Source organism: Seriola dumerili, unplaced genomic scaffold (assembly GCF_002260705.1).
Source record: "Seriola dumerili isolate Sdu_G_001 unplaced genomic scaffold, Sdu_1.0 BDQW01000017.1, whole genome shotgun sequence".
Lineage (NCBI taxonomy): Eukaryota > Metazoa > Chordata > Actinopteri > Carangiformes > Carangidae > Seriola > Seriola dumerili.
In genome coordinates, this window is record NW_019174272.1 from 4,816,179 (window position 1) to 4,884,878 (window position 68,700).

General features: G+C 40.6%; 8 protein-coding genes across 13 annotated transcripts in view; 1 reads left to right on the forward strand and 7 right to left on the reverse strand.

The window, feature by feature from the left end:
- Positions 1 to 777: 777 nt before the first annotated feature.
- On the reverse strand, positions 778 to 19,472 carry LOC111231553 (type I inositol 1,4,5-trisphosphate 5-phosphatase-like). Its single transcript, XM_022758698.1, has 16 exons — positions 18,983 to 19,472; positions 13,069 to 13,110; positions 12,556 to 12,656; positions 11,989 to 12,076; positions 8,740 to 8,803; positions 7,995 to 8,098; positions 7,677 to 7,729; positions 6,241 to 6,360; positions 5,868 to 5,952; positions 5,675 to 5,770; positions 5,514 to 5,588; positions 5,118 to 5,191; positions 4,909 to 5,020; positions 4,258 to 4,326; positions 4,099 to 4,158; positions 778 to 3,157 (listed from the first exon to the last, which is right to left on the reverse strand). The coding sequence occupies exons 1-15, from the start codon at positions 19,040 to 19,042 to the stop codon at positions 4,117 to 4,119; spliced, it is 1,185 nt and encodes a 394-aa protein (XP_022614419.1). The 5' UTR covers positions 19,043 to 19,472; the 3' UTR covers positions 778 to 3,157; positions 4,099 to 4,116.
- Positions 19,473 to 22,179: 2,707 nt separating this feature from the next.
- Positions 22,180 to 34,786, reverse strand: gpat4 (glycerol-3-phosphate acyltransferase 4). The gene is made up of 13 exons (XM_022756906.1): positions 34,653 to 34,786; positions 33,222 to 33,862; positions 30,828 to 30,897; positions 30,421 to 30,721; positions 28,616 to 28,690; positions 28,395 to 28,484; positions 25,906 to 25,999; positions 25,643 to 25,758; positions 25,296 to 25,351; positions 25,096 to 25,181; positions 24,795 to 24,923; positions 24,095 to 24,174; positions 22,180 to 22,912 (listed from the first exon to the last, which is right to left on the reverse strand). The coding sequence occupies exons 2-13, from the start codon at positions 33,387 to 33,389 to the stop codon at positions 22,804 to 22,806; spliced, it is 1,374 nt and encodes a 457-aa protein (XP_022612627.1). The 5' UTR covers positions 33,390 to 33,862; positions 34,653 to 34,786; the 3' UTR covers positions 22,180 to 22,803.
- An 840-nt stretch (positions 34,787 to 35,626) lies between these two features.
- On the reverse strand, positions 35,627 to 39,054 carry polr3d (RNA polymerase III subunit D). The gene is made up of 9 exons (XM_022756918.1): positions 38,952 to 39,054; positions 37,806 to 37,973; positions 37,626 to 37,669; positions 37,377 to 37,531; positions 37,136 to 37,260; positions 36,899 to 37,058; positions 36,519 to 36,766; positions 36,285 to 36,437; positions 35,627 to 36,081 (listed from the first exon to the last, which is right to left on the reverse strand). Exons 2-9 carry the CDS (start codon positions 37,965 to 37,967, stop codon positions 35,965 to 35,967), a joined length of 1,164 nt encoding a protein of 387 aa, XP_022612639.1. The 5' UTR covers positions 37,968 to 37,973; positions 38,952 to 39,054; the 3' UTR covers positions 35,627 to 35,964.
- A 5,136-nt stretch (positions 39,055 to 44,190) lies between these two features.
- On the forward strand, positions 44,191 to 47,190 carry LOC111231059 (phytanoyl-CoA hydroxylase-interacting protein-like). Its single transcript, XM_022758027.1, has 4 exons — positions 44,191 to 44,367; positions 45,818 to 45,992; positions 46,218 to 46,335; positions 46,431 to 47,190. Exons 1-4 carry the CDS (start codon positions 44,191 to 44,193, stop codon positions 46,975 to 46,977), a joined length of 1,017 nt encoding a protein of 338 aa, XP_022613748.1. The 3' UTR covers positions 46,978 to 47,190.
- A 946-nt stretch (positions 47,191 to 48,136) lies between these two features.
- Positions 48,137 to 49,783, reverse strand: LOC111231067 (protein phosphatase 1 regulatory subunit 3C-like). 2 transcript variants are annotated; one of them, XM_022758051.1, is made up of 3 exons: positions 49,621 to 49,783; positions 49,435 to 49,502; positions 48,137 to 49,204 (listed from the first exon to the last, which is right to left on the reverse strand). In XM_022758051.1, the coding sequence occupies exons 2-3, from the start codon at positions 49,452 to 49,454 to the stop codon at positions 48,358 to 48,360; spliced, it is 867 nt and encodes a 288-aa protein (XP_022613772.1). In that variant the 5' UTR covers positions 49,455 to 49,502; positions 49,621 to 49,783; the 3' UTR covers positions 48,137 to 48,357. The 2 variants fall into 2 exon arrangements, with proteins under 2 accessions (XP_022613772.1, XP_022613762.1); XM_022758041.1 differs by having other exon boundaries at positions 49,435 to 49,783.
- A 712-nt stretch (positions 49,784 to 50,495) lies between these two features.
- Positions 50,496 to 55,152, reverse strand: gins4 (GINS complex subunit 4). Of its 2 annotated transcripts, none has more exons than XM_022758062.1 (9): positions 55,120 to 55,136; positions 54,878 to 54,989; positions 54,673 to 54,759; positions 52,932 to 53,045; positions 52,741 to 52,838; positions 52,557 to 52,645; positions 52,291 to 52,381; positions 52,033 to 52,137; positions 50,496 to 51,719 (listed from the first exon to the last, which is right to left on the reverse strand). In XM_022758062.1, exons 2-8 carry the CDS (start codon positions 54,980 to 54,982, stop codon positions 52,041 to 52,043), a joined length of 681 nt encoding a protein of 226 aa, XP_022613783.1. In that variant the 5' UTR covers positions 54,983 to 54,989; positions 55,120 to 55,136; the 3' UTR covers positions 50,496 to 51,719; positions 52,033 to 52,040. The 2 variants fall into 2 exon arrangements, 1 of the variants encoding a protein (XP_022613783.1); XR_002665472.1 differs by having other exon boundaries at positions 50,498 to 51,263; positions 51,546 to 51,719; positions 54,878 to 55,152.
- Positions 55,153 to 56,514: 1,362 nt separating this feature from the next.
- Positions 56,515 to 63,641, reverse strand: arid5a (AT-rich interaction domain 5A). 3 transcript variants are annotated; one of them, XM_022755191.1, is made up of 7 exons: positions 63,582 to 63,641; positions 62,310 to 62,380; positions 59,930 to 60,098; positions 59,768 to 59,820; positions 58,843 to 58,940; positions 58,600 to 58,759; positions 56,515 to 58,490 (listed from the first exon to the last, which is right to left on the reverse strand). In XM_022755191.1, the coding sequence occupies exons 1-7, from the start codon at positions 63,631 to 63,633 to the stop codon at positions 57,234 to 57,236; spliced, it is 1,860 nt and encodes a 619-aa protein (XP_022610912.1). In that variant the 5' UTR covers positions 63,634 to 63,641; the 3' UTR covers positions 56,515 to 57,233. The 3 variants fall into 3 exon arrangements, with proteins under 3 accessions (XP_022610912.1, XP_022610919.1, XP_022610925.1); XM_022755198.1 differs by lacking the exons at positions 62,310 to 62,380; positions 63,582 to 63,641 and adding an exon at positions 60,894 to 60,997; XM_022755204.1 differs by lacking the exons at positions 59,768 to 59,820; positions 59,930 to 60,098.
- Positions 63,642 to 67,944: 4,303 nt separating this feature from the next.
- dbnl (drebrin like) overlaps positions 67,945 to 68,700 on the reverse strand; it is an 8,354-nt gene continuing 7,598 nt past the window's right edge. For both annotated transcript variants that reach the window (XM_022758375.1, XM_022758369.1), the window contains one exon: positions 67,945 to 68,700. This exon is cut by the window's right edge and continues 83 nt beyond it. In XM_022758375.1, coding sequence (XP_022614096.1) covers positions 68,647 to 68,700 — 54 coding nt within the window. In that variant the 3' untranslated portion in view covers positions 67,945 to 68,646.

Consider the following 68,700-nt stretch of genomic DNA (forward strand, 5'->3'; position numbering starts at 1 on the left):
TTTCAGGAGGCAAATACACGCTGCTGTCAGTGATTTTTTTTTTTATAAATCTGGATTCATCTCTTTGAAACCAAACACAAAAATGAAATGCAATAAAGGTTAGAATCAGTCACTTGATTTGTCGGCCCTTGAAGACTTTCTGTCTGAACAAAATGGCCAGCCCATTCCAGCTTTAGAGGGCAGCCTTGATACCTCCTCTGTTTTAGATGTAATTCTTCTTCTACCTCAATATAAGTGCAGCTCAATCCATGGCTGAAATCTGGAAAACTATGGAAACTCAATGCATAACACAGAAATAAAGTAATATACACCTTGCATTACGTTAGTGAGTCTATTTTGCATGAATCTGGTCCAAATTACTTCAATCTGACTTGCAAAAAAGTCAGCATTAGTGTATACCTATAATATAAAAAGAACAATAATAAAAGTATAATCTGTTTACTTCCTTCTTGCAACACCAGTTCAGATCAGTTAAGCTACGATCAGCTAAAACTGGAAAGGCAGCTGCATATAGAAACACACACCCTGTGGCATGCAGTACTTTACCTAGCCTTTCAGGTCAGTCAGCTTCATGTGGGAAATGATGACAATGAGTTTGTAGATGGACATGGTCACATCTTTCTCTTAGTGCTCCCCAGAAAGGCCTGACTGAATTGAGCTGTAATGGTTGTTCCCTAAAGCCGAAGAGGTCAATCTTAAAATCCCTGACTTTGTGTTGCAACATAAACGCATTTACACTAAAGCCAATAAATAATAACGCAACATATAGATGAGGGTAATATTTTATTTACAAAAGTGAAATATCACAATGTTGTAGTGTTGGACCAGAGTTCATCAAAGGGTGATACTGGCCATGTAACCAACCCCACTCCCAGGACTGGTCAACGATGAACTCTTAAACGTTTATTTCTGACGTTTGCATCACTGAGTCTTAAAGTTGCAATTTCAAAGATCGCAGTTTCATTATCAGGTTTGAACCACTCATTTGTATAAGTGACTCATGTTCCATGTTGTCATACCAGACACCCAGTTCATAAAACTGTAAAATGCAAAGACTTCTATATAATCTCATCAGTGGGTCATAGGCTCAATCTCAATTGTTACTCCACTCAGCAACAGATAGTGACTGAAAAGACACTTACTTAAATGAAACTCTTTGAGATTGCCACTTTAATCTTGTTATAACAAATCCCTCTGTACAAATGAGTCCAAACTTAATATGAATATCTTGTGAATTTATGCGTGAAAAAGTATTTTTGAATGAATATATACTGAGTGCTGTACCACCGAGCTGTTTAAGACAAGAGAACCCTCACAAAACACACACACACACAAAAAAAAATCAAAATACAACAAGTAACAAACCACAAACATATTTTAAATCTCTGGGTCATTGTTAAAGCCAGCGAAAGAAAAACAAAATCAAACTGATAATCCACACATCAAAAATATATTACAGCGCTGGTGCTACAGTGTGAGACTACGAATCAAAGAAACAAAATGCAACAAAAATCGAAGAAATCCAAAACAACTTTTGTGTTGTCTGTGGGTGCACGTGTGTGTGTGTGTGTGTGTGTGTGTGTGTGTGTGTGTGTGTGTGTGTGTTTGTATAAACTGTGTATATGCAGGGTTTCGTGAAGTTTTTGTGAAGCCACGTGAATCAAACATCCACACTCCCTAACTACAGTTAGACGTAAACACACGAGGCCGACAGCATCATTCTTTTGGCAATGAAATAAGGTTGATGCCAACCAGAACAGGGTGGAACAGATTTCTGTGTGATTAACTGAAAAGATAACTTTCACTGAGTGAGGACAGCTAAAACCGACAAACCGAGGACTGCTGAGTTGCAGCTTGTGGAATAAAGCACTTGGTATACATGTAAAGTTGGTTCACAGAAAGAATGTCTTTATAAATTTAACAGGGTAAAAGATTCTGTTCATAAATTCAGCCCCTGCCACAGCATTCATAAACAGACTAGACTGCTGCGGTTGGTTCGTTGTTGCTTTAAAATGTTAAGACTGTCTAGTGTCCTTTCTAAATAATGTCAGTATTAAAAACTTTATCAAAATCCACTCTGAAACTGATTTTGTTATGTGATCAGGACACATCTGACATAGTTAAAGCCGCTGTGTGTGAAGTAGCCACATGTATGAAAAACAACATGTCAGTAAGAAATTCTTCGAGGTTTTATCTACAGAGGACATCTGATCAAAGACGTGGACAGGAAACTGAGATAGCAGCATTCCTCTACTGTGTTTCCCTCTGGTGTGAAATGCTGCTTACAGTCATAGTAAACAACTTCAACAAAATAAATACCTGAACTAAAAATGGCATCAAATACAAAATAAAAGCATACACATGTAGTCAGTAGGACCTATGTCCAATACTTGATATTAAAGATCCCATATTGTTTAGTTTTCATGATTCAATCTCTACATACACTCTGCCTCATGATAACACTAATACTCTTCTATATCTTTAGCTACACATTACTTCATGATACTGGATTATGATTGGCTGAATTCAACTGCTAAGTTAAAATTTACTGAGTGGAAGCTCTCTAGTTCAGTTGCAACAGTGTGGCCTGACTAACTGGTGAGATTTAATCAATTATTTAGGGCCAATGAGGAATGAGTAAATTTGTGATCTGCTGGCCTGGGGTTTGTCTGACACTGCCTGTAAAATAAAAGACATATTTTCAAAAAGTCAACAGTTTCAATCACACTAATAAAAAAATTTAAGAAGGTTTTGCATATGCATGTACATGTCCGTGTAAAGGGCCTGGTCCAGAGTCACACACTTGAGTCTTTACATCATTGTTTGGTCCCATTTGAAAAAAACAAAACAAAACAAAAAAAACACAGCAGGAATTCTAGGAACATCCTCAGTGTGACTGGGTTTTCAGGCCAGGGGACGTCTGCGAGTGAGAGGAAAACTGCCTCAGAAATTCATGACAGCTGCAGATTAATCTGTGCTCAAGTCACTAAAGCTGTGGTCGACAGTGTGTGGCAGCGAGAGCAGATGTGAGAAACCAGTTACGTTAGGATGGGGCGTTAAACTGAGTCGAGGCCTGCGGCGGGTGGGCTGTAGTTAGTAACCATTGAGCTGATTACCTTCTGGTACTGATACTGTGGCGGAGCTCCAAGGATGGGACCTGCAGCAGACACACACAAACACACACACACACACACACACACACACACACACACACACACACACATATACATTGTGTACCATCAGAATCCAAAGTACAGAAATGAGAGTAGATCTACAGCAGGACTTGATTCAACCAGTGTGGAAATGTGTCTTTTTTCTCCAAGTAGATCAGAGTGCAGATGCAGGATGCAGTGGGTGGAGACACTGTATCTTCCTCACACGGATTATGAATAATGTCTACCCCATTTATCAACTTCCATTGTATATATGATGTAAGACGTCTCCGTTTGAGCTAAAACATAGCCTGAGAAACACAAAGTTACTGATGCACTGGAATGATCTTGTTCTGTGCCTCAAAATGTCAAACACAAAAGGAGTAGCTTCGTTGTGTGCAACTCATCATTTTGCAGCCCTGTGAAGAGGGACCCTCATGAAAAAACAGTCCATCCTGAAAAAAATAAATTTAAACGGCAGCAAAACAAAATCACGGCCGTAAAAATGCCAATATGCTGTCGAGCACAATGTATGTCTCTCCCTCCGACCGACCAGATGGTAATTAATGAAAAGCGGGCCGGCAATGCACTTAGTGTGTAGCCACAGTGACAGTGGAGAGGATTCAATAGACATAGATCAGTAAAAGGTGCTGATCGCTTGTGCTCCAACTACACTGGACACAAAGGAGCGCTTGTGTCCCGCAGGCACTTCATCTTAGTTCATATCCTGACTCCACTGGGCCAGCCTGGGTTATGGCTCTCCAGGGACCGGAGCAAGATTACTGTGATCGCTCTCACACTCTGAATCCTCCCTCTGGAGTCAACACAGGACACAGCTACACCTCCACGTACTGTACAGTACACACACACACACACACACACACACACACACACACACACACACACACACACACACACACACACACTCACTGGCACATGCTCTTACCTTTGAGAAGGATCAAAGTCAATGGCCGTTTGTCTTCAGTGAGAAAAACAGGAAAACAGGCTGTAGAGAAAACACAAGAACACACCAGAGCTAGTCTGCATGGCTGCTTTTTATTTGTCTGCACCTTGTACATACTATTTTTACTATTTAAACTGTTACCTTATGGTCTCCCATACAGACGTTAGGCCCCAATGTGTCGTAAACAACGCCCCTCTCATCGTCATCTCTCTGTAAAAGAAGAATGAACATCTATATCATTTGGACGAGCAACAAAATAAAAGACAAAGTAGATGCTGAGGCGACATGACAATATGATGACAATGCTAAAAAAAAAAATCTGTTCAAATCGGAGTCATTACACACAAACAGGCATGTTTTCCAATATTTATTTTTTTGTCGCACATTGAAAACAACAGCATGATGCTAATCACAGATACTACACTTCAGCAGTTAGCACAAATTTCATTTTTTACTTAGAGTGAAATGTCTGATATTACATTTTACTTCTTATTTCTAACACTAGGACAACAAGGGGTGCTTCATTTGCACAGGTCATGTACTAACTAAAAATAAACCCTTGGTTATCTTTTAAGATAATTGACAATCTTGTAATAAACTCTACTACTCTACTCTAGAAAGCGCCGCTTGCCACTTAGCCTTATCTGACAACAAATAACCTATTAAGAAGTTGCAATCCTGTATACATGTATATATATATATATATATATATATATATATACACATAAGGGTCAGAGTATACTTTGCAAACAGATAACATGCAGAAAGTTATGACAGTAAACACTGACTGACCCTGTGGATGAATTCTTGGGCAGTGTGCGACATGAGAATACGATCACACCAGGCCGGACAGCGAGTGTTCATGTACTGGGTCGGTTTAGTGTACTCTTCACTGTAGGGGTAGCTGAGGAGGAGGCGAGAGGAAAAGAAAAAGAAGTTGTTAGGAGTTGGGAGGTTTTACACAGCATGTTTCCAGCAAGTAGGTGAGCTAGGAGTCTTACCTGGGTGGAAACTTGATGTCCTCTTCTCTGATAACATCATGAAAGACTGCAACTTCTTTGTCATATTTCAAAAGCTGAGGAACAGAGGCCATTAATGATTAGGGCAAAACAGGAAATCACTAAACACATTAAAAACAATCATGATGTGAGTGAGTACAAGTTTGGCATGGGCGACAGGCCCATTTACTGTCCCTGTTATCTCAGTTTTATTTACTTCCGAGCTTTTGTATTTACAGTACTGTCATTATTAGGACTTTATTTCCGCTTATAAGATCTAATCTAAAAACTGTGAAGATATGCCAGATTGTTGCTAAGCAGCCTGTTGTATTATCAGTTATAGTCACATTGCAGAGTTTCTGTGTAGCTGCTGGGGTTTGTGTGGGTGAAAGGTCTCACTGATGGGACGTTGTCCTCCCTGAAATATGCCTGGTGCAGATAGGCAAACAGCTTCTCCTCAATTTGGAGCAACACCTGCACGACAAGTGAAGACAAGTCAAGTGAAAGCGGCACTTCAAAGTAAAACATTAGCTGATGTTTTAACTGATAGTTTTAACCACCTGGTGGTCATTGTCTTTTTCTTCACAGATGATTTTCTCCACTTCATTGCTGCTGTCCTTCTTCACTGTCTGCACATCTGCTGAGGTGGACAGATGCTGCTCACAGAAACACAAACACACGGAAGGATTTGAAAAATGCCAGGATAATAAACATCCTCATCACATGAGCTTCAGAAGGGAGTAAAGTTGTTACCTGGACCAGACTAAGTGTGTCCAGGCGGAAGTTGAAGTCTCCAAACAGGAAGAAAGGCAGAGGAGTGTAGCGGCTGTCTGATATCCTGGAAGGAAGTCACACAGATGTTTGGCTCTATATTTCTATGAAACTTTACTTTGAGTGTGTACACATTCACATAGATATGATGAAACATCCTGTTCACAGGAGAGGAAAGGCTGTTTGATAGCAGATGATATTAGCTCGGACATTATCGGACCAATTCCATTCACAAAAGCCTTTTAATCAAGTCTTAAATTGTACTTTTGGGTTTAACTCGGTGGATATTTTCTGTCTCTTTGAGCGTTTTACAGTCAGATGCTTTTGCGTGGTTGTGTGCGGCTGCAAATCTGACCTGTTGATGACGTATCTGAGAGCGTTTTTGCGGTTAGCTGAGTAAATGGAAGGACTGGATTCGCAGGCAGTGAGGTTGGAGGCATCATGGAACAGGTGGACATTGACCAGGTCCAGACCTCTGTGAAGAACACACACACACAACACAGGCAAAATACAGTGATATGTGATAGCTGGAGGAAGTGAATCACAGCCTGACATCTGATAGGTGAGTATGTGTGTGTGTGTGTGTGTGTGTGTTTGTGTGTGTGTGTGTGTGTGTGAGTGTGTACGCATGCGTGTGCATGTGTGGTTAACACAGGTGTCACTTATGAGAAGCGTTCTTATCAGTGAGTGCTCTCGTGTTAATGCTGAGTCCACAAACAAGCACATTTGTCTTTTGTGCCAAGCGCTACTGCTTTTCTTTGGCTGTCACTGGAAAACAATTAATGTGCTTCCAACATGTGAGCGCTGTTGACTCACATCATGATGTTGTGGCACACAGATTGTGGGCTCCTTTTGTTATGACCCTCAGGTAACAACACGGCAGAGCAAATAGTAACTACAGTTCTCTGAAAACACAGACTGTAGCAGCAGCACTGTGTGTTTTACTCACTTTCATTTCCGGGCTGTATTTAGTTCAGTGTCAGTGGATTCGAAATATACATTATAAAGATACATTCAGTGCTAATTAAATGAAAACGTGGATCAGCACAACAAGGGCTGGATATCGTACCTCACTATTTTTTGGTACCAATTGTCAAGTATCAAAGGTGGGTATCAAATGTCTGGTCAGATATTTACTGATTACATTTTATATTTTATAGGTAAAGTTCTTCTACAGATGCATTTCTTTAGTGAACATTTAATATTTGAACTTAGGCTGCATTCACTGATATATGTGGCTCCCTGGGTTCAGCAGAAACAAGTTGCAAAAGCAACACTGACATATCATCACATTATAATGTTGATACAGTGAACTTGTGCCTACACATCCAGCATGTATGAAGCAACATTATCTTTCATTTGGAATCAGATCCAAATGAAAGATAATGACTGGCTACTTTGCTTTAGCTCTGTTTTGGTTTACAATCTCACCTGAAGCAAAAATACCTGAGTGAGTTTTGCTTTTAACAGAACTCCAGGTAAATTTTGTTTTGACACATAGTTAGAAAGCAAAACTCACCCAGTCCTCCCCCGAGATGAAAGAGATAGAAAGCAAAAGCTCTCAAATTTTGTTTTGACGGATAATTGGTGCTTAATTCTTTCCTTCTTTGAGAACTTATTTCTGAGAATGCTGATGTTGTTGATCAAGGATCCAACACAGATGAAAGCACTGGCTTTCAAATTTGCTAACACACAATCTGTCTGGTCACAACAGTGCCACATTTGTTCTAAAAGTGAGTTGAGTCCCACCCTGACTGGTTTATCAAGGTGAGGTCAGTGCACAGTACATACTGATTGTGTATGATCCAGCGGGTCCTCATGAAGCCCTTTCTGGACCATTTGAACTGCAACAGAGACAAATTAGAGTGAGTCAGTAAACAGCAGCGAGTCGTGTCTTTGAAAGGCCAAACTGATAATTATTGATTCTCCCACATAATTTGTCTCATCTCCCTGTCAGAGCGGGCAGACAGCGCCTGCAGCCCCAGTAGACTCATTTGTCCCAACATCTCCCTTTGGCCCATACGTACCCCTCCCCACACCTGCAAACACACACACATACACACACAAATGCAGACATACACAGATGCACACTCATGCATACATACTCACATCAGGCCAGAAATTCTTTGGGAATTTTTCTTTCTCCACTGTGGTGACCCCGGCCAGAGAGCCCACGTACTTGTTCTGCCCCGACACCGCTTTAAAATCCTTAACTGAGAGAGGGAGGCAGAGGGAGGGAGGGGGAGAGGGGTGTGACATGTAAAAGAGTGAGAAAACATGCAAACAGCAATCAATAAACTGGTGTTAACCTCATCAGAGCGGCATACGTGATGAGAGAATCTATAAGCGAGCCATTAGACTGCGTTTGGTGAACAACAATCGGTTTGGTCCACACAGCGAGTGGCAGCTCCAGGATGTTTATGGTTCTTCCATAAGCTTTTCTGAGGAGCTTTTTCACGCCTAACGTGACTGGACTATGCAGCAGGAAAATAACAGCTCCACTTTAAATTCAGGTTCTTTGCAAATATCTGGCCAGGTGGGGTGGCCATCAAACTGCCATTATACACAGAGAAATGATTTTGCTATTCTTGATATTAAAAAAAGTGACAAGAATCTTGCCAATCATGCGCAACATTGCTCTAACTCCACTGTAGATATCGATGAGCCATTACCAAAAAAGTACAGGATGCAAGGGGAGTGGTTTACTTTGAGCGCTTAAATAGTCTGTTTCAGGAGTGCGTAGATTACTCCTTCCTTTGTTCATTAAGGTGAAAAAAAAAGCATCATAAAGTTCACGAATAACAAAACAATTAAAATCAATATGAATGTCACATGTAAGAAGCAAAGTTTTTACCATTAAAGTCATATTGGTAGATGTTTTTCAGTGTCTTGTGGATGAAGTACATGCTCCCCAGAGCCTGTGGAGAGACAAGAAATAAACAACATGAATCTTACAGTATCTGATAAACGCACCTGGGGACAACACACGTGACAGTATGCAAGATCAGTTTCAGTTGAAAGACTTTCAAAGCAAAACATCAAAAAAAGTGCAAGAAAAATCATACTAAAACAGAACACCCCTTTACTTTCAGACACCTGCTGCAAAGAACATTAGAAAATGACCAAAAGCAAAAAAACCGGACATGTTTAGTCGAGCAAAAAGACAAACACAACTTCATAAGTTTCATCTGAAATGCATCAGAATTTAATTTCAAAGCAGTAAAGCTATGGAACGCCTGAACACATGCCTTTCATATTTCCATGTTTCAACTTTAAGCTTCATAAAAGTATTAAATATTTAAGGCTTTTAAAATAAACAATAGAGTCCTTCTGAGCCATCCCCAGTGGTTTCACAGCATTGATCCACATGCAACCCAAACAACCAAATGTGATGTCAAAAACGGGAGAGACGAAGGATTGAATTGTTCATTTCCCCCGTCATGTGAGCTGAAATGTGAGCCTTGTATTGAACGACACAGAACGACACAGTGCATTGTTACTCTCCCAAAGACACATGAAACTTTAAAGAATTTAGACGTACAAAATGAACACATAACTGCTCAACACATCCACGCACTGCCCCTCAGCACACACACTTCAGCACCCAATCATCCCTGACATGGGGCTGACAATTTTTAATGTACTAACTGCCTGCTCCACTGATCTGATTAATCATGCCCTGTGAGATCAATAAAGACAGAAAATTAAAACAATTTAAAAGGTATTAAGCAGTAGGCCTGCTGTCTGCCAATGCTGCCGCTGTGACTGGGGGAGCCGAAGAAAAATAAGCCGGCGCTCAGAGGGCTCGGGGCGTGACGGACCACTGGGCAATCCACCCCCTCCTCATCCAGCCAGAGCATGAGAGATCTCTCCCTGAAGAGATCATTTATCTTCAGTGCCAAAGTCATCCTCATTTAATAAAATGGAAGAGTCTCCATTGTCGGCTCCAGTGAGCGGCAATTAGTGACCAACTTTTCCAAACTAAGGGAGCGAGGTTAAGGCAAGGCCAGAGATTCATTCAAACTAGCCTGAAAGGGTTTAATGACAAAAAAAACAAAATGCTCACAGAAGAATGTTTCTGAGGAGCAAGTTTGGAAAAAACTACATTGTTATTTCAGCTTTTTAATAATGCAAGATTATCATTGTTGTAGGAAATTCAAGGACTATTCTCTAGTAATTAGCTAAAATAAAATAATCTAAATTCGGCCTAGTTTGTGTTGGATCAGTTACAATGTTGTGTTTAAACCGAAGAGAAAATACACATGCACACACTCAAACACAGATACACATTCTCGTCCACATACTCTGCCAAACACCTATCTTCATCAATCAAGTTTGTGCACAGTTTAATAAAAAAATATTGACTTACAAGTGATTTTTTATCAAAACACCATTTGTACTGGGAATGCTTGCAAGTCTGCCCCCTCTGCTCCTGCAGCTCTTCTGAAAGCCCCCCCCCCCCCCCCCCCCCCCCCCCCCACCCCTCGGCCCCCTTCCTCCCAAAATCTCTCTCTTGCCACGTTGTGTATAACTGATGTATCGCACCAAAGGGAAACAAAAGTTGAAAATCAAATTTGCCACAGTGAGCGAGGCGAGACGAAATGGAGAAATCGAGGCATAGAAAGTGGTGGGGGGGGTGGGGGGCAACCCTCTCAGGGCAAAGAGTGGAGGGTGCAAACACTCCAGCGCAGGGGAAACTTAACTCCCAGCTGTCTTCCAACCCTCACACTTTATTTATTGTGCAGAAATAGGCTGGGATCAATAGTTTTAATCTCGAGTTAAATGTATTGACTTTGCCCCCCCCACCCCCCACCCCACACCTGGCCATTGACTTTCTCGTGTTTACTTCACGCACCTTCAGTCTACAGATGCAGCCATTGACCCCTACTGTCAGGCAGCCAGTGTGAGGGTATCACCTGGGAGGAGTAAGGGTTAATAGCTTAAGGGATACTCAGCCACTTTTCTCAACCGGGGGAGGTGTTACTCCCACCCAGGGCAGAATTTCAGACGAACTAATACTGACAAACCCGTCATGAGCAACTACAAACACAATTCAGTTCCGAGAAAGAGGCTGAAAACTTGCTTGTGCTGTGTGAGGTCACTGAAAGAGAAGTTGGAAGCCAGAAATGGCTTTCACGACAGGTGTGGTGATTGAGGCTGAGCCCATGACCCGAGCAATGTCCCGGCAGCTCCATAATGGCACTTTAGTAGCATGAAGAGCACCAGCTCAGTCTTCAGCTACAGAGACAGACTCAGGGTTCAACAATAGATGACGATAAGAGATGTAGGTAGCGACACGAGTGCTTAACAAACTTGTCTTTAAGAATATCTCCTCTGTCTGTGCCCATATTGTGTAACTACTACCATTGTTGTACACTATATCTTTGAGATCTATGTCACTTATATAAGGCTGTGATTTTACACGTGTCTGAGCTTGTGCAGTGGGCCTTAATGTATGAAACCCAACCCGTTAGCGCAAACACACAACACATCAGATTACAATAGGGAAGACAGATCTGCACACCTATTAGAGGTGTGAAATTAGATCTGTAATTCTCTTATTTCTAATTTCCTGGTCTTCATCAGGAATTTCGTTTGACCAAAACATCCCACAATGAGCATTGCACTTATTCAAATCTGACTTTTACAGTCAGATTTGTGGTGAGATTTACTTTGTTTTATTAGCACACTGAATTTACTCCAGTCTCCATGATTTTTGACTTGATTAAAAAAAAAAAAATTCAGTTCATATCAGGGAGTTGTTTTTTCCCAGTGAATCCATACCTTCAGATTGATTAAATACACACATATAAACAAGGCCAATAGTTTAATGACATATGCGTGCTTAACTGTGCATAACTTGACTTCATTTTCATTTAACATTCTTTAAGATAACCTGTTTCACAATCTAAAACTTGTGTTATGTTGTAGTCTATGACAAAAGAAATGACTTTTTCTGGTGCTCCACTGGGGTTTACATCCAGCTCCAGTACACAGCACAACACCTGCAGCCACCACTGAGCACTAACATGGAGGAGGACCCCATCTAGTGGAAGCAGGTATGAACTACTCGGACTGAGAAAACAAAGTGTGTGTTTCTTACGGTGAAGACGTCCTCTGCTTGGAACTGGTTGTCCACATAGATGCAGACCCTGTCATAGTCTTTCATTTCTTCATTGGACTCGATGCTCCTGGAAACAACAGGCCACAACAGATCGATCATTAGGCAACGGAGCAAAAAAAAAAAAAAGCTTGTTCCTTTGGATGTAAAATTGAAGAGATTAGACAATTAACTGATTAGTCTGTCGCCAGAAAATTAATCTGCAATGATTTTGATAATTATTTCATAATTCTTAATTCAAATGTATAGCATTATTGCTTTAAATTGTTTAAAGCTTCGCTGGTTCTAAATTCTCAAATATGTCAGCTTGGGCTTTAGGGAATTGTGATGGGATTTTTCAGTTTTCTGACATACTTTAGTATACTTTCATAATTATATTATTATATATTATATAATATTTATTGATAAAAATGCTTTTGGATCCAAGAAATTTATAAAGAAAGAGACAGGACTCTCCTGATTAACAGTGGTAATAAAATCAAATACACGGTGAAGGGAGAATATGACTTTCCAGGCGAACATGGATTGTGATCAACACATTAATCCTACCGGAAGAAGTTGTCTGCATGGCCCATGTTAACCATGTAGTCCTTCCCGCCCACCTCCTGGAAGTGCAGGGCGATGAACTGTGGCTTGTAGCTGTGGATAGTCTGTAACAAAGCACAGCAAACAGGTCTTACATTACGGTGTAACAAGGAGTGAAGAGGGTCGACACTGTGTGTTACAGGATGAAGTTAACGATCCATTAGAGGTCATGTGGAGCTTTACTGTTACTGTTAGTCTCTGCACTGAGCCTGATGTGGCTGTGTTATCAGTTATCAGCACAATATCTGTTTTCTAGAGAACAAGGAGCAGTGCATGTTGGGATGTCACCAGTGTGATGATGCCAGAAGCCTATCAAAGTGGGCTAGAACCAACTATGTAACACAATTTTTATTTGGCTGAACTGCACCAGACTGTCAACAAAATGCAAGAGAAAATTATGAAACTGTCAGGAATGATAGGAAATGGCAAATGTGAACTGTGAATTATTAATGCAGGACCCAGGAGGCCCAGACTTACCTTATACAATTCTTGTAGCCACTCACTTTGAATTTCACCCAACTATAAAATGACAAAGAGAAAAATCATCAAAGGCGTGCAATGGAGGAAACTGTACAAGATCAAATATTAAGCCTGCATTCATTTAATTTTGGCCACCTGGGGGCAGTGAAGCAACCTGTAAGCATAACATTAACATACAGTATCATTTCCTTATAAAAATGTTATGGCAAACATGTTAGCAAAGAGTTGCCTATTAGCATATCCAGCACATATGACGCAAGATTCGACCTGAAGTCCAATATTCTCTCATTTAGCTCTTTTGTTCTCTGTTATCAACTCTTGATGTGCAGCTCTTTGGCTGTGGATGATCGACCATGCTCAACAGCTGTAGTGACTTGTGGAGCCCCGAAACTGATCAAATGCAGTAAACAGTTATCAGACAAGTCTAAAATATAACTGAATATATCAATAACAACACTATTGGTTAAATAATTAAAATGATTCAACTTTAAAGGTTAAAGAAAGTGACCCCAACTTTATTACCCCAGCCTTTTTTAGCATTCCCCAACTATGTTAGCATAGGTGCTAGGGTTTTTTCAGCAGCTGCTGCATAATTACACAATTATTAAATAAATAGGGAAACAAAGTTTGCTGACAAAACCAAACCCCCCACCCACCCTCCCAAAAAATGTTGTTTTTTTTCTTGCAAAGACCACTTGTCAAATTTAAGAGCCCATTACTTGAACACAAAAAGTACACTAGGTTTTTAATTATTACTCTCTCTATTTATTTAATAATTATGTAATTATGACAGTCATCACAATGTTGACACTGAACAAATACTGAAGGTCATGGTTCAAAAACATCTATAAACGTCTATAAACTTAAATTACTAATATGATATGAAAGAAAGTGATATGACTGGAAAGAAGACGTCTCACTCTGTTTCTATGAACTAAATGAACACATTTGTGCTTTTACAGCGGTGTTGTAGAGTGGAGCTTCCCTTTATCTTTGACAAGTGCCAATTGCATGTAGAGAGCACACAGGCCGACAACTGCCAAGTTTAATTTGAGCCTGACATCAAGTTACTGAAGGAATTAACATTAATAAGTGACAGCTGAAAAAGTAAAACATTTTCAGTTCATTATGAATCTATGGCGGGACTAATTAGACTGTGACAGAGGACATTAGTTGAGTAGATGATCCTTAAATATGGCCCAAAACACATTTGCATTCACACTGATAAAAGAATGTGGTCTGAGTGATCAGATCTCAGATGCATCCTCAAAGCGTCTTGGGCAGGTTCACATCTGAACTTGAATCTGAAGAGCTGTCCACTTGTGATTGGTTCACTCGAGACGGATGTTAATACCAGGTCTGAACAGGGCCTAAGAGATAAGGTTATATCATCGGTCGAATACTGTATATGTGAATGCAGAGAGTAAGGAGAGAAAGCAAACAGATGAAGGTCTGAAACCGGCTGACACAAGGCAGGATGCAAATAGCCTACGACGCGGTCCAGCCATTTACTAGGTTTTGACCTAGTCCTGCTTTTTGGTGGCAAACATTTAATCATTAATCTCCACCCAACATTTCCCTTTTTACATATCAGTGGAGCAATTTCAGCTGGCAACCTAGCTGCAGGTCATTTCTGTCATAAAATGGCACCAGCCATTGCAATGCTGATTATCCATATACCGTGCTGCATAGACCTACTTTTGTAGCATCACTGTATATACTGTATGAATCATTTTGGCTGGCAAGCTAGCCAAAGTTAAATAGCTAATGCTCAGACACTTCTATCTTCTAACAGTGTCTCCATCTTTTAGAGTCAATCATACTAGTAAGCTCCGCAACCATAAAAACAAACTAAACGGAAACTTGCTCTGTAAATCTGAAGGGAACTTTTTCATAAGCAGCCAGGTGATAATTATCCGTGGCTTTGTCAACACAAGCGACATTCACATTTCGCATTGTTAATACAAAACTGTAGATCAGCTTTAATTATGAAGTCCAACTCCAACTGCACAAACAGGATACAGAAAAGGAATGTGTTTATCAACTAAAAAGATTAATCACAATTTATGGGTTTAAAATGACATTGCTAGCTTACAGGAAAAAACAGGTCAAATAGAAGTCAAGAAGTCATGAATCACTGACATGAAATACTCTGTGCTAATATTAACTCTGAGCAGGTTAAAACAAACAATAAGGGTTCTCTGGAAATATTATCCTGTGTGTTCCATCGGTTGTGTGTTCCAGGATGTAGTCTCATTCAAGTTTAGCTGCACCTGTCATAATCTGGCCACCGTCCACACTTCATCCCTGAAAGGTGCGTTTAATATTGCATGGCCACTTGACAGTTGAGTATAGGCTACTGTAAAACATGTATGAGTAAAGCAGGCAGATAAACTTAACACACAGCAAAGTGTCAAACATTAGCAGATCCTTCCCTGTTTGGAGCAACAGGTAGACTTCAATTTACACTGTAGATGTCGACGCTGCACTGGACAAAATTTGCATAGAAGAATAGACCGATTTTGTCTGTTTAAGCGGGGTTTCAAGTAGAGTTGTTCCAATACAGATACTACTATCGGAAATGCCTCTGATACTGCTAAAATACATGATCGAGTACTGGTGAGTACACAAGTCTATGCACCGATCCAAAACCACATAATTTATTTATAAACTTTATAGTTTCACACCAAGATAAAACTGCAGTTTTCCCAGGAAATACTACGAATATACAGCTGTGAAAATGTTTTATGCCTCTGTGCCAGCCACAGCCAGGGCCGGAGGCATTATGTTTTCAGGATGACCGTCTGACCGTTCCATTCTTGTGACTCGAGCATGAACTGATTAGTCTTTGGTGGTAGGTCACTGTGACTTTTTTTAGCCTCTTGAATGTGATATCTCAAAACCACCATGAGGGAATTTCTTCAGATTCAGACAAACATTCACTTGGACTCAAGTCAACTAAACTGATTAGATTTTTGTGTGCCAACATCAAAGTTCAGCGTCACGGTGACCTCACGTTCTTGTCAATGCGATGATATATCAGGAACAACATTCTATATCCAGCCGGTCAGAGGACAGCTTCACTGTGACATGATAATGTTCTGCAAAAACACTTGGCCAACATTCAATGCTGTAACTCAGGAAGGGGAGATTGTGACCGAATTTCCTGTAACTTGGCTGGTTGGCAGAGGCATACAACAGCAAGGCAGTAATTTTACATTTTTTAACACAATGGTATTGGATCAATACTCAGTATCGGCCAATACACAAGTTCAGATCACTATAGGGAAGGAAAAATGATCTTGAGATTCAGTTTATCAGTTACCTCCTCATACAATATTGCCTTGTTATCGTAGCTTCAGATATTATTATCTTCAGTGGTAATATGAGGAATTGGTAAATTTATTGAACTATGACAAAAAAAACAACCTTGACAGGTCTCCATGGTGGGTGTGATAAATATGACTGTAAAATAAAAGGTTTTGTTCCGACGGTAATATAGCTTATTGCATTTCTGACTCTCGTCCCAGAGAATCCTCCCTCAGTCTAAAACTGGATTCTCTGGCCTTTTAAAGGCAATAAGCAGCACATCAATAAACAACTGCCCCGTAAACTAAACTCTGGCATTTGCACATCGTTGCTCACACACCAGCGCCAAAATTTGGCCGTAGTGTAGTTACAGGGTCACGCACAATCTTCTGCGAAGCCAGCTGCATTCATGCCACCCGAGAAATGGCTTTGCATAGTGTATTTGCATGGCAGTGCAGCATGTGTGACTGCAGCTCAGCCATTGTGACGTGAAGGACTCCTCTCACATGATTTTGGCAACTAACACAGCCTGTAAGCGCTCATGAACACAAACACAGGGCAATACCAATGAATCTGTCCACAACCCTGATTCATTTATATGTAACTGTAACATGTTTTAAAGATAAAGTTCATACAGTAATTATAGTCACAGTGCAACTCTGCTTGCTTATTACAACTCAGAGAAATACAGTACATTAAAAATGAGATTGGGGAAATCCTAAAACACATAAAGAATTCAACACTCGCAATCCAACAACAAACACATCTTCCCATGTGTGGAAAAAAAATGAGCCCTGTGCCACGCAACAAGACCAGGCACGTTGATCAAGAGATGTCCTAAGCGGGCTTACACAGCAGCACTGTTCCAATGAAATTGATAGCCAAAATGATTAAGCATGATGATTAAGTAAAGGCTTTGTTGGTCCAAGCTGTCCAATAGTTCTTGGGGAAATTAGCTGAAATGAGTCCTTGGCAATATTGTGTTCCCATAACTAAGACTCTTGCAGATGATCAATTGTCTAACACTATGTAAATAAATAAATAAAGGGAACGATTGTGTAATAAAAATATCTACCCATTGCAACTGAGTCTACAAATAGTCATTATACAAGCTACAAGAAACAATAGATGCAATCTCCAAGGTACTGCTACGGTGACCATGGAAATGTGGCACAGAGCAGCCGTTAAGAGTTGACAGTCTCACTGCTCTGACGGGACACTCGGCTACTCCAATACTGTAAAGCTATAGGATTTATCCTGTGATGTGCTTAAGGTCTTGCTCTTATCCCAAAGACTGAGTGAACGTTTAGGAGTGTTTGTTTATAGAAATAGAGGGGCCAAAGTAAGTAGAAAAAGCTCAAGTCCCCTGGGAAAGATATTCATCTGTTTACATATCTCCCACAATGGGATCTAACATGTTTTCATTGCAGCCAGATCGGGCAACCGGAAACATGGTCCTGAGCCAAATTTCCATGAGTTTAAGAGCCTTCCTCCCTCCTTTCGTCTAAAAGTTTTTTTCAACCCAGCCTAGGCCCAAACTGAAAACCCTTGGATATTTAGCCCAGTGTTTAGACTACAGTCAGATCTCTTTAATCCCTAATAAAAAGTGCTCTTATTGTGTTTCCTTAAAGATACAAACATCCAATACAAGGCAATAAACTACAACTTAAATAAAATAATGTAAATATAGTGATACCACTGAAGCTGTAAATGCTGTATGATAAGAATACTGTAAACTGACTGTTGAATGACACAGATCCTTCCTGTACAAACATTCAAGCCGGTGATTTTTAACAGGGATCGACTGCACACAGTTAGGGGGGATATAAGAAATGAGAACAAATTTATCAAGAAGTAGCCTAAACATGGGAGTCAAGACATCCGGTCTTGGTCTACATGTGACATGTGAGGACGGTCAGATTCTGTGACTGTTATTTAAATCTTTCAAAACCTTTATTTAACCAGGAAGCCTCATAAAGGCTAAAATGTTCTGCCCGTGACAGGTAGCACCAACAGACAAACACTTTTCCTCATAATTTAAGTAATTCTTAAAGAGTATTTTATTTAATCTAACTATAATAGCGTTGAAAATGAAATATTTAATTTAACACTTTACATATATGTTTAGGTTTTGACACCTGTCAATATGTGGTGAACAATTTTCAGTATCACAGTATCTGACAGGTCAGTCTACTCTGACTGTGAGTAGGTCACGTGAGGCGTGAAACTTACTTTGGCTCGTGGCTTTTTTAAAAAAAATAAATAAACGACAGCGGATGAATACTATTGAGCACATGCTATTGACAGCTGACAAAGAAACACGACTGAGTAAGTCGACTGCGTGCTATTAGATACATAATAGCCTACAAATGATTATTATAATGAGAGTAAAAGGCCGTTAAGCGCGTGAAGACTTGAAAAGACTTTACTACATCCTTGTATCTTGTTGATGTAAACTAGCAATGGAGCCCATTCAAGGTAAAAACCTAGCCTACCTCTTGTTCCCTCGTATTTATCTGTCAGCCTATCAGCATGAAGTACAATCGTCTGGCAGCGCTACCGCCTGGTGTAGTTTTAATTTCACTCTTACCAGCCTACTTACATTGTCAAAGAGTGACCCGACATTTGCGGTGACAAGCAGCACATCAGTGAATGTTTCCATGTTCACGATCCGCGTTCACAAACAGTCCGAGGAAACTCCGCAGCGTCGCCAAATGACGCGTGCCCAGGGCCTGAGACAGCTTCTCTCCAGGAGCTTACAGAGGCTTTACTGTGAGAGCCCGAATCGCGTCTACAACCGCTTAAAATTACACCAGCATCTCACTGATGACACCGTGTCGCTCCTGCTCCAACTTGTCTGCTGATGGCGGGCTGTCGTAGTATCAGGTTGTCATCATACACCGGAGCGGCGCTCATATCCATCGTCGGGCCGAGGAGGAGCAGATAAGTTGTTTTTACAGCCTGCGTGCGCGGATTTCCGCCTCCCCTCGGTTAATTGGACTAGTGGCTTCTTAGCAGACTTAAACCCGGCTGGACGTTGCATCTGCTGTTGCTTTGACAAACCGCTCTGATAACCGGACCAGGCACTTACATACAGGCGGTGCTGTGTTGTGTTGTGTTGTGCCCTGCGCTGCTCCGCCCATTGGCTGTGAGCAGTCAATTACTGTCTTCCTTATGTTCTGTCAAGTTTATCACCGCTGAGCAAACGTGGCCATCAAACTCTTCAAAGTGCTCCGAGGAAGATCCTATAATGTTAGAGAGTCACACAGTCTTGAGTATGTGGCTTCTATTGCTATTTAGCCGTTTTTCTTAATGCATTGAGCACTATATTATTATCCTACCATAATAACATGAGATGACATAAAATGCCATTGTACATAATAACTTGACTACCTGAGGAAATACCTGACAGGGCTCTCAACTCACCACTCAACATACCACAGGCTCATTGTGTGCTGTCTCAACAGGAAGTTAGTCATTTTCTTTTTGTAAAACTCTTCTTCTTTTAATGAAATATGCTCCCACTTAAGGCAGTTTGCTTTCACTCACTGAACTGTTCTTGTCCCTATCCTGTTTTACAGCTGTTCAGCATTGAAACATTATATTACAGGTGGGGTCTTATCTTTGTCTATGACTTTGCCTTAGGTGTGTGCTCATCAGTAATCATTGCTGTTACCTTTACTTACATTGCAACAAATTACAACAACAAATGACCTATGGGAACAGCCTGCCTCCTACAGCTTCTAGTCATTGCAAAAGCAGAGTAACCACAATATTTTACAACACAGCCACAGTAGCTTGTTCTTTACCCAGAGCCAAAGCTGTAAAGCTCTCATTTTGAGTAGATGGATCGGTGCCATCTCGCTGTCTGAGCTCCAGCCCAGGGTAAAACAAAGACTGCTGGGGGCCAAACTCTGGCTCTCCATAGCGCTGTTAGTGAGCTGTTCAACCATGGCGTGGTTTACACAGCCAACCTTTTGAGCTCCTCTCCCCGCTTCCTCTTACTCCTCCTCTGAGCACTGTGTGCTTTATTCACCAACTTCAACAGATCCATTTGAAAGTATTGCAAAAGAATACTGCCATGTCCATCACTGGTTCGGAAACAAAGACAGTTAAAAGGGAAACCTCTCTGAAAGGAGACTGAGGCAGTTTATTCCAGCCAGGAGGACAGGCCCTGGGTATGGATGAGGCAGCTGCAAAAGAATCAGTAATATACATTCATGGAAATAGCTCTTATTTAAAGACTCCATCCTAACAGTCAGCTAAGGGAATAAATGCAAAATACAGTGTTCAAAGTAAAGCTATCAACGTTCATGCTAGACTGAATATTGTAGCTTGGTGCCCACTGGACAATAAATCAGACAGGAAATGTTACCAGAGTCCTGACTTGCCTGCCAAGAATAGCACAGAAAAGCTACAGCTAATCAAGGCAGGACTGTTGGGAGCAAAAACATTACATTACAAAAATATCAAATGAGGATTGATTTGATTTTAAAACATTTGGCAGTAAAGGAAATAACCAAATCTCTTAGATGAGATAGGCTAAAATGGAGGCTCTAAAAACTCTAAATCAGTGGTTGTCAAATTAGTGTCTAGGGACCCCCAGGGTCCTTGAGGGGCATTCCCAAGAGAAAGGGGAATCATTTATTTTCACTATAATTCCATCAACATTGACAGGATGCATGACTATTTTGGTCATGAGTTTCAAAACTCTTTCTGTAATAAAACATCTGAAAGCAAATATCTTATCAGATGGGGGTCCGTGGCATAATTTGCGTCAGTTTAGGGGTCGTTGATGTGAAAAAGATGGAGAACCACTGCTCTAAATACTACACTATTAAAGAAGTATTATGTTTGTTATAGCTGTACTTACTGTAACGGTTTTTAAAAAAATGTTTTTAATCTTTATCGGTAGAAAATTCCTTCAACTACTGTAAAGTTACTCTAAAGTGCATCTACAATATTATACTCAAATCCCCACATTCACCTGCAACCATGTTATGGGGTGTAATCATGTCATATGTCCTGTAAGAACATGCTTAGAACTCCTTTGCGCCTGCATCACGCATGACGGTGTGAGAAATGCTCACAGAAAAAGAAACCCTCAAGTCAACTGTAGAGTCACATTCTTGAACATTTATTTTGATGAACAGTTTTGACATGATCTAAATGACTATCCCTGATAACAGCAAACTAGAGGGAGGAAAGCCTCAGTGAGAAACCCAAGAGGCTGTCCACCATGTTCCTCAGCCTAACCGGGAGCCACTCTGACTCTCCTTGAAACGTCCTCGAAGAGACTGCCAAGTAGGAAAAATATCACTGATGAGGGGAAAATAAAGACAGAGCTTTTAGAGTTCACCTCAAATAAATTAGGCGATATGGTTACTGCACAAGCAGGAAGCCGATGGAAACATGATGGCTGTTAGGGAGTGTAATAGGATGAGCATGTATCAACTAATTGCCATTATAACTGTTTTAGTGAGAAAACCAATTGTGATGTTCATCATCCTACATCACTGTTAGTGTGCCATGGGCCTTAAAGGGACAATGCTAAAAGCATCCAAAATAAATTCTTAATGAATGGACTAAAAACCCTTTTACTCCATTAGCTGAACATGAATATCTGCCTCAGTCCATAAACCTTCATCAGCGTAACTGTGTGTGCACAATTTCCACTTCATAATGTGAAGATTTACACATTCCGTGGAATAAAACACAGAAACAGACAACATATCAAGAGCTCACCTGCAACGCAAGTCCTATAGTGACCACATGTTGGTAGAAGTCTTAATGTAAAACACAAAGCTTAAAATACAAGTTTTTTTTCTCTTGGAAAAAGCCCATAAAAATATTTGAAATGTAACAAAATCTGGCATAGTGCCCGAAATCATGGGCAGAAGCCAGTCATGCAAAACCCCAACTCAACCACAGGTTTTAGCTTTAGAACAAACTAGTTTTTATCTACAATAACTCTCCTCTACATCCCAGGTATATCAGCTCTGTAATGTTAACACAGTGCAATACAAACATGACAGTAAAATAAAAATCAAAAAGTTGAAACTATCAAACAAAGACAGGAACTCAATGATAGATAATAATACAAGTTTTCTCTCAAAAGACTGCCACCAAGGAAGACAATAGTCTTTTTCTGTGCACACCTTATTTTCATTTCTAATGCAAACAGGGCTTCAAGTCGAGCTATTCCAACAGAAGGCAGCAGACTCAGAGAGACCCGTAACAGTGATGCAAACTGAACATGCCAGGCTGAGGCAGTGACCGAGGAAGCCAAATGGAGTACTGTTGACATCCGAGAGGGAATTTTCCAGTCCAGGAGTGCCAACAGAGAGTGAGCCCTGCTGACTGCCTATTTAGTCAGAGGTGCGCAAGTGGATCTCTGAGCCAGTCCGCCTCCGCAGAGGTCCTTCAGGAGCGACTGCGATCTTCTTGGGTGCCCACCAGCATTTTACTGTACAGCTTTTGCTGCTCTTCTTTAAAGGTATCTTTTACCTTTCCTCGCTTCAATCCTCCATCCCTACAAAAGAGTGTAAAATCAGTGACGACAATTATTAAGGTTGTGGACAATTATGTAGCTCACCCATGTTGGCATGAAGTGTAGATCAAGTATGCTGTATCAGTGTTTCTGACACTGCAACAGACATGATATGCAGTATATACACTGACCTGACCACAATCACAAATAAAACAATCCAACTCTACTAACCACTAACTCTGCAGTGTTTATTACTTTATCTTTTTTTTCTAAATTGTAGTTCACTTTCTGCCAAAGAAGTGTTAAATTCATTTCAAAGGTTCTTATGATGCTGCTGTCGGTGAAGTTTCACTGAACCAGCTGGGTCTCTTTGTCTTATTTTTGACTTGTTACTGCAGAAAAAGCACAGGTGTACCTGATCATGTTACATATATATTGACAGATCTCGTAGCCAGTAGGCCAACAAGTAAAATAGCGGCACCTAGGAACCAGCACACTAAAAAAGGAACAATCAAATGCAAAACTGATTTATTAAACTGTAAGCTGGTCATGATATTTTTATTGACCACATATATTTTTGATGAAGACAAAACATTATTGATTATATATAATCAAGTTTCTATATTATAATTTGTTATTAATATCATATAGAGAGTAGGTGCTATATTCATATATTCTGCTTCACAAGCTCAGAGAACAAAATTGTGGTTGTAGCATTAATTTCTCATACAGATGCCAAAATACAGGAAAACAATGATATTAAGTTGCACCACTTTGCTCACTGTCTTATTGAAACTGTAGTTTAACTGCAGTGACCATTTTAGTAAAGCGGAAAGTCAAAACGTCTATTTAATAAACAAGATCTGGTATATTTCAGTCATTTAGCAATGGTGTATATGGGACTGCAGTGTCAGACCTGAGTCCATAAGAACAGTAACAGAGAGGTATTTGACCTTTTTCATGCCAGCCATTTTAACTTATCTTAGAGGAAAAAGCACAGGTGGAACCAATAACATTAACGATGGCTCAGTTCTATTGAACCACTGCAGAGAGTGGGCATACATGACACCAGCACCATTTGACTGGATCACCTACACTGAATACAGTTATTATTCATATTACTGACTACACCTGTGATGACATGTCAAAGGGTCATAGGGTTCAGTCGAAGGGTTTGTATGTGAGAGTGGTAGAAACCATTGAGTTGAGTGGGTGTTATCTTACCACAAGAGATCGACTAGTCCCCCTTGCCTGGCTATAGCTGCCTTTACACGATTGGCAAACTGCACAGCATCCTCTCCCTCCTGTTGGTGAAGATTGACATGCATGGAAACACGGGCAAACAAGTGGTCATAAAAAAATAATTTATAGCATAGCTATTCTCATTTCTAAAAGCTTTATTCAAATGTGGAGCTTTGTCATTTGCTGTTGATTTAACAGTCAACCAAACAATTGTGGTTTCTCTCAGTGGTGTGGATCTTCATGAATTTACAGAAAAAAGGAGCTGCAAAGAGAGGCTCTGGAGTAGAGAAGAAAAATTGATCCTGGTAAGTTTTGAAATTATTATTATTATTATTTTTTTTTTTTTGGGCTTTTTGTGCCTTTACAGTAGAGAGACAGGAAATGGGGAGGCAGAGAGAGGGGGAATGACACGCAGGAAAGGGCCGTCCGAAGCGGGAGTTGAGCCGGGGGCCAGCTGCAGCGAGGACTGTAGCCTTTATATATGGGGCACCTGCGTAACCCACTGCGCTACGCGATGCCCCAAGTTTTGAAATTATTGTGTAAGAGCTTGTCTGTATACACGTTGCGCCTATTGTCACAGCAAACGTATTTATTGTAGGTTGTGTGCCAAATGACAAACACAGCAAAACTGCTCCTTCACAAAAATCTGTTGTGAAGTCTCAAGTTAACCATGGAGTCTCACCTCTCTAGACATGGGAGGGAGGTACCACACACTGCAGACGATGGCCCAGCTGCTCATCATACGTAACAGGTAGTTGACCATGCCAAACTTGCTGCTATTCCAGAATGCGTCTCCAAAGCGAGGATCATACTACGAGGATCAAACACACCAGAATTATTAATCAATATTCATATTATTTTGAACAAAGTGCTAAAAAAAAAGTTAAAAAAAAAAAAATAATATTGGTGGTTAAAACATGTAACAGGTAAAAATAACATCTCAAAAAGAAAAAGAAAAAAAAAAAAAAAGGAATCACTCTCACCTTAATGGCCACAGGGTAGACTGTGGCACCAATCTCAAAACTGCCCTTCTTAAACATCATAACTGATGTGTTGTTAATGCAGGTACCTGCGGATTTAGAGGAGTTATAACAAAATAATTTGAGCCTTTTTAAGAAAACCAGATGGCTATCATGTGATTACAAAGTTGTTCTATCTATACTAGATCACTGAACCAGCTCACCTTCTGGGAAAATGAGAATAGGCAGTTTGGATTTATCTTCTACATGGTCACTCAATCTGTAATACAAGAAGTATGTAGGTTATTACTAAAAATCTCATTTTGAGATCCAATACACAGAATTAAAATCTAAAAGAACAAAAAACTAACTTTTTTTTTGTTACACAAGTTACACAAATGAAAATTCCAACAGACTAACACTCAAATTCAATACAAAAATGTTACGATTCAACAGCTCTAACTGAATGACAAGAAACTGTATTATAGGTTGAGGTAAAAAAAAAACAAACAAACTGTAATGAAGTGTGTGAAAACAATAAACTAAATAAAAATAAAGGTTGTAATATTACCTTTTGGCCACTAGATGTCTGTCTTTGACTTCTGAGCGTTCAAACCAAATGTGTGGACATGCCTTGACCATGGATCTCTGAATGACCCCCATCAAGCCACCGTGAATTTGGCCAACCTGACACAACACAAACACAAAGACATGCTTATAGCAACTCGTCTATTTCTGGGAGAAATGTCATTTCAACAGAGAAGCAGTTGCCAAGGAAAAAGTGACCAGTGTAAGTGTTTTCTGTAGTTTCCTGCTAGGAAGTAGTAAAGTTACCATAGCATAGCAGCCATCACTGGCCAGGATGATAACATCTATGGGTGAGGTGTGGTTGGCGACACAGATGCCTCCATTCTTGGGTTTATTCTCACTGGAAAAGTGGAGAGAGGGAGACTGTTAATCTATCATGAAGGCACTTTCTGGAAGATTTATCATCAAGAACTGAAATGATTTGAGAGTGGTGTCAAGTATCAAAATGCATTTTTAGTACACAAAGAAGAAAGAAATGCAATCAGATGTCAAAACTATAATTCTTCATGGTCCTCTGCCTCTCCCAGGCTTCTGGTGAAAAACAAAGCAACCCATGGTTTCTCTGTTAAAAGGTTTGACCCCCAGAGCACGCAGGACCTGAATGTACTTAGTCCACATTCCTAAGATAGAGTTACAATTTTAAATAGAGAGAGAGAGAGAGAGAGAGAGAGAGAGCAAGACTTCCCATGTCACTTGTGTATTTTTAGCCCCAGACTGGAGAGGAATACATGTTACAACAGGCTAAGTCTTGATGACAGACATTCAGAAAGACACAAGAAATGATAAAGGTCCTTCTCGTATGACTACTTGATCTATATCAATGTGTTCTTTCTCAATTAATTAAACAAGGGGAGGGAAATTCAATAAAAGTAATTCAGGCAGGCCTGCACTGCAGTTAACCAAAACAACAGCAGCTGTTATGTACCTCAGTTTATGGGCAAATACATGAAACATTAACTTCCTCCTCCACATCCTGTTGCATGCGCCATCCTCTTGATAAAGGCTCTGACTCCTGTTTCATGTTTGTCTTTAATTCTTACTCTGACAAATCTAAATAAAATGTTCCCTTCACTTATAAACCAAACCCTTCACTACCAACATCCACTTCAATCAAAATAGAAAATACCAGTGCACAGTCCACTCTCTATTTAGCTATATGAATTCAGTAGTTTCAAGCATTGTGTTAAAGTTTTAAAAACCACTGTAGCCTGGTAAAGTGTTCTTTGGATTTGTGTATAAGAAAGCATTGCTGACTAGAGGTTTGTGCTGCACTGAGGCTCACAATGCCTGCTGCAATGAATATGAATGTAGACAGTTTAGCCTAGGGGACCCCTTCTTTTCATAGTTGCACTCAGAGTGCTCACATTGCAACTGCTAACACACCCAGGTTTTTGTTCTCCAAAGGCAACTCATCTGTCATTATGTAATCTCACATAGACCTCTCTCACGTCACGGCAAGAGGTTCTGTGGCAGATCGTGTTTGAGAATGAAGAATAATGAGACCACATGAAGATTTGAGTGACGTTTTATATTACATCCCACTGGATTCAAATTTATATAACTTGAAGTCAAAACTTTCATTGTTCTTACTTTGCCCCATCATGACATATCTTGAAACATTTGTTACCTTACTTTGTGGAAAAAAATGTTTTACTGTAACATGCCAAAACATAATGCCTTGTAATGTCAAACTCTCCATTTGTACTTCACACACTGTGTCCTTTTATGCATGTTATTTCTCTGTCTACTAGTTACTTCCACAACAGTAAACAAGTGAGCATCACTACAGAACTCAGAATGCCGATAATCAACAGCAGCACTGCTACACTTTTGTGAATGACCTATAAGTAGGTTTTGCAAAGTTTTATCCATGTACAGGACCTATCATGCTAAGTTTTATGGTGAAGACTAACTAAACTGGTGACAAAAAGTGGAAGTGATAAAGAGCCAATAAACTGTAACCAACAGATTCAATGGCAATTTGTCAGAAATACAGCATTCAGAGTAAGAACTGTGCAAAGAGCATATAAAATAAATGGCTCGTTCTAAGTCAAAATGTGTGTATTTAAAATGTCTCCTATAGTATATACACAGGTGACATTTAACCACCTAAGGCAGTTGGATTGCCAGGCCCCAAACTGTTGGCTTGTGGCAGAAACACAGTAGTTTGGACCAATCAGCGTCCAATGATGGAGGAACTACTGGCAGCTACAGAGAAGCGACTGTTTTGGTATTCATAAGAGTGCTTTTTTTGCGTACATTTTCATAACAAGGACAGTATGAATCATTTACCAACACGCTAATTAGCTTTCAAAGCTCCTCAAGTTTGTTGTTGTGTTGTGTTTCCTCTTTAGCGTTCTCCTACTACATCATATGATAGACAGATGGTTCATCCAATCACCTGCCAATTATTTTTTGAAAGCACCGGCCCTTTTCCAAACAGTTTCCAACAAAGCCTGATGGCTCCATGTAACAAACCATCTGGTGCGGTCTGAATGCTATGGGTGTTTTAGGGATCATTACTTTGCTTCCCTTATTTCTGTTGACATGATTACCATGAGTCGTTCATCTGACTTAATTAGATTACTTGACCGTCTCATGTATTTGCACACAGTCTTCCTCCACCTTCCCTTTACCCATCTTGTCCTTATCCATCAGGGGCTGTAAATTCTGCACCAGAAAGTTGAGTAGTAGACTTCCTGGTTAAATAGATAAAAACACTGTAGGTCCTTTACCTGTCATGATAGGTTATAATGGCTGTCAGAGCTCTGACACATATTCTGTAGCACATCAAATGGACTTTCTCACTCAGAAAGTTTTTCATCCTGCAAGAAGGAGCATACAACAACACCATTTACTTTGTGTGTCAAGACAGCAAATCTAAGATGATTATACCCAGCAGTCTGAGCTGATATTTTTGATAAATTAAAACAGACAAGCTTGTCATCAGCTGTACCTTCCATTCGGCAGCAGCCCAACAAGAGAAGTGAGGAACACAAGGAGGCCGACACCAGTGAAGGCAAGAGTTACCCTGGTGGAGAGGCAGACAGGCAGGTTACACATAATCCTTTGACAGGGAGTTTTACAGCAAAACACAGAAAGGAGGGATTCCATGTTTTGGACGCACACCTTGAACTAATTAACCTTTTAACTGGCATTTAAATGTAAGAAAATGATCCTTAGCCATAAAAGTTCCTTTCTGTACTACAAGCTTTCACTGAGAAGACTGACCACTCAGTTAACATATATGGTCATGAATAATGTTATCCCAGAGAGAGGGGCTCTTGTTATCAATTAAAAATATCATGCTTTCCTCTACTCGCCACTGATAATAGACTCCAGGACCTGCAGGACGGCATATTAGGCAATGGTTAAGCTGACCAACAGGTCGACTTAATCTGGATCAATCATCCAGGGTTGGAGAAGGTGCTAATCAAAATGGGCAAGGATCGGAAAAACGTTGAAGACGTGAAGTTTTCTTGCAAGTCGTGAGCCAGGCCAGAATTCAACTGGACAGGCACTGAAGAGAATATCATTTATTAGCTGGATGGGGGACTAGAATGATGCCTGTCTGTGCAGTGGTGGCCTGATTCGTCTCCCCACTGGCAACTGGAAATGAGCCAGCCAGGCTTAGTACTGAGTCACTGTCCTTGCGCCTCTCTAAGCTCACCCTGGACAAGGATCTCGCTCTTTTACTCACTGCATGTGCAAACATTTAAGCTTTCTTTTGTGTTGTGGAGTGGTCCCACACTCCATGCAGTGTGCACACATTAATGACTTTTCACAATGTGCACACATCATGAATACAGCTACTGTATAAGTTTTCATTTCTAAATATTTTGGTTATGCAACAGTTTCCCCACATCAGTTTCCAATAAAAGCAACTTTTGTTCCATCATTCCTCTCATTAGTGCAAAAAGATGCCTCAACATTTTTGAGACATCTACAACAGAACAAGATTAAAAAAAAATCTGGTTTTAAAAAAAAAATTTAAGCCCTTGATTGGAGATGAGGTTGCATTGTGGCTCATAAGGTCCAGGATTTGAACCCGTCCCTGCTGGCTGGTGCCTTTTTGCCAATTTTCTTTCCCTGTGTCTGTGTAGGTTTGCTCCCACAGTCAAACAACATCCTTGTTAGGTGAGTTGGAAACAAAATTTTCCATAGATGTGAATGTGTTGCCTGTGTAGGCTATATATGTTGGCCCTGTGATGAACCACAGACCTGTCCAGGGTGTACCCAACCTCTCGGTTAAAGCATGCCTGCAACGCCAGCGACTACACACAGGTATTGGTTCTGTGGCTGGTTTGGCTTTGTGTCAACCACTATGCACAGTCAGCACATTTTAAGCTCAAGTTGCGACTCCTCAAATAGCAGCCAAATATGAAGCCTCGGGTTATATCATGGAGGTTTTGTATCAGATACCCAACAGGTGAAAATCTTGAAATCTGTTAGTTAAATCCCAACGTAGAATTATTTTAAAACATAAAACTGAGATGACTGGAGGAAACACGTTTCGTGCTGCAGTATTTAATAGCAATATTTAACTGAGAGCAGCTTTGAATTCCTGTTATACTAGCACTTTTGTTAGTGTCATAGTCAAATTTTTGGAATTATGTTATACTGGTGGCTATTTGTGAAGTAGGGACTAAAATTACATTTCTAGCCCTGACTCGGTGTGTTCAGTCTTTTCAAAAATGTTACTGTGGTAAGAGTTACTCTTCTAACATCAAAAAACCTCTATATTGGCGGTATAATTCTTACCTGAGAGGCAGCAGGAAGCCGTAGCGGATCAGCAGGCCCAGCCCCCATAGGACGGTCAGCCTCAGGCTGATGTAGTGGAAGTTGTAGTTGCTGCGGGTCAGCAGATTCCAGGACTCCAACTCCTCAGCAGAGAACCGCTTGGTCACCTCATCGTCCATGATGCTCTCCACTCCTCGCCGAGCAAAATAGAAGATGTCAGACATCTCAAACTCAGGGGCTGAGTCCAAGTCTCTGTTGCTGCCGCTCCGCCGGATCTCCTTGATCTCCTGCTCCAAGGAGGTTGGCTCTCTGGCAATGATTGCTGGAGCGAGTTAGAGAGACAGGATATCAGCACTACTCGCTTGTGAAACAAATATACCTACTGAGCATGCACACATGCATCAAAACAAACTGATATCACATCTTACCATTTGAGTAGGGTTTGTACAGAAGGTGATTCTTTTCTTTTGCTCCTCTCTCTATCCTGAGTGTGGCCCACTAGAGAGAAACAACAAAAACTGTGTAAAAACTCATGAAGGACCCAAAACACATTGAATACGTCTTGCTCATATTGCTTCTTTAACAAAGATTTCGTCACATTGAACTTTTGTTTATATGGGGTCTGAAACGCACTGTGTACACATACAGACAACATGCACAAAGCTTCTGTAGCAGACAGCTGCCACTATTACCAAACTGATGTAATGTCTGACTTTCAACATTCAATAAAGTCAAAACAGCAAGTTCTTCATTATGATCAGTCTCAAGTGCTGACTGCTAAAGTTGTCTACTGTTAGTCTGTCTGTTCTGTGTTTGGTTGTTCATGTTGTTAACTGTTGTCAAAGCTGAGGAAAGAGATTCTGAATTCTCAGAGGTTGACCTCATCCTGGGCCAAGAAAATGCACAGCTTATCTGTTGCCACAGCCTTGCTCTAAGAGACTTACAATGCCCACTTCTCCCTCTTGATGTACAGTAAGTGACAAAATTGTATTGCCTGAAGTAAAAGCCTGGTCTTTTATGTGCATGTCGCATGCTGGAACAAAAACTAACAGGTAATGTCCACTGAGAGGCAGGAAAAGGACACAATGTTCTCCTCGCTGTAAGACAAGCAGGAAAGATCAGGAAATTATGGACTGGGAGGTGCTGGGTGTGTGGATGTGCGCAGTTTCAGACTACACTTCATACCACAGCATTTAAGGTTTGTCTACATCAGTCAATGTTAGCGAATAAACTCAAACTGCAGGAAAGCTGCATGTTCATGGGTATCCTCAAATACAGTGACACTATGCCTGCATGTTTGTACAGGTCAAAATCACAGGAGTTAGCCAGGGGCACTTGGAAAACAATTCTAAGAATGTTGACTGATACAGTGGTTTTCCGTGCACCTCAGGGCTGCAGATGTCATGCTGGGAAAGAACAACCTTGTAACTCTAGGGCACATGACTTTTACTTTTCTACATACTTCATCAAACCTAAAAAGGTACACAGACCTTTTATGACATGGGGCTGATGACATTCTGAAAAGATTTGATGTTTATAGACTTAGAGATTTATAGACTTAGAGATATATAGATAGGCACAAACATTACCACACCTTACACTATTTTACAAATACCTTTAAATTGTGTTGCGACAAGCTTACTGAGTCATCATGTTAAAATGCAGCTGCAGTTGAAACTAATGATTGTTTTGGTGAAGAGGAGGAGGAGCACAGAGAGCTGCTCTTTCTAGTAAGAGAACAATAACAACATGAAGTGGGTCCATCATGGTAGTATATGGCTGCAGAGGTGCATGTGAAAGAGAAGGTGTTTACTTATTTATCCACTATGAATTATTACAGGTGTATACCCAATCATACCCACGACACACCTTCACAGGCAATGAGACATATGCAAATGGTAAAAGCCAGAAAAGACTGCATCTGTCCTTTGACCTTATCTCTAAATCTCATGGTTGCTAGTGGAATCATGAGCTGAGAAAACCTCTCTCTCTTATCATATTTCCCACTAGTCCATTTATTTCTGGCACAAGATCTGCTCACAGAGGTACATGTTGGAAGGTGATGACAGCTTAACTAGTGACGCTACACCAGAGATAGCAGAAGGATTGAAACTGGATAACCATTTTTGAAGTCAAATAGGCAAGGAGATTATTAAATAGTAAATCTTGAACCAGCCCAGCTGATGCATTAATGCCATCAATGGCGATTCATGTTCATCTCTAGAAAGGGAAAACTGCAAATCAGAGAATGACATTCCAGGATTCTAGGGCCACGTCACAGACGACAGTTACTGACAAGGTCTGTACCACTGTTTTCTCTGGTTACATAACAAGGGAATAATGGTTCTGTGGCTGTGTTGTTAGTCTGCATCAGTTAGTCTGCAGACAGTTACTACCATGACCGCTGGTTGGAGGCTAAAGACAAGCATAAAGCCTGCAACCAGAATTACAACTGCATTAATGATACTGTATTCTGGAAACTGCTTACCAGAAGCGGACTGTGTTGACTGAAAGGGTGGGAAAAATGCACAGCCAGAGCAAATACAGGTTGTCATTGAAGAGCAGAGCCAACAAGTTTTAAGAACTATAGTTGGTTGAATAACAGGACGTTTGGCAGAAGCAGACACAGAGAATTATTTTAACTGGGACATGTGCAGGAACAGTAACAAAACCTTTCACCAATCTTTTATGTTGTGTGTATGGTATTTCAATTGCATTCTCAGATCCAACCCAGAAGTAAACATTTATGATTCAAACTGCAGTTAACATTGTATGGTTCCTAGTTTCTTCAAATAAACAGAGAGTATGCGGCGAGCTCTTACCTCAAAGATCTTTAACAATGTTTTCATGTAAAGACGTCGGATGCCAAAGGACACCCCAAAGATGGCAGGCACGATGATGAAGACCAGCAGCAGGGTGAACCACACGGTGAAGGAGATACCCAGCAGGATACACACCAAGTTGTCAAAGGGGTTGAAGAAGAGCTCCATCTTGAAGTCAGGAGGGCGATGAAATCTATTAAATAGTTGAAATCAGAGGGCAGAGCAGATGGCACTCCACCTCCTGGCCCTAAGTGGCCTTTATCTTTTGTCAGAATAAGGCCTTCATCAAGATAACTAGGGGACGGAGCTTCTCCTCATGCTGAGCAGAGATTCAATACAAGTACAAGTGACCATCTTAGCGTTGCCCTCTTGGGCAATATAAATGAATTTCATTATTTTCACCGTGAATCAGTTCCTGAAGCTCAGTTGAATTAAAATCCAAGAACTGGAAGGTAAAGTTTTGAAAACAGCTGTGATGAAATAATGGCCGTCCTTGCTTCAGATGTCCTCTTTTGCTATTTGTACAAAGCCTCCCACTGGTGACAGAGATGTAAACAATGAAACAAAAACAAGAGCGCACAGCAGGTGGTTCTCTTGTCTGTTGAGGATCCAGGGGCTCCGCAGCTCAGTGTCACACAGACCTGCAAACATGCACAAATAAGTCAGGATGATCCACAATAACATATCCACTTTGGCCTGAGCACATCATGTACTTTAATAATGCAAGACAGAAAACGTGTCTCTGAATCAATGTCTTCTATGTGCATTTTAAATAACGGTGTGCAAAGTTAATACTAACCCTGTGGCTATTCTGAGATTAAACAGATGGCACTAATTTTGAAAACGCTGATTAATAGTAGTGTGTCTATTTTCAGTGAAGGACCAGATAAGTTTACATGTTAATGTTACTGTTATCAGCCACGGTGCAGAGATAACGTTAGAGGCCCTCCATCCTCACCCCCTCGGATGATGCAGCAGGACGGCTAACGAGAAGCTCCATCCCGAATAAGACCACACTGGGTTAGCCTTCCTCATCATTGCCTCCAGTGAACAGTTAACCAACGCTGTCTGTGGTAGTTTAGCAGCCTCCCAACCCGACACAGCTAATTACATCCAAGCAAGACCTAAGCTAGTGCTGCGTGGTGAAACTGAAGGCTCCTGAATCCGCACGGACGAAATAAAGTCTATGCTCAAGTTAGCTTGTGGCCTCCGAGCTAATGGTATGCTATATTTTGTCTCCTGGCGTGCTCCACCTCGCTCAGCTAGCTTGCTCCGAGCCCTTGAGAGTGCCGTCCGGGTGTACATGAAACGCTGAGCCAACCTTTTTATTATAAGCTTGGGTTCGGTACGCCAACTTGGTATCTTAACAGGTTATCGTCCTAACTAACCGTTAAAATACACGCAGTTTAATGGACATAACAGTCAACCAACCTTCCGTCACGTTGTGTCCAAAGCCGGTACAGTAGCGTTTCATGGGTCCATCACTTGTCTTTGTCTTGCGGACTGTAGCCAAACTCCACCCGGCGGACAACACGAGCAGACAACGGCTCGACGGCGGCTACGTATTTGAGTCGACCAGTCCTCTGCCGGAACCCCCAAACAACATGCTCGGTTGTGCCCTGACACCTGGTGGTCGAAACGGGACACTGCGTTGGATTTTTAAGAGTTATATTTGTACTATTTTTGTCCACCAGCGGCGCTATTGAGCGATGTTTTGATAAAGGCAACTTTGCCACAGTCGCTTTACTGCAATGGGTGTATTTAAGGGAGAAAAAAAAATCTGAATTCAAGTACTGAATTTGCCTCGCATTGTTTTTCGGCTGACAAATCAATAGCAGGGTGGGCAAGGAGCTGTGTAACCACGTTTAACTTTTCAGTAAGACTATTTTAAGTTCTTCCCTATTTAGCATTCACAAGCAGTACAAAAACATTTAATAAATGATTAATAACACACTGTAATGCGCAAAATAAAAAAATGTTTATTCATTTATTTGTCAAAAACTAATACAAAATATGTCTTTGTAGAAGTTATTTTTGACAAATACTGTACATTAATAAACACTTGAAAATGTAGCCAATTAAAACGTAAACCAGTTATTAAATGTTTGTATAATGCTTATAAAAGAGAGGGACCTACAGTAGCGTTACCAACTTTTCAAATGTAATTCTTCAATGCTTCAATCAGACAAACAAAAGGGCAATCACCTGAGTTGCATTAGGGAAGCGAAAGAAAATCTCCCACATTTCAAACCTAAGCAAAGAGAACCAAATATTTTTCTGCATGGCCACTACAGTTAAGTTGGTAAGGTAATGGTAAGGTCAGAGGTAATGTCCTTTTTTTTTGTAATTTGGGTGAATCAACCATTTAAATCATTGGACACCAACATGAATAACAAAAACTTTTTTTATTCACACATTTACATCCATGTACAACCTTGTCAAGTAATTTCAGATACAGAGAAATGAAAACAGGACTGACATTTGGCAAACCATTCAACCTTTGAATTAATATACCTGTTCCACAAGAAGAAAATAAAACCTGTTATGTTTCATATTTACAGATAGTGTATTTCAATATGTTATTATAGCCACTCTGTAAACACATAAGCACAATCAACTTCTGTTGGATGTCAAGCCCCAAAGGTACAGTCCACAGTAACAGTGAGCATGTTGTCAACATCTCAACCTACCACAAGTGCATCCATCTGTCAAGATTGAAGAGGCTTCGCTGCTCTGATGAGCATCAAGCGCTGCCCTCCAATAGAGCCTCAAAGTCTGGGGAACAAACCATTTTGTGTTTGACATTTCCTAACACAGTCAAGTCACCTGTTCTTCCCTCCGTACCAATAGAGACCAGCTCCTGAGAGAGCAGGGGGTGGGGAAGCAGAGAAGACCATATCAGTAATGTTCATAATTCTGATAGAAAATATTCATTCTATGATAAATTAATAAAACAGTAGCCTGTAGAGAGATACTGAAATACAGATGTATAGAAACAGAGACAGTACAGAGACAAACACAGACAGAGAGCGAGACATATCAATAAATATACTACTATCATACCTGAAGAAAAGAGCATGATGTTCCCAGAGACACATCAAGTGTCACTTGTCCCAGTATGAGCTGTACCCGGCCAGACTTCCTCACCAGCATCTTTCCTACAAGTCCCTCCCGCAGATCTTTCAGATTGCAGCTGTTCTCTTCAGTTTCCTCTTCCTGTTTAAAATCAAAATACCATTTACACATGTAACCTTAATATGAACATGTATTTAACACACAGACAACAACTCTATCTACCTGAGACTCTGTTTTCAGAAGCACAGACTGTCCATCCTCTGACTGCACCTCTGTCTTCACCGGCCGGTGCTCTATGGTGGGAGGCTGGCCGGGCAGCGAGTCCGGCAGCTGCATGAAGAACAGCTCCTCCTCTTTGCTCAGACTCCATCTTTGCAGCAGGTCATGCAGAACCTCAGGCTCGGGTAGAGGGGGAGGCTTGAAAGCTACCTCTGACTTCTTTATTTCCACTTCCTCTGGCTCCTGTTTAACTGAAAAGAGGACAATGTGTATTTTAAGAGAGCAGCTACGTGGCCAAGCATGGTTCTAAGTTATTTCATGCTTTCACAAGCTATCGAAAATAATCAATTGAAGAAGTCAAAATGTCAAAAATCTGCAGTTACCTTTAACTGCAGGCTCCATGGGTTCACAATCCTCCTCCATTTTCTCAATTTTAACAGGAGAGTTACTAAATTCCTCCTTGAACCCCCAACCTGACACAGCAAGGGGAAGCTGGACAGGGCAGCTCCTCTGCTCACTTCTCAGGAAGGGATCATCTATTAACTGAGAGAATACGATAGGAAAAGGAAGTTAATTCAATGGAAAATGCAAAATAAAGACGACTGACAACCAGGACTCACATTGTCTCGTTCCAGACTGCGCAGGATCTCCTTAGTCTCCTCCTCAGTCTCCCGCTTCTCCTTTTTAATATTGATGATGGGTGAAGGCCCCACACTCGGAGCCTCTCTTTCGTTTTCATAGCCACCTGTGTTTAATACAAGAATTCACTCAACTGCATTGGTTGAATTAAAAAAAACAAAAAAAAAACAAAACATAAGCCATAGTGGTGCAGAGTGATTGGTTATCCAGCTGAATTTGTACCTTTCTTTTTCATCATCATCTCTGCAGGCCCCTGTTCAAAAATAGAGTGGGACTGGATGACCTCTGGGCGACCTCGGCCCCTGCCTCTATCTCTTGGGCCTCGACCTCGTTCAGCATCCTTCCTCTCTCTCCTTTGCCCGCCCTCAGCTTTTGTTCTGTCATGACAAAGTTATTGGTCAACAATCAGAAAAGCAGTTCAATCTATTTTTTTGGTATATTTTTTTCCTTTAATGTCAATTATGAACTTACTCCTCTTTGGCTTTACGGCCGATAATGTTGGGTGTAAACGTTTTCTAAAAAGTAAAACACAAAAACAAGACTCAACTATTGGAACAGTCATAAATATTAAAAAATTGATTTATATATAATTCACTGATTCATTATGTATCATTCACTTGAAATATTGTTCAATGAAATACAGTGCATTACCTTCTTCACTCCTCCTAGGGTGAGGTCTCTTGATCGCATTGAAGGCAGGCGGGCGGGAGAGATGCCGGCTGATGGTCGGCGGCCCATCAGCAGTCCTACGCCGCTCCCTCCAGGAGCTGGCGCCCGCTGACCACTGGGGTCACCTGAGCCCGAATCAGCCATCCTAAACTGGAGATATTGCATTTTACTTGTTAATTTGTTTGTGCATTAAAATGCTTCGGGAGTTAAAACGAATTAGGGCTGCAACTAACAATTTTTTGTCATTCTTCATTAACCTGCTGATTATTATTTTTTTCAATGAATTGCTTTGTCTATAAAATACCAGAAAATAGTAAAATAATAAGGCCTGTTCTAATTTCCCTCAGGTGACATCTTGAAAGGCCTTGTTTTGTGTGAACAACAGTCCAAAATTCAAAGATATTCAGTTTACTATTAGGTGTGACAAAGAAGTATCAAATCCTCATATCTGAGAAGCTGGAAAGAGCAAATGTTTGACAGTAACTTAAAAATGACTAAACGATTATTCAGTTATTAAGACAGCTGCCGATTAATTTTCCTACTGTAGATCAACTGATTAATTGACAGACATTGATTGTTGTACAACTGTAACGCCCCTGATAAAGTTCATCATGACAGTTGTAAAACCTGGACAGACACTTAACAGGGTCTGAGCCTAACTGCTATTTGAGTAACCTAAATGTCCTAGGAGAAATAATGTGCTCAGGAAAGGCTCCCATCAATTTTCTTTTGTTCAGTGTTTGAGGCATGACATCCTAAAGAACTCCTGCTTTTGTTTCACAATTTTTAATCGTCTCAGTATATTATATTATTACATAATATAACGGATTGCTATATATAGAAAAACAGTGCTCTCCTGTATGGAGAAAACACAAGTCTGGCATCACAGCAGCGCTTGTATTTCAGTGATATAAACAACTGACAGTCATTTTAAGAGTACGGGCCACATTACCACTTTAAACTGCATTTTTTAAACCACCATAGTCATGGTTTGTGTCAACAACAGAGCAAAAATTCAGCAACACGTGGCCAAATCACAACACGAATACAAACATACAGTACAAATATACTGAACTTTAACACTGTCAACGATAACCTTTGACACTCTGTACTTCTAGGGATACTTACGTTATGATTCCTCTGATGTCCTAAGTAGATATTAAGTTCAAAGTCGGAGCAGAAGAATCATAGAATCATTACAAGTTGTGTTGTGCTAACGCCGCTTCTGACACTGCCGAACGTGCGGCGCCATGACACTTCCGCCGCGTCATCAGCCCCTATGTTCACGTGGACCGAACCTGCGCAGAAAGACTCGCATATTCATCAATTATCATATATCTCACTTCTTATGTATATTTCACCCACAGTGTTGTCTGGGCCATAGTCATATATAAATTTCAAGTGCATAATGATTCAATAAAGCCAAAGATGACGTATGTATGTTGAACTTGGACCAATTGGTGTGTGTAATTTGCGTTATTCTATACAGTCAGTGTACAAAGTGTATTACGTTGCCAGGTTCTGAATGTCATGAGTTTGCTTATGCTTATAGATAAACTATTTCAGATTAATCATACTTCAAGCACTTACAGGCAACATTTACATACTGGGCCAACAGAATTTGAATTTAGAGAGCTTTGCTACATTACATACAGTGCAATGCAAAGGATATGAACAATAATACAGTATGCATGCAAAGTGCTATATTAATAAGTAAAGTCTTTGTGACTGGTGATCTAAGCACTAATGAGAGTAGGCTGCATAAACATTGCATTCAAAAGTTAACATCGGATCAGAGGCAATGTTTTCCATTTTGTTCCATTCTACACGCCTGATTAACATCTAACTGAACCTTTTGTTTGAAATGGCTTTCCATCCATACAGAGAAAACATTTTTGTGTGGGTGGTGAATCTATTTGTGACTGTTGGAACAGAGGTGGCAGAGGTGAAGTATTCCTTTCTCTTAGCTAGAAAATTCTAATAAAAATCAGTTTGTCTCTTACTTGTTTTGAGCTTCTTTGTGGTTGTTAAGTGTATAGTTGTTAGGGGCACATGATCTCTCGGGCCCCTGGCCCTTTGCCTGCTAGGTCCATTCAGTAATCCATTAGCAATATCTAGTTTCATATTACTACAACACCAATCTAATTTACTGTTATTATTTCCAGCTCGTGGCACCACAGTTTAGACATTGTATATAATTATTAATGTGTAATGTGACTGCTGCAAATGTACACTGGGGTTTGTCAGTGTATACCCATGACCAAAAGAGCAGTCATGAGAGACTTACCAACATACCCAAAGAAAATTCACAAGCGTCCCATGTTATATCCATATGCATCTAATCAGCATTGAGCTATACTTGTGAAATTTGTCTATAATTTGGGGCACAAAGATTCATATAATGAAATGCAAAGACAGTATGATGCTTAAAATCATGTAAAGTGTAAACAGTTCTGGTACTATCCCGCTGAAGGAGCGAGAGAGAGAAATAAAGCGTTGCTCCGGGCTGCTTCTCAGGCCAGACACCCGCTCCAACCGGCTGGTGTCTGCTGATAATGCCAGGACCTTGGGGTTGGTCTCATATTATATGTAAAGATATATGATGGACTGTGATTAATTAATCCACACAAAATTTGGAAAATAATAAAATTTGCCAATGTGTGTACACATCACTCAAACGAGAGATATTGCCCTGTTTTTCGACAACATAAATGGTTTACATGAATGGGGCCAAAATCTCTGTTCCCACCACTGGGGCTGAGATGGTTATTTGGACAGAGGCAAACTGTCATGGCATGACTAATGATGGATGATTGCAGTTTAATTACACTCCGAGGGTATCACTTATCTATGGCTGGCTGGAAATAAGAGAAGCTTTTCAATATCGCACACAGTGGAATTATAGCAATATATCTTTGTCATTTTTTAAAATACAAATATTATTTATTTGTCAAAGGACTGCACTCTCACTATTAGTTTATCCCTTTGTTAGTTGTCTTTATCCGAAGCCCATACCCATTGTTTTGGCAGTAGATTATAGGCATTAATCTGTGAAGGGTCTCTCTTAATCTTTACTGAAATCCTATAGATGTCCCCTGAGGTTGAACCAGCACGAACACATCCCTCTGAAAATTAATGCCTGTGGAAATCTGCTTACTCTGGACTTACATAGTGGCGTCCCTCGCCTCCGTATGGGCTGGGGGGGAGATGCCCTGTGGAGTTAGTCCATATGGCATAACAGTTGGCACATATATATTTTTTCTTGATGGTGCTCTATGTAATTTACTGGGACATCACTAACAGCGTAATCCCTTCTGAATGCTCAGTAGTAAGTGGAGTGTGTATAAAATGGTTCATTTGTTTTCCTCACACCCCCAGTGTCCATACTGTCTCCATATCTGAGAGGTGACATTTATGCAAACAGCTAAGTGTTCAGTCTGTATCAGTGTGTGTGTGTGTGTGTGTGTGTGTGTGTGTGTGTGTTTCTGTGTGTGTTTCTGTGTGTGTGTGGATTTTGGGCCTCGGGGCAGATTTACTGGCGAGTGATGTGATGTGTATGACTGGCTGGCAAAAGCACGATGCTGACGAGGTTGACTGAGTGTTTCACCGTGGTCACACTCCATGTTTCTTCTTTCAGGTTTTAATTCATCCTGTGTGGCTGCATAGGAGTGAAGTGCACATCACGCTGAGCCCAGAGCAAAAATGAGATTGGGGGGTGGGGGGTGGGGTGGAGGGTTTGTGTGACACAGAGAGTGAGAGAGAAACGGACGGAGAGCTGGAGAAAGAGAGAGAGAGAGGAAGAGAGAGAGAGAGAGAGAGAGAGAGAGAGAGAGATAAAGGAGGCTGTGTGTTTGTTTCACCTCCTAATCAGTTTTCCTGCGGGATCTATCATCGACTGCAGCAGAGGAGTCAAGTAGAAAAGCGGAAGAAGAAGATAGTACAATCCAGCCCGGCTATAATCTTCTCCCATCACAAATTTCAGCCTCATACAAGTAAGGAATTCTTTTAAATCAGTCTGTTCTTTGATGCTTGCAAGTGCTCAGAAAATAAATCCATTGTATTGCACTCTGAAGTTGTGGACATCAGATAATTTTATGCCGTAATGGAGCTTTTCATTTGTGCATTTCTCAAGTTATATTACAGTAGTTGTTGGGGTGTTAGTGCATGTTGTTTTATTTGCATGTTATTCTGTTGATGTGCACATGCACATGTGATGACATTTGTTACATCCCACCAATGCCACTTCACATGAGACTGTGAGGCTCCTTCATACAGCAGCACTGGTTGGGTTCATGTAATGAGATTTCCTGCTTGTTTTCTTAAATGTTAATGCTCGGTTTAACTGTGAGAGAAGGGGGTGCAAACTGTATGAGTCACACTATATCTCTTTGTAACAGCTTGTTTACTGAACATCACACAATATTTCTGACCCTTTCATAGTATGTAATGACCATTTCACCCCCTTTAGTTTGAAAAATATGCTGAGAAAATTGTGCCTATTCTTCCTCCCTTGTGCAACCATCTAAATGTGTTTTAAAGTATTCATCCTGCAAGAAAAAAAAACAGACTTTGAAGCAGAGAGTTGCTTTCTGTGCCCTGCTCCATATGCATGAATGCAGCAGCTTCTTTCATGATGCTGCCTCACTGAGATAACAACATCTCCTCGTGTGTCATGTATTTCAGCTGGTGTAAGAATTGTAGCTGAGTGCTGACAGCCTGATGTACACAATTCTTGAAACATTATGTTTGATTATGTGAGTTCCTGTCATAATTATTAGTCAGTTGCCTTATTTGGAGCAACTATCTATCAAAGCCAGTATCGTAGCAGAGATAATTGGCTCACATTTCTTTGTACAGACAGATTCATAAATTAGGGCAATGGGATTGTGTGAATGTTATGGAAACCTGCGTTTCAACTGTGTTCACACGTATTTGATCCAAAAGTGGAACACACACGCAGAAATGGGGCTTTGATGAGTTTCCCTGTGAGAATCTCCTCTTGCCCCAGTTTCTATCTCTGAAAAGACACCATGGTAAGAAAGGAGAACAGCAGCTGGAAAACCGACGCGTGGAGACACACGTGCGTGATGCAACAGCTCTTTCCCCTGGCCCCCGTGTGAACGAGCTACCGCACAAATTTCACAGTTCACAGGCTTTAATGAGCTGCTGCAGCCTGTCCATCACACTGACTGGAGAGCACCTTAGCAGACCCGGCAGTCAGACAATGACACTACACCAGGCATCTGTAGGATCACACAGACAACAAAATGAGCGTGTTAAGATTGTTTGTACTAGATTGCTAGAAGGTTATTTTAGGCACATCTGTGATTCGGCATATGCTCAGTGTGAGAGTGATGTTATTAAGAAAAAAAAAATGCAATATGCTGCTTCGGTGTTGAGATGCTAGAATGCAGAGGTAATAAAGGAGAAAATGCTTTACTAGATCAAGCAGCACAGGGAGAGATAACTACATTAACAAACTCAAGGCGGATGAAAATGCCAAGCAAACCATGGTGGACTGGATGTGCACTGAATCTCAGGGCAAAAGAAGATGACTGTATGTGCACATGCTGCAGAGACTTGCCATCACTTTAGAGAAGGGAAGGTGACAGCTAATCAAAGACAAACACAGGCTGACCAACAGATTGCCCCCAGGCTGGCACTCTAGGCCGTGTGCAGCCATCTGGATCGAACCGCTGATGGGCAACTGAGGAAATATGATCATACATCACCTGCTACTGATACCTACTTAAACCTCCCCTATTTCAGCCCAGACAATATAAAAGCTGTGTGAAGATTTCCCTTGAGCTGCCAAGGAGTTCTCTTGCTCAGCTGTTTGCACTCCAACGAGGAGGCAGGAGTGTTTCAAAAGTTACCTTTAGTTTAAATTGCCGCTGATGGGTGCAGCTGTGTTTTCGTTTGCGACCCCTTCCATGAGGATTGCAGGAGAAGACTGAGGGAGGCTGCTGATGTGTTGTTGCTGGGAGACTGTTGTAGGTGGATTATGAAATGCATGGGGATAGCAGAGGCCAGTCACTCAGCTGGGCAGCGCTTATCGAGTTGTGTAATGATGGGAAATGTCAGTTAAGGGCAAGAAAAAGAGGGGGGGGGGGGGGGGGGGGGGGGGGGGGAGCAGGACAGTGGATAAAAAGCCGGGACATTGATCCCTAAATGAAAGGTTAATTGGATTCTGTGAGGTGTTTTCAGTGATGGTCTTTCTCAACTGCTGTACTGTGTCTACTTTGTAGCTCTCGGCGATACAATTTAATCTCTCTCACCAGATGTTGCCATTCTCCAGCACTGGTATTACAGTCCCAGATTACACCCCGGTCTAACTATCCCCTCTTATATCTCGTGTTAATTGCAGATGACAGAAATGGACGCCCCTCTCTCCACCCCATGCAATATCCAGATTTGTGAGGTGACCTGCGACTCCTTCCGCATCATGTGGGATATGACCCCCGAGGACACTGCCAGAGCCACACACTTCTTCATTGACCTGAGCCGCAAAGAGAGCAGGGACCCCAACCGCTTTAAACACAGGGTCTGACCACGCACCTTCCCCTGTCTGATCCCTGAATGCAACCAGCTCCCTGCTGGGTTGTCTTTGCTCATGTTCCAGATTCACACCAATCAATTTTTGCTGCTGAAAAACCTGACCCTCACTACATGACTTAAGAAGTCCACACTGTACTGTATTCCCCCTTAAAATAATAGAAGACAGCTTCAATGAGACGGGAAAACATGCATTTCTGGTTGGGTTAACAGATGGGGCTAACTGCCTTATAGAAAGCAACGGTTGCGCCCTTTCAGTCACTTCCAATACAGGCGAAAACGAAAATGAGTGCAGTCAACAGCTTCAGGCCAGTGACTCACTTGTACATTGTTTCCTCAAAGTGGACAAAAACTGACAAATTCAGCCCCAGCACAGAACTGGTTCCATGCATGCACATCACTAAATCCACAAATTAAGCAAAGTTTAGGCAACACGAAAATAAGGTGAAAAAGAGACAGTCTGAAGTCTGAAATGGTTTATCTTTTTTATTTTCCTTAAATAAATGTTTTCCTCTGGGACTATTAATCTCAAGCAGTAAGAGGAGATACTTGGCAATAAAATGAGTTGCCAGCTACTTTCCATCTGCAGATAAACTAAACCTCTAACATGTAGCAGAAGACTTGTTTACCTATTTATTTTTATCCATTAGCAGCATGGGTCCAAACTAAAATATCTCCACCATTGTTGGGTCGATTGCCATAAAATTTCATATAGACATTCATGTTCCCCTCAGGATGAATTAATCATTGGTGATCCTCTGACTTGTCATCTAGCGCCATAATCAAGTCAGTTTCAACAAACTAAACTAAAGTGGAGAACATGGTAAACATTACACCTTCAGCATTTTCATTGTGCAGACGTTAGCTTTTATCTCAAAGCACTGTTGTGCCTAAGTAGCCCTCTGCCTCACAGAGCCGCTAACATGGCTATAGTCTAAATTTAGCTCCAGTTGCTGAAGTCTAACATTTGATCTCCCTTCAGTTCAGATGCAAACTACTGACTGTAATTATGGGCTATTATTACAGATGGCATTCAACAGCTGAAAAGGTGCTTTTGTGAAGTCAAGGCAGGGGTAGGACTGAGTGAGCTGCTCCTGAATGGAGGATATGTTCTCTCTCTCTCTCTCTCTCCCTCTGAGACCCAAAGTGGCACAAACAAACTTGCATCAGAGATGTTACCATGGATATATGGGCCTCTGAGCCCGTAGTAATTAGCTGTGCTTCTTAGAAGCCTCGGCCAAAACAAAGCCGCTGATTTGATTAGATGTATCCTAGTTACAGCAGCTTGGGCTTGAAGTGGAATATCATGCTAATAAGGCAAAGTTTATTGAGGGAAATGGTTGACTTCACAATTGCATTTACATTTGCTTTGAAATGTAAATTAAAACACACAGCAGCCTGTTATAGCCCTGCATCCTCTTTCCTGCTTCGTGCTCCAGGATGTGCCAACCAAGCTAGTGGCCAAGGCTGTGCCTCTCCCCATGGCAGTGAGGGGACACTGGTTCCTCAGCCCACGTACTGAGTACTGTGTGGCTGTTCAAACCGCTGTCCGACAGCCCGACGGCGACTACCTGGTGTCCGAGTGGAGCCAGGTGGTGGACTTCTGCACTGGAGGTGAGACATGCATGTCATGTGTGACAGCTAAAGTAACACTGATATGATATATGCAGTGGAATATGAGAGCTTTAACTAAAGCAATAAAAATAACAAAAATTAGGACAAAGAAGTGCTGTGCACAGAAATGGCAATATAATAATCCTGTGTCAGTGCTGCCTAGTCATTAGCATTTGAAAGCAGTACAAACTTGAAATGATTATACATTTCCAAACAACTTTGCAGACTATGCCATGGAGCACCTACAGCAGCTGCTTGACAAGGCCAAGGGCTCCGCAGGGAGGCTGCTGAAATTCTCTGTGTTTTATCGCAACCAGCACCCAGAATACTTCGACTATGTCAGGTCAGTGCTGCAGTCTTGTCTCGTCATTGCATACCTAAAGTCATGCCTTTAGCAATTAAGTGTAATAATCTTTTGCTCTTTATGTCTTGGATTAGGAGGGAATGTGGAGGGCTAATGCGCCCAGCCCTAAAAGACAGCAGTGGGAGTCATGGTTCTCCTATTAACAGCAAACTGAACGGAGTCTTCTTTAGCTGCAACACAGAGTTTGATACAGGCCTCCCCCCCAAAGACTCCCCATACGGCCCCCTTCGTTTCCAGATCCCAGCTGGACACCTCTTGAACCCCAATATCAGCCTGTATTTTGCAGACTTCTACTGTATGTACACAGCCTACCACTACGTGGTGCTGGTGCTGGCCCCTGTTGGCTCAGAGGGAGATACCTTCTGTCGCACCCGCCTCCCTATGCTGGACTTGGCCTCCAACCCCTTCCTGACATACACTGCCCCCCAGAGGCCGGGGGAAGAGCCTCTCTACTGCCATGCCAGCGACGTCATCCTTGAGGTGCTTTTCACTGAGCCGGTTCCTTTGGATCAGGGCAGTGTGGAGCTGATCAGCGGGCACCACCAGCTCATGAGTCTGACCACAGCCAACGCCAAGAAGGACCCAAGCTGCAAAGTGTGCAACATCAGTGTGGGGCGCTGATTTAAGACAGACCCGAGAGTGTGTGAGCCTACAGTGCTGAAAGACGCAGTTTTGCACAGGACAAAACAGTAGAGTTCACCATGTGTAGGTCAGAACACAGTGGAAACAGCCCACCTCTCTGGGTGTGTGCATGCTGTTTTCCCTCCTCCCTCCTGCCTGGACTAGAATAGTGAGTATTAGACTTTTACCATGTGTATCACACAACTCTGTCATGATCACAGCTGGACATCACAGTAAACATCCATCCATCCATCCATCCATGACTGCTGAACAAAACATAAAAAACATCATAGGCTTTAGAAGAGAGGAGAAAATCTGTGCTCCTCGTTTGTTGAGAGCCATCTCTGCTCTCCAGTGTCTTTGTGGCATTTTTGAAATATCTTTTTTTTTCCAGACTTCTTTAATTTACATTTTTTCCTCAAGATGTGTTTGATTTAATTTTTTCAACTAGTTTGATGTGATTTATTTTAAAGAACTTTGTGTGTGATACAACCTTGAAGTCCAAGTGCGAGGAGCAAGGCCTTTTTATAAATCAGTGGTTTCACACATTACAGAGGTCATAACAAATGATTTGCTATTTGTGCTTCTTGTAATGGTCTCACTATGAAGTCACTGCCAGGTGTTCTGACTTTTCAAAAAGACATGAATGCTACACTGCAGCTTTAACTTTAGTTTTCAGCATCCTTGCCACATGCTTTAATCCTTCCTAAAAAAGTTTGTAAAAAAAATTGTAGAGTTATAAATAGGGAATTCATAGTAATCATTAATGACACAGATGTCTAAATGTTGCACAACAGACTTTTACCATAAAAAAAAAAATGTGACTGTGAGAGGAGGACCACCGAGTATGGTGGTGTTTTGGTCACTGGAGGAAGGTAATGGGGAAGATGGTATCAAAGTTCCCTGCAACCAGTCTCTGACGGCAACTCTCTATGAACAGGGCTGAGCTAAGAATAGCTTCTCTCCTGCTTCTGTTTGCCCCTCGCCAGTAATCTGACCTATATGGGAATCCCACAAATGCCCAAAGTGAAAGGGATCCCCTTCCTGGTGCACAACATTAAAACATGGGCTGATTAGTAGCCAACATGTAGGACATGAAGAGAGGGTGTGGACTGGAAAAACAAGGTCACCCCTTTGATGCTGAATGTGAAAGACAACTGGAAAAGAAAACTGAATGCAACAAGAATGGCCTGTTTTAAAGTTGTTTTTTTATATACAAAGCAGGTACTGAAATGTCTAAACATTTATGGAAATATACATACCAATTCAGAGTGGAAATAATGCAAATGTAATAAAAAAAAAAAAATATCCACCTCATCTTTACGCAGGACCGATGTACTATGTATGACAAAATCAGGGATCCTTTCTAGGCTGGATAAGTCATGCCCTATCACTTAGATTCTTCCCGCAACAGAGATGTGAGCTCACACACACAGCAATGCTGTAATTCTGTCCTTTGTTATTGTCCCAGAAAGGTTCGCTCTGCCCTCCTGGTAAATAACTTAAACAGAATTCTATCTTCCTTTTGGCATCTAGCACTTTAGGAATGGCAAGTTCAAACTCAAAGATGTCCGTCTGTGGTCCTCCGAAGCGTTTCTGCAGGTACATGCAGGGCACGTCTTTGTAGCTCTGCCACGAGTCAAAGGTGATGCGCACACGCACATCCTTCTGGAAGCTGACGTTCCTGACTCGGACAGTACCTTGGAGGGAGTGCTCAGTAACGCTGCAGTTCTCCAGGATAACCATGCTCTCTGCCAGCTTGGCACGGAAGGCCTGGAAATCTGCAGAGGGTTGCGGGAAGCCCAGTTTGAGCCGTGTTCCTGGGCAGCAGGTGCTGACGGTGCAGCTGTAGCCGTCCTCTGTCATGCTTCCCAAACCCTGCAGCGATGGCAGCAGGTCGAGGTCAGACTGCTCCTCTTCATCAGAAAACTCTCGCACAGCTGTTAGAGACAGTCCTCTTGAGTCAGCGAAAACCACACGTCTGTTCTTGACTGGGATCAAAACCTCATCGTCCAAGTCATCCAAAAAATCCCAAGAAAGTTGACTCAAGAAATCAGAGGGGGGCTGATCAGAAACCTGAGGACGGATACAAGGACGCTGTGGCTTCAGAATGGGAACCCACACGTGAGGACACAGTTGTTTGCGTTGGTTCAAGCACAGCCTGACAGCAAGCTCCACAAGTCCAGCTGAATGGGCCATCGACCCGAGGCCAACCACTGGCAGGACACTTGCAAGAGAAAAAACAGTGATTTCAATAAATACCCCCCTATTAAACTTCTGTATCTGTGCTATTGTTGGCTTATGAGGCGCATTAAGGAATGCATCACAATATAAATGTGACCCCAGAGATGTGATAGTGTTTAAAACTGACCCTAACTTTTTTAAAACGACTGAGGAAGTGATGCAGGATAATGCACCTCACAGCAGAGGAATCACCACACAGTCTTAAGTGCTTACGTTGTACTGGAGATCTCCATGTTGGTAGTCTGCTGCTGACTGACGGGAATATTATCCTCAAAGTTTTGCTGGAGAAAAAAGAGGAAGAAAACTGAGTGCCAGTAATACAACAGACAGTGCTTTGATAAAGTTTGCAAAATCATCGTCATCATACATTGAAAGTCTCAAATATTTCAAAAGTCTTACTTTTCAAACCCACATGAGCAGCACGTTTTAGTCTCAGCCGCCCCTTTGGCCAAATGGGATTCTGGCACAATGTCCTATTTATACTACCTCAGTTAATATGCCATGTTGTATACTCCACCCTCTTCACTCTCCCGACCAATCAGCTGATTATTGTCTTTTTGTGTTCTGCTAAAGTTGTTGTAGACCTGCATCTAACGAGGATTATAGATAATGTGCAGCAACGGTCCTTTTTTTATTATTTTTTTTATTTCTGTGCTTTATTTGTAGCATTATTCAGAATTTGAGTGTCAGTGCAAAAACCTGTTATCACACCAGTATGTTCTAGCTGTAAAGATTTATGTGAAGTTATGTCTTTGTATTGTCACCTCAAATCTGTCATATCAGTGCTGACATGGCGATAAAAGTATATACAGGTCAACTGTAGGTAGATGCAGCACTGCCCGTCATTGTGGAAACTATTCCAGTCATCCTGGTCTCTATTCTCAGACCTGTCAATGGACACAGATCCCACTGAGGCCTGGGCCTGGATCCAGGTCCACTGCTCGTGTCTCAAAGGGATCGCTGTCCCTAAGTCCATCAGCATGTGTGACGCTGAGGAAGGGCCAGATTACAAACAACTCTCAGCATGCCAGTAATCTAACCGAGGGTGCTATTCAAGAATCAAGCCACGTACGTGTATACATATTGAGTTACATGAAACACGTCACCCACGCTTGAGGAGATGTATTTGGACGCCAAACTCAAGGGCATTTTAATGACTTAAAACAGTTAGAATGAAAGTGGTCATACTGGTCAGGATTCGACTTTCTGCACTTGCATGAGAAGATGTCCAGAAAGCTGATAGAGGTTGAACGATGAAGTGCTATGATTAATAAATTATAAACCGAATTACTCTCATACCCATTTAATCATTTGCAAATTTTTTAAGGTTTTATTATTTTTCCAATGCCACATTTCCAACTATTTTCAAGGTCTAAGGGATCGCTATTTTCATTTCCCAACATTTATTATGCAAAATAGCATTCATGAACTCTAAATGCTTGTTCCTGATCTCCTAACAACAAGGGGTTGTAGGATTGGATATTAGCTAGATCAGCAGTGCAGTTCAAGAGGACGACCGTCTGTTGACATGTGGTTCAGTTTTGAAAAGCCGGATTTCTCTCAGTCCCTTATTGGCTTCAATTACTGCACAATTTTGTGTGAGGGCAAACAATGAGCACCGCTTGCTCCATGTGAAATGCTTACATAACACTATTATAACAATTATGTCTCAGAGAAGAAATGTTCCACGCATCCTCTTAGGGTGAAACTAAAAAACACACAATCAAAAGAAACTTCAAACTTGTGACACAGAGAGGTGTTGAAAAGCAGATAAAACTGGATTTGGTAGCCAAGGCGAAGACATGCACAGACACTTTCTGAACATTAACAGGATTTCTATTATTTATAATGACAGTAATTCATATTGAGCGTGAATTTCACCATAAGAAACAGCTTTCTTTCAAACATACACATAAATTAGCATCTGCACCTTGTGATGCTCGGCATTGTGATGCCAAGTGAAATGATGAAATTTCACCTTCAGGTCATTTGATGCATCCTGTTATTGAGCAGCAGAGGAAAAGCCCAGTAATGCAGGTCATCTGGATATAGTAACAGAGGGAGTGGTGAATTGGCAGATTAGATAGAGTCTTAAGAGTCTTTACCAGTCTCACCAAGCCAAACACACCCGAATAACATTATAATTATGTAACCAAACTTATGTTGTGACATGATTTAAAAAAAAAAAAAAAAAAAAAAAAAAAAAAGGTCCAAAAATAACACAGCACTGCAAAAGCTGGGTTGTTGAACAGTGTTCATTCACAGCCTTCACTTCTCATTAGTAGTGACCTTATATTTGGTGTTAATATGTTGCGCTGAATTACATTTCTTGAAGCCATGGTACCACAAATGTCTCTGTGTTTGCATCCAACAGTGGATGTGTCTCCTGATGTGATCTCTGCAGGATAAACTGCTCATTCTGTATTACCACTGGGTAATGAAAATGAGCCGATGCTCATTTTATGACCTCCTGGAGCCATCCACACCAACACACAGACCTGGAACATAAAAAAAAAAACCCTATGTGTCAGATGTATTTAATTGTTAACTGTTCAGTGAGATGACAAGTCCAACGTATTGTTAACATATTGTGGTCCGTAAAAGAGGTACTTTTCTTTCATAATCCGTTGCCAAGAGACAATGAACACTGCAAAAAATAAGTGAGAGCTAAAAATACATCCAGATGTCACTGCAAGGCAGTTGCTTATGTAAGATCTGCAGAAATGAATTAGCAGATGTCTGAACAAGAGGGCGCGAGAGCAGTATTGAGTTAACGAGAAAGATGACACAGTCAGCCTCATTGTTACTCACCTCCACATTCAAATTAACTGGACAGCTCCACTTGAAACAAGTGGTGCGATAGTTCGATACCGCATTAGGTGCTGAGAGCCCTCTTCAAGATCCACAACATACTCTCTGATAGAAGACACGCAGTAGAGATAATATCAGTTGTTTTAGTATTGATGCAGAAAAATATAACAGCACTGAATGTGAAAAGGTAACACTGCCCCCTACTGGGTTTGGAAAACAGTGACAACACATCAAGTGTCATGTTGATGAATTAAGTACCTCTGATCGTCTGTTTCAGGCTCCACCAAGATGTTTTCCTGTCTCTCCTTCACCCGCAGAAACACAAAGGAGTCCAAGCAGGGCTCAGGCACTGGTATCACATTAGAATACACAGGATTTAGCATCACGGTCAGTGAAAATGTCAGAGAAAATGCCACCATCTGCCGGCGCACGCCAATAGCAGTATTTCGGTCATGGGTCATCTAAGAACAATAAAAAAAAAATAAAAAAAAGAGCCTGTGTGGTAAGAGTAGAGGAGACGTCACCTGCTTTGAGCATATCCACTGTCTGTAGGTTGGGGGGCATGCGCTTCAGTGCTACAGCCTTCAGGTACGTTTCTGTGTTGGCATAGTACCTGTATGCCAGACGGACACAGGTTTTTTTTTTTTTATCTCAAATGTCACAAAACAGCAGTAGTAACAGCTCTAATCTTATTTTAACCATACTCACTCTTTGGCAAAGGCAAACTCCTCAGGTGAGAGCAGAGAGGGATCTCCCTCCCCTCGAGACTTTTCTCTCTCCAGGACGTGTGGGAAAAACTTTTCAATCTAGACATGGAACAAAAATCAGGCATATTTGCCAACAAGCACTTAGTGAGGTGAGAGCTTTATGGCACACGCTGTATTGTTGACCTGACTTACCTTCTGCAGACGAGAGCGCAGGTAGCTGCTCAGAACAAAGCGGATCCTGTCTATTTCCATGCGATGGACGCTGGCCTTTGCATCACCTTTCTTCACCCGCTGCAAATTGGCTTCCTGTTGGTATGAAGTTCACAACAACAGTGAGAGAAATGTCTTATATTCGGGGGGAATTACAATGACCAGAAAAGCAACATCATACAGTGGTTAAATGATTTGATTATTTGAATGGATGAGTAAGTGCATGGATCCACCTCTGTTTCCAAATCTGGATCTGGTATTAGAATTTCATCAGCAGTTATGTAATTTCAGTCACAATAACAGATTCAAACATTTGTTTGTTACACTGCTAGGAAATATTTTCATACAGATTTTACATTTAATATTGTATATACACTTGTCAGATTATAGATATTATGACATGACCAAGTCCTGATATCTTTGTAGGGCTTCTTTTTAATTCATTCATACATATCATTTAATTGATTTGTAATTTAAGTAAATTTAAGTGGCTTGAGAGCTCAACGCACTGCAACTTAAGGAAATACACACAAATAGACAAAAAAAAAAAAAAAACAACTTCAGAAAACATCATCATCAATTTGACAACACATGTACTGCAAATATTCACAACACAACCAAATATATAAACGCGCAGCAAATACTCACAACCCAACTGAAGTGTTTCCTGCGGACACCTCACTGTGCTATAGGAATAAAGGCAAAAGAATGCCCTAAAAGAATAACTTAAAAAAAGTGATGAACCCAGCTGGGATGCACTTGTTGTTCAATGCTTTTAACTTCAAAAGTCACAAAGTATTGAACAACAAGTGCGCCCCAGCCGGGTTCATCACTTTTTAGTGTCCCCTGGAAACACTTCTGCTGGGTTGTGAGTATTTGCAGCGCATAGGTTGTCAAATTGAGGACAATGTTTTCTGAATTTGTTTGTTTTGTCCATTTGCATGCGTTTTCTTAAGGTGCAGTGTGTTGACCTCTCAGGGCCACCATATACAAAGCATTTATTTCTCAAGACCTAGAAAAATGTAAAGCAAGCAGCTGCCATGATAATGTGTTAATGTGTGCTGAAAAAAATTAGCTGATTGTAATTCAAGTAATTTATCAAGCAAAAAAGGTCAAACATTTGCTTGTTCCAGCTTCTCAAATGGGAGGACATGTTGTTATTTTGTGTTCCACCTTATTCACTATTTTCCACATTCATAGACAAGTAACTGACAGTTTAACAGTGGTGGAATGAAACTAAGTAAAATTTTGAGGTACATTATTTGAGCATTTCATTTTCAATCCACTTTATACTTCCAGTCCTCTATATTCCTGAAGGACATATTGTACTTTTTAATTATTGTACTTTAAACCACCCAACAGAATATAAAGTCGTTTACATCAGCTCAACCTCAGTCAGTTACCACAGTAAAAAGGTCTTTGTACCTTAAAGCATCAGCATTAATCTAATAGTTAAATATATATCTAACAGTACAGCACTCACAAGAGCTTTTGATACAAGTACATTTTGCTATTAATAGGTGTTTGTGTATACTTCAGTAACGTTTTCAATGCAGGACTTTGTACTTTTACTGGAGTAAAGGACGTGAATACTTCCTCAACCGCTGCAGTTTGATCAGTCATGTAAATAATAGTTGTTTGAAGCCCTGCACCATCCTGTATCTGCTGTTTTGTTACATTTAGAAATGTGGGCAGAGCCGAATGTACTCCCCATTCAATTTACCATGTGAGTCAGCTGCTCCATCACACACTCCACCACCTCTGACTTGTTCTCCAGCAGCTCCGGTGAGAACTTCTCATTCAGCCAAGCCTGCGACGCACAGAGAGGAACACAACTGTCAAAATGCGGCGGACAGGCTAATAAGAGTGTCGAAGATCTTTGGCACTGCATGTCATAAAATGTCATCATTTTGTTAACGTCAGCTCACTTCTTCCAGTTTAGCGATCAGCTCCGCCGGAGTCATAACATCCTCCTGGCTGTCATCTTGGTTGGCATCGCTGCCGTCGTCAAACAAAGCGTCCGCGTCCGACATAGTTTTTCTTCACGAAGTAAAAAAAAAAAGAAGAAAAAAAAAAAAGAGAAAACACCAAGCTTAACAGAAACAAAGTCTGTAAAGTAAAGTTAAAAGTGATTTCAACGTCATAAGTTAAAGCATTTTGCTAAACATACATGAACTAGCTACAGAGCAACATGTGTTTACTGTTTTCCTTGTGTATTGGCGCCACTGAAATGGTATTCTCGCGAGATATGTACCGTTGATTCTAATCCCTGCGCTCAGCCTTTAAGGCATGGTTCCTCACAAGCTACGTGAATTGTGTACAACCCATGTATATATTATGATTATGTCAACGCCTGAACGGGCTACACAGTTAAATAAGGTATTAGTTTATCGACATTATGAATGAATTTTTCTATCATGTTTGGTTTATGTGTCTGCCCTGCCCCTTGTCGGAGGCGAGATTTTAACACTGCCTAGGAGCAGTAGTGCTTCCTGAGAGTACTAAAATAGGGATTTAATGTTTTCCACCCAGTACTACCAAACCAAAATATATTATGATTAGTATGTAAGCACACTAATAGTGGTATAGAGTTGAGTATGAGCATTAGATGATGCAACAAATTGCATTTTTACGTAATTTTCACTGGAGTGAACCTTAATAAAAACTAAATTAATGTAAAGTGCTATTGAAATATGATTAAAAATGTATACAGTATTAACAAGTTACAACCCCTGGCTGCAGGCAATGAAAGCACAGAAGTATAAAGTATAAATATAAGTGAGTATATTAGTCATGAGTGATTATTTACTCCCAGGCACAAAGAACACTATCCACAGTCAACAGATGAAGTTCCCACAGAGAACATGTCATGTCTCCCCTGCATTATTAGATCTGATCTCTGCCCTTTTCATCTTTTATCAGCCCCTGTGAATTCAACAGAAATGTCATCATCTGCTTCACTTGTTCCAGCTGTTTCAGATCACATTGTGGTTTTCAGCAGAATGTAATTTATCACATTTTCTTCTCTTCTTTGTTCACTGCTCTTGCCACATAATTGTTTTTCACCGGCAATGATCTTGCATCCGCTGTAGCATTGACACTATGCTGCAGTGATGTTTGGTATTGCATATCAGTTCTCACAGCAGCTTCCCCTGGGCTTATCTGTGCTTCATCAGACCTGCACGGTTGTAGCCACAACTTGGAGAGCTGCAGTCACTGTAAAGCAGATCAACAGACACCAATAACGCAGCTGGCATTCATGCTATATTTTGTCATCATGTTGCTTCTCATAAATGTCTTCTCGCTGATGAACTAGTCATTTAAGTGGGAAACAATTAGTGCCTGGTGGAAAAACCTGAAACCAATGAAATATTCCTGATGGTGTCACTCACTCACAAATCAGGTGACAAATTAAAATCAACTAATAAATGAATTTGAAAAATTTAAAGTGATGGAGAAACTGATTAAAAATCAATAAGCAGTTGAAAAAAAATCAACATTTCTATAATTACAAAGGACCAAAGGTTTTAATATTTTAGTTTATTTTTGTTATTTATTCATGATCATCTAGTACTTTCTGTTTAAATACATTTGAATGACAATGAGATCTGCATGTAATGTTTAAAAAAAAAAAGTTTAACACTGGTATAAGGCAGATACAGTTCAACAAACTTCACGATACAGTACAATGATGAACAGTCCAGAAAGTTTTTAACTTAGTTATTGAAATTGTGCAAGTGAGGAAAAATGCAGAAGAAGTGTGATTCTGACAAAATCTGTCTTCTGTCTATCTCTAACTGAACCAGATGTGTTTCAGCAATCTATTGTGAATTTCTCATATTCATAAAGATATGTCATTGAAATTTGTATATTTTTGCCTGCACATTGTGTAAAGTGACATCTACAAAAAAAATCTTGGGTAAATAACAGATAATAACAGCTAATTTTATTATTTTAACACTTTAAATTTACATGATACACCAGTGTAATACTAAGTATTATTGATTAATTCACAGCAAAAAACGAACACACCCATTCAACGCACTTAGATGATCCTATAAATCTACCTCGCCGTCACTACCCTGACTTCATTTCTTCTTTTCAGTATTGTTTGGTTTTGGTCACAGTCAGTTAATTGCAGTAAAACACAAGCAAGGCCTCACCAAAACTACACTGCGCAATACAAAAGTGGGCCAACAAGCTCCATGGTATGCCTTCCTCAGTGCAAAGATGAACTTTGATTATTTCAACAATTGTGGAGTTGAAATACAAAAAAAAAAAAAATCACAGCTTGTGAGGATAAATGTGATTCATGGCCGGTAGGGCATATCCAGTTTGGGGATTAAACAGAGGAAAGGAGTAAGGATATGGGTAAACAGCAGACCCTATGAGAGCAGAGTGAGCTGGACCCACTGGTATATGACGGTACATTAGCTGGGACTGAGGTAGTCTCATTCTGCTGGGGAGGAACATAGAGTGTAATGGAGGCTGGTGCCGAGAGTCTCTCCCTGATTTATCGTAGCTTGACAGGATGCATGACACTGGCAGGGGGGTGGTGGAATGGGACAGATTCTGCTGAGCGGGAGGAACTTTTTGTAGCATTGTCCTGGATTTCTCCCTCTTCTCTGTCTGATAAAGCCACGGAGCCATGTTGTTCAGCTTCTTGGCACAAGTCAGAGGGTCGTCCTGGTGCGCCAACCTGTTAGGGTGAATTTTATAACTTGGTCGAATAGGAGCGGGCCGCAGAAGCTGCACAGATTTTGGAATAACTTTGGTGAAACTAGACATAGATGTTGCAGCACAGTCAGATTTCTCAGGGAAAGAGGGGGATGAGGGGTAAGGATGGGTGAAATATTTGCCACTCCCTTTGTGGAATGGCTTCCAAGGACAGTCTTTAAATTGGCTTTTTATTGAGTCAGTGGTCAGTGATTGGGAGCTGACATGAGAAACGTCTTTATTCAGTCGTGTAAGATCTTTGGAACAGCTCACAGACTTGTTGTCCTCTCTATGGTTGGGTGTATTTTTAACAGAGCTGGAACAGTTTTGACTCAGTTCTGAGGTTGATGCAGGATTATCTTCGTTTCCTGCCGGACCGTCCTCTGATGAAACAGAGAGAGGGGAGGGGCTGCGGGAAGAGGAGGAGGATAAAGGGCGCGGGGAGCCATCAGAGGAGTTGCAGTTCTGGCTGGAAGAAGCCCGGGCTGGAGACTGGGAGCAGCAGATGACGGAGGGCCTTTCTTTATCTTCGCTCTGTGGACTCGGGGGCAAGTTTAGGCTGGCCTGAGCCATTCGCTTCTTTTTCTCCAGAGGCGAGATGACCTCTCCAGCAGCAGATGCTGGTGTCGTAAGGCACTGAGTAGTCCAAGGGCTGGATGTGGGCACCGGGAGAAGGTAGAGAGAAGGACAAATCTCAGTGGGGGCTCTGCTTGGCTGAGAGCTGTCTGGATGGTGTCTGTCAGAGGTGGCAGCCCAGAGAGCAGAGTGAGGATGCATCACTGCTTCACTTTGGCAGGCAGCGTCTGGACTCCTCTGGGTGAGTATCTATGAAATAACACAGGGGATGTTTTAGAAAAACACTATATGCACTAAAAGTGGAGCAGAAATTCTTCTCTTTTTTTAGACTGTTCATCAGAGGTACAATATATGTTACCTCAGAATCCATCTCTCTATCCGACTGTGTCCTTTTCCTCTTAACCTCAGCCTTGTTGACCTTGCCATCCAAATTTCTCTTATAGGGCTTCCGTGGTTTGCTCAGTGGCAAAGGTTTGTCTTCCTCTCCTTTTATGTGTCTTTCAAAGGGCAGCACAAGCCTAAGGAAATACATTTTCTGATTATGAATCATCTGACTTGCTGATTGAATGGACAGGTTGGTCGGAAACAGAATCATCCTCACCTCTCATAGTGTCTGCGGGTGCAAGTAGCAGCACTGGTGCTTCCTGGACTTCCTCCCAGCTCATCATACACTTTTTTCCAAAGACGCTGTGCCGTCACCTGTTGGTTAACACAGTGGAAAACAATGCACATTTAGAACAGCTAAAGTCCATAATTGCTCCAATAATCTTTTTTTTTTTTTTTTTTTTAAAATGGGGGAGGAAAGGAAGAGTCAGAGGCTTGTCATAGTGATACATAAACAAAAAGGTTCATGGTCTCTTCCCTCACAGGGCCCGTAAAATGAGAAAAAAAAAAATCTTACTTTTGAGCTGAAATCGTACTGAATAGACAGTGTTTGAAGTCTAACCAGGTTCACTTATTACTACATCTCTTAATTATTTTTAATTTAAATGTCTTTAGTTGTTGTGTTGCAAAGTTAACTTGTCTCTGTAGACTGCGGCCATTTGGTTCCAAATTGCATCAAGCGCAGTGGGCCCTACTGTGCCTGCTCTCAGGTCTAGAGTTAAAAGTGTTTTTAAGGAAGGGAGATGGCAGCTTAAATGCCATGACTGCTGGTTTTCAGTACTGAGAGAACACTTTCATTTTTAAATATATAACATGCGTAGGCGGCTTAAATTGTTGTGTTTACACCCAGGGACACGGTGATGGAAGAGGTGAGGGTCAACTCTGTTTAGAGCCCTGCCTCTGCTCTAGTGCTATTTCAATATGAGTTGCACTCTCAGGCAGAACTTGTCACACTGTGTCATCATCAAAGACAACACTTTACGTGTGGTGATGCACTGACAGCTCAGAGGCCTAAATGTCCCCCGGTGTGGTGAAAAACCACCGCGGAGCAGAACCTGACCTATCACTCGTTTTCCACTGAGAAACCAGTTCACACAGCCAATCGACTGTGAACAATAGTCAAATAAAGAACTTGTACTCACTAAATCATAGCCCCCACGTTTCTCAACAGCTTTGTAGATCTTCCAAAGATTAACTGAGAGTGGAAAAAAACACACATGAGGACCGAATTATTCTCATTCTAATTCCATGTGAATATTTTGTTCATTCAACAGCAAACAGGACGCTAATGAAGGTTTACTCACTCTGTTTGAATCCCAGGTGTGGGATCCTTTCTATGGGTGAACCTTTGTCCTTCATAAAAGAGTGCAGACTCGATACAAAAGCCTTCTCCTCCATCTGCACCAGACTGGGCCTCACCTCTTCCTCACATTCATTCGTAGAGTCGTGAATCTCAATAACAGGGGGAGAAGCCTGCAGCAGAGACAGAGAACCTGCGTAAGCGTGTGTTCTGCGTCAAAAACCAAGCAGCTCCTGTCAGTGTGACACAGTCCACTGCACTGATAATGGAAACTGTGTTTTACAGTTGAAGGTATTATCATAGGTGGGAAAAAGATGCACACAGTCATCTCGTAAGACACAAATGCTGAAATGAAACATCAAAATCAGAGTAGGGTTTTACCGCTACTTTCAATAGACAACCGCTACACATCCTGTCTGGAGAGATAGCAGCAGACTTGTGGGGTTTTTGGTCTAGAGTTGTCAGTCACTTGTTTCACAAATGTCACTTTGAAAAACAAACATAAGCCATAAGAAGGAATTAATAAATAAAGTGTTGAAAACAATATGAACTAGTGACTGGTGACAGATGACAAGCCGAACGTTGAAAAAAAAAGAAAAACTGCTGTTGCATGTTTGCTGTTTTTCTACAGAACATGTATCAGTTACTTTGAAGAAGATTTTAAAATACCACAAAATAAGGATGTATCAAGTGTTACAACCCAGACTACCCAGAACTCAAATGCAAGAAATTGACAATGTCACTATTTGTGGTTTGCAAGAAAGCAGAAATGAAACACTGAAGGCATGCAGAATTAAAATCATCAGTTAAGTGCGATTTCAAGAAGAGAAGTGTAAAACTACCAAAACATAAGAAGGGAAACTGTCGATAAAACCGTTTCTCTATTTTAACCCTGATGATATTCTGAGTTCCATTTTGAGAGTGTCCTTTTAAGACAACATGGCACAAACACAAGCTGAAAACGTAACCTTATTGTTTTGTGATGTGGTGTTGAGCTGTTTTCACAGGAACAATATTAAAGCTGAAATCACACTTTGCCTCTGCGTCGATCAATTTTGATAGATTTCCTGTCAAAACAGAGACGGTGATGGAATAATGTCAATATTTTACTTTGAATCACCAGACGTAGAAGCTGCTGCTTTATTTCTGTGGTAGTCATTGTACAACAAAACAGCTCAAGGTGGTTTCATATTGAATCAAGTTCCTCTATGCGGTTCCTGGTTCCGAGAAGTAGGCCTCTAGAGTGAGTAATAGTGAAGGTGCAGGCCTCTAACCAAGATAGCCCCGACTGAGTCACAGTTCAGCAGCTCCACACTGCTGTTCCCAGCCACCAGCCGACACCTCTGACTTTCCACTGTTATTGTGTCTTAGCCAGGAGAACAGCTCGACGAGGCGGATATTTTTGTTTGTATTGTTTTCAAGAAGAGATGTGTGAAAATGTTATTTCCAAGACCTCGTTTGAATTTCCTGTATCTCCAAGGTGAGAAACTGGTTGATAAATGCGCAAAGCTGAATCCAAAGTGATGTGAGGGTAAAAGCTACGGCAGGTGAAATGGCAACATTTTTGCTGGGGATCTCGCATAAAAATTCACTGGTATTCACAAAGCGATTATTTACTTTCAGTCACTGATTCACATTCATCTGATTCACAAAACTTTCAGGTTCATGCGTCAGTGGTTGCCTACAGGAAACGTCTGCACTCTAAGCCATATTCTGAAGCCTCTTCACTGCAGATCTCACCCTACACCAGACAGCGAATATTGTTGTGAAACATTCAGTTGATTTCCACTAAGTGAAATCTTTTTTTTTTTTTTTTTTTGGAAAACCGTGTGGGCGCTGTTGATGTCAGTGTGTTGATATGTGACTCTCGCAATGATTGTCAATGGCGTGCTGGATCGATGCTATCGGCAGGCCAGAAGTCACCACAGAAACCACCAGGCTTTCAACTAACATCAGTCTTGGAAATTTGATGAGCTAATTTGTGTTTCTCATATTGTACCTCTCATTTCAGTTACCAGAATAGTGGCTGTGAGGACCTCCTGCAGTTTCAGAATGCAGTGAAATATTGTGGTGTGCATGCATTTCGTAGGCCTGGCAGAATTCAAAGCAGAATCACTTATTCCTTCTTACTCATTTCACAATCTGCTATCAAGATGAAACAACTGTACACACACAATCAGCACTTCAAAAAAAAAGAAAAAAAGAAAAAAAAAAAGTTTGCCACTATCTCAAATTCTCTAAAAAAGGGAAATGAAAACACGACACATAACTCATTCTTAGTAGTCATGTCTGTAGTCACTGATTAACTGTAACTGATGGAAATTGCCCAGCTTGCTACCAGAAGGCCAACTGACATTTCATCAGCAGTGACTGGCAGTTAGTACCTGGGTCATCGTCCCCTTCTCTTCATCACTGGCTGCTGTTTGTTGTGACGTCTCACTCTGGTCCTCTTGAGCTACAAAAGCATACATCACAGGGTCAAGACATTTATCACTTAACTCTCTTAGAGACTGTGAATTTGAATTCAGAGAACCGGGGTGAAGACACAGAGTACTTCTTCATTTCAAGAAACATTATGTGTAGCAATGCACAGTCTAAATAGACAAACATGCCTGATAAAAAAAGTATTAAAACAGAAGTTTTAGTTCCTATAATTTCTTGTATGATGAGATGATCCATCAGCACAAAAAATTGAAATCTGTAGAACATATTGTCAACTGAGTCTGATATAAAACCACAGGTTGCAAAACCACTTCCTGCTCATGAACATAACCGCCTATATGCTGCACTGTATGATATTGTAACACATCAACTACTATTTTAAAAACAGTGCGTATAATATTAGTATTAGCAGTGGAATATAATGTACTGAGAATCTTATTTCTATGTCTTAAAGGTTTTGATCTTATTTCTATTGTTTGCTTGTTTTTTGTTTTTGGGTGGTGGTGGTGGTGGGGTGCGTGGTATGTGTGTGTGTGTGTGTGTGTGTGCGGAGGGTTGGGAAAGTTGTGTGGGGGGAATAAAACAAATAAAAAACGGCAAACCAATGGCAATGAAATGTAACTGTGAGAGTGATGAATGTCATTCTTAACAAACTGTCAGCTCACTACGTCCTAGCCCCTCCACCCACAGTGATATCACAACCAATATGCTTCTCTTTTGAGATCACTTATTTCCTGTGCTGCGGCTTGAACCTTTAATTCTGCTTTCAGTAGCCTCTAACTTCTCCATTTCATGTGCTGAAGAAATAGTTCTTGATGTATTGTTTCCAACATGCAACTGTTTCTTTATATGGGTGTTTAACTGTGTGTATTAAAGCTTGTGTTAAAGCTTGCATTTGCAGCGGTGTGTTTGTCTCAGTCAAATTATTGCGATAGACAAATTTAGGCTTGTTTAAGTAAATAAAGTTAAGGTTACTAATACATTCTTTATAAATACATACACAATACTTTGTTTGTTTCACAAATGAATGTACATTCATTTACTTTTCAGAAGCAGACAATTTTATCATATATTGTAAAAAGACATTTAAAGTGTTAATATTCTTCAACTTCAGTAGTATACTACAGAACTATACGGTATTGAACCTGTTGCTGTACATAAAGCGGTTTGTATGAACAGTATCTGACTTCAATAAAGATAAAAATAAGTCTCACCCATTTCCAGAAGTTGTCTTCTAGTCTCCGGCTCGACTGTGTTTTGTGACATTAACTCATGCAGCACCCTCTTCAACTCCACACCTCGAAATAGGAAGGTGTACTCCACAGGACAGTTTCATTGGTTGACTGATGGCACCGCAGCAAATGAGCCTGGGAGACTAAAGTTTTTTTTTTTTTTTTTTTTTTTTTTTTTTACTTGAGTCTCAGAATGTCTGTTCTCTCTGTTTCATCTCTTGGCTTTCAGACAGAAAAAAAACAACAGCTGTATTTAAATTGTTTGAATTTGTTTGAGCGTGGATCAAACCAATTTCAACAGAATCTGAATTTCTACAGAGAACTGTATTTGATATTATTTCATTTCTGACGAGAAGTCCTATGTTCACAGTGTTATCAACAACACACAGAGTTGTAACGTCATGTCTATTTCTGTATGTATTACCGCAAATTAGATAAGAAAAGTGCATTCAAAAATTACTACAACTCATTTCTCATTAAGTTCACATGATCAGTGCTGACAAAATAAATGTGGATAATCTGAAATAAGAAGAGACAACAAGAAGGAAGTAGAAGAAAAATAATTTCAAGAGGAATAAAAGTGTCTTCCTTCAAGTTTACTATGCATATATTGTTTTTTGTTTTTGTTTTTGTTTGTTTGTTGTTAAAGCCTGGTCACCTTCAGTAAACAGACTTGACTTAAATTCACTGAAATTGCTGAATTTCGGGAAGTGAAAGAAACATTGAGCTGATGCCCAGAATCAAGGTTAACACAATCAACATTTCCCACAAGTCTACATTATGAGAACAATGTATTTTAAGAACTGTTTTCAAATATGGGACTTCTTACTGACAAATGGATACTTACTTCACAGTGACTCAGATAAAGTCATTCAAATCCGAATCATGTGGTTTGGGTTTCTTTTTTATTAAATGCATCATTTCAGTGTTTTATGTCACTGAAGCTTTAATAGGTCCTATAAATATGTTTTGCTAGTGCAGCATGGCAATTCATATTGTATTCAGTGATACATAAGTATGCATTAATGTGTGTAAAAGAGGCAACACTTCCTGCTGCCACTAAGTATTTTCTAAGAAGTAAAACAAGAAGTATTAAACACCCCAATGAATTTGCATCTTGAAAGCATCTCGCTTCCCTTAATTTATTTTTCAGTTTATACAAGATATAATTAAAACACAGCAAAAATGGGGATCATTCAAGAGTATCAGTATTGGTTCTGATAAGAAAAGCAATATTATTTGATGGTGATGCTAGATAGATTAGATAGACTTATAGATTATATAAGTATACACATCTAAGTACATCATTTTCAATGATGTTGATTTTTGAGTGCATCATGTTGTTTGAAATTAAATTAAAACTTTCAGGCCTGGTCTGGATGGGAGGTAGGAAATAAAGCTGCTACCTAAAAAGAACACAATTTATTTAGCCTAAAAAGTGCCTTCGACAGGATTCACAGATTTAGTTTTGACTCATAACAGCTAATAGCTGAGTAAACGCCTTCCCTATCAGCTCTCCTTTAGGTAAATGAAAGTTCTGAGACTGTTGCAGAGATTTTATATCTCACATTTTGAGGAGGAAAGGAAGCACCACTTCTTTAAAATAGTATCTACGGACCATAGCCTAAAATATATTGGTTAAAAATATAATGCCAGGAGAATGCAGAAGCAGCTTTTTCCACGTGGGATGAGTGGCAAATGGGTAAAAAAAAACATTCATCTTTGTCCCTACTACCAGTTATGAGTCAGAGGGCGTTGTCTTAAGATTTTATATTCCTTATGCTCGCATACCAGAGGCCTTGGAAAGCATCAGGGTCGAGTTACTTTATATATACTATATTTACAATACTTTTTTTATTCATATTCAATTAAAAAAGACATATGGTCTAGTATTTTTGAATCATTAATTTTTCACGAGGTCACAATTAAAAGTTATTGCATTTTCCCTCCATTTTCCTTTGGCTGTTCCAGACTGCAAAACTACACACATTTCATGACAAAAACACTGACGAGCGATGAAGCTGCACTCGACACTATCCACATTTCCTCCGCATGTTTTTGATCTGTTTGAAAAGGGGATGCCCTATTCCTCCATCTGTTGCGGATAGAGTATGACATTTCAAAATGATTAACATTTAAATGTCAAAATAACCAAATATCTACAAACTGTCCAAATCGCAGAGGGATTTTTTTCTCTCGTTTGTTTGACGGATACAAAACAAGTTTTGCTTTTGCCTTTTGAGAATTTTTGATTGTCGAGACGATTAACAAGACTGTCTGCGAAAATGGAAGAAATGTGATATTAATTATGAACACTAAAATGTTCATATATGAATGACACCCTTGGTTACATGATTAGATGAATTACTTGATTCAGTGACATGTAGACGAAGTGAGACTTAATGAGGCAAGAGTGAGAAAAAATTGCATTAAAAAAATCAATTGCATAGATCAGGAGAGCGTTGAATTTGCATTTCTAGGATCACATATTCATACTTCATGTCACACACGAGGCCTTTATAGGAAATGTATTTTAATTCCATTTAATCGTTACAATATATTTTGCAGAACTCTTGTGAGCAATTCTATGCCAACAACAAATGTGTGGATGATGAGCAAAAACATGGCTTGTGAAAATCCCCAGCTATTCATTTCAGACTTTCACTGACATAAACCTATGAGGTTGAGATGAGGGCAGCACAATGTAAATGAGAACGCACTGGAGAAAATATTGTGAATCCAATACAGAAAAAATTTCCTGTCTGAGGTGAGTCACTATCCTGGGAACGATCTGCAAATGTTTCAACTGGCACATAAGATTCCAGTCATGTTGAGAAACTGTCATTCTCCGTTTTGCAAAATCAGGTTTTCCCACAATAAATGGGTTTAAAAATCCTGATCCTGATGTTTTACGGATGAGTGTAAACTTCTGCATCACAATACATCATTATTATTGAGGGCAGAGTGGGAGTTAATATTTTTACCTTGACAGTTTCTAGATGGTGTAGGTGTATGTGGAAATTATCCTGAAACTCAGTCCAGATAACAGTTTGACTCATCATCAGAAGCTAATATTAAATTAAATTTGAAAACAATTTCAGTTCAAATATGATTCAAGCTGAGACAGAAAATTTGGGAAGAATTAAATGTAGCGTAGCTATTCTGACTATCAATAAAAAAAGATTATTATTATTTCAACACTTAATGTAATAAAAGTACACACATACACCAAGGCCTGTAAATTTCAAAGCTTAATTGGGGTTTGCACCTGAGCAATATTCAGCAGACCAATAAAAAAAAGCTCAGATGAAATCAATTTTAACATCTCCAATCATGAATATGGAATCTATACATATAGATACATGACTAAGTGAGTGGGTGAGGATGGGGCTGTACCACAGTTTGAACTGTGAAAAGGACAAAACAAGTTCAGTGGCGGGAGTGGACACAAATGAACTAAAATCCAGTTTGTATGAACATTGTTTTGTAATAATAAATTAATAAAGTCAATAATTTGTCTGCTGCATCATTTCACATTCACCCGAACTGAGATGTAACTGAAGGATGTGGGAAAGGTAAAATCTGATCTTTCGTGTGAAAATGAAACCTATGCATTAGAGGTGAATTCCCCAGCTGTTGCCTCATTCCAGGAAACTGATTGTAGAGCACATACTGAGTGTGTGTATATGTCTGAGTTCCTGTTAGACCTCTGAAAATCCCTGATGGCTTTCTACGTTATTTCAACCTTTTGCTAAAATGTATGCAGCAGGTGTCATGCTCGACCTCTTTGGACAGATATGAAAACACAGCTTGTTTATTTATTTTATTATGAAGAATGTCTGTGCATTATAATAGACTCTGGAAAAACAAACATGAATAATGAAATGGATACATGATGCCCTTTTTTATTATTATTTATTTATTCATGATCGATTCTTTTTTTCCTTTTATTGACTGACCTCCAAGCTTTAAAAGAGCAAGAATTCTGTTCCAGGATAAAAACAGTGAACTTGCAACTTGCTGTCAAATGTTCAACTAAAATGTCACCAAGCGCTTTTCAGGGTGTATCACTACATTCACTTCCCCTCATTATGGCACCACAATAATCACAATTGACTCTTAAGAGACCAGAAGGATCCAATCTCTTGAAAAATAATGCTGACTTATATTTTTTTCCTCTTCAGCTTGTCCCTGAAAAGTTAAATATGTTGAAATGATTTGGTCCATATGAGGAAGGAACTGAAATGAAAACAAACCGTTATATTCTCACAGTTAAAGGGAACTTAACCATTTATGCATTCCCCACTAACAAGTCAACCACCTGGAGCACAGCAAACATGATCTGTTTTTTTTTTTTGTTGTTGTTGTTTTTTTGTTTTTTTTTTAAATATTCACTTCAACCACAGTCAGATCAGTACTAAAACAGGGTCTGAAATTCACACAGGTTGTAAGTCACATTAAAAAAAGGAAATTCAGTCTGCTGGTAAAGAAAGGCAAAAACAAGGCAAAAGATTACACTGTAGCTGGTACCACTATCTTTGAATTTTTTTTTTTTTTCCTGAAATGTGCAGGAGCATTTGCTACAAGTAACAACAAAATAATACCTGAAAAAGAACTGAAGTCACTTTGTAAGGAATGTGAACTAGAAATACTATTATTGACTTTAAGACTTAACAAAGGCTGATATCGTACTGCATCACATCTAAAAAGGTAAAGAGATTTATTTTTGGGGGAAGTAAGAGGGAGTTTCGGTCGGTCTATTGGTCTTCCCTACGCTATGCCATCAGTTGCTTACATCAATAATTTAATGGAATTGCTTTCTTGAAATGTGGAGAGATTTCAAAAGCTTCTGGCCCACGATTACCATCTGTTCATTGGTCCATGATGCGGAGGCTCATTTGCTCTGTTTCAGCCTGATCAGCCTGATCACTTGTGTGCGAGGACTGACTTTGTTGTGTGTTGTTTTACTGCAGAGGTCCTCCGGGGCTGCCAGTGTGTTGATCTGTGTAGGTTGGGGTGGGGTGGTGGTGGTGGGGTTCGCGGTGGGCTAGATTAGCTCCACGTAATTGGCTGGGAACATTCCAAAATGGCCATCTGGACC

What these genes read in the sequence shown, in the direction of transcription:
- LOC111231553 (XM_022758698.1), bottom strand. Translation starts at nt 19,042, where the DNA reads ATGGAAACATTCACTGATGTGCTGCTTGTCACCGCAAATGTCGGGTCA. An exon ending in CGCTGGATCATACACAATCA is followed by an intron (nt 6,361 to 7,676) that starts GTATGTACTGTG and finishes TGTTCTTCACAG; the next exon opens with AGGTCTGGACCTGGTCAATG. An exon ending in GGGAGGACAACGTCCCATCA is followed by an intron (nt 5,192 to 5,513) that starts GTGAGACCTTTC and finishes TCTGTTCCTCAG; the next exon opens with CTTTTGAAATATGACAAAGA.
- arid5a (XM_022755191.1), bottom strand. Translation starts at nt 63,633, where the DNA reads ATGTCACAAAACACAGTCGAGCCGGAGACTAGAAGACAACTTCTGGAA. An exon ending in ACCCGCAGACACTATGAGAG is followed by an intron (nt 58,760 to 58,842) that starts GTGAGGATGATT and finishes GTATTTCCTTAG; the next exon opens with GCTTGTGCTGCCCTTTGAAA. An exon ending in ATAGAGAGATGGATTCTGAG is followed by an intron (nt 58,491 to 58,599) that starts GTAACATATATT and finishes GTTATTTCATAG; the next exon opens with ATACTCACCCAGAGGAGTCC.
- LOC111231067 (XM_022758041.1), bottom strand. Translation starts at nt 49,586, where the DNA reads ATGATGACGATGATTTTGCAAACTTTATCAAAGCACTGTCTGTTGTAT. An exon ending in ATGGAGATCTCCAGTACAAC is followed by an intron (nt 49,205 to 49,434) that starts GTAAGCACTTAA and finishes TTCTCTTGCAAG; the next exon opens with TGTCCTGCCAGTGGTTGGCC.
- gpat4 (XM_022756906.1), bottom strand. Translation starts at nt 33,389, where the DNA reads ATGGAGCTCTTCTTCAACCCCTTTGACAACTTGGTGTGTATCCTGCTG. An exon ending in AGACATCTAGTGGCCAAAAG is followed by an intron (nt 25,352 to 25,642) that starts GTAATATTACAA and finishes CTTGTATTACAG; the next exon opens with ATTGAGTGACCATGTAGAAG. An exon ending in GGACTAGTCGATCTCTTGTG is followed by an intron (nt 22,913 to 24,094) that starts GTAAGATAACAC and finishes ACTCTTTTGTAG; the next exon opens with GGATGGAGGATTGAAGCGAG.
- gins4 (XM_022758062.1), bottom strand. Translation starts at nt 54,982, where the DNA reads ATGTCGGACGCGGACGCTTTGTTTGACGACGGCAGCGATGCCAACCAA. An exon ending in TGATCGCTAAACTGGAAGAA is followed by an intron (nt 54,760 to 54,877) that starts GTGAGCTGACGT and finishes TGTGCGTCGCAG; the next exon opens with GCTTGGCTGAATGAGAAGTT. An exon ending in AGTGGATATGCTCAAAGCAG is followed by an intron (nt 52,382 to 52,556) that starts GTGACGTCTCCT and finishes ATGTGATACCAG; the next exon opens with TGCCTGAGCCCTGCTTGGAC.
- LOC111231059 (XM_022758027.1), top strand. Translation starts at nt 44,191, where the DNA reads ATGACAGAAATGGACGCCCCTCTCTCCACCCCATGCAATATCCAGATT. An exon ending in CCAACCGCTTTAAACACAGG is followed by an intron (nt 44,368 to 45,817) that starts GTCTGACCACGC and finishes TTCGTGCTCCAG; the next exon opens with GATGTGCCAACCAAGCTAGT. An exon ending in GAATACTTCGACTATGTCAG is followed by an intron (nt 46,336 to 46,430) that starts GTCAGTGCTGCA and finishes GTCTTGGATTAG; the next exon opens with GAGGGAATGTGGAGGGCTAA.
- polr3d (XM_022756918.1), bottom strand. Translation starts at nt 37,967, where the DNA reads ATGGCTGATTCGGGCTCAGGTGACCCCAGTGGTCAGCGGGCGCCAGCT. An exon ending in GATGATGATGAAAAAGAAAG is followed by an intron (nt 37,261 to 37,376) that starts GTACAAATTCAG and finishes TATTAAACACAG; the next exon opens with GTGGCTATGAAAACGAAAGA. An exon ending in TTCTGAAAACAGAGTCTCAG is followed by an intron (nt 36,438 to 36,518) that starts GTAGATAGAGTT and finishes GATTTTAAACAG; the next exon opens with GAAGAGGAAACTGAAGAGAA.